The following is a 63,175-nucleotide window of genomic DNA, read 5'->3' on the forward strand; positions in this document are numbered from 1 at the left end:
CATCGATTCACTTGTATCAATAGCATCCACAACAATGTGAAGGATGGGGACATGCTAGTCTACTTTGCCTATACCAAGCATCTTTAAGAATCATTAGTATATTAAGCTTGATGTATGTGTATTAATATGAATTTTTCACACCATAGGCAAATGAAATACTAAAAGACTTAGTTTTCTTTCTCTTTACCCTACTTAGGTGCTAAACTATATTCCTAGGATTAGGCACATTTGTATTAGTAAAGAGGGGCATGATAGGGTTCCTTACTCTAACAAATCACTTCTTTCCTTTAATTTTTAGTCATGACAGAATAAACCTTTCCCAATTTTCATCCCAAGTTTGATAAAAAAATTTAAATTCACGCATGAAAATGCTCAAACAACATTTCAAAATTCTTGGGCATGTCATTTTGAGCCATAATATGTGATTCATGATACTTGAAAGACAAAGTGCTTGAAATTTAATTTAGCTATGGATTATTCACAATTGCAGCCTAAGAAGATGTTTAACATATATTCAGTCATCCCAAACAGTCTCCCAATTCAATTCTGTCCATATGTAAAAAGTGTTTTCTTATATAATATGTTCATATGACAAATTACAAGGATTTGGACAAATGGTGAATTTTTAGCTCTTGTTTTGCCTATCTTAGAAATTTATATACGTCATGCACATAGGCAAACCAAAAAAAGGTTTAACTTAGCCAAGTTAATCAAAATTCACTTTGTTGAGGAAGTAACCATTTGTATGATATCTACTTTGACAAAAAAAAATTATAAAAGTCGTAAGTGCAATGCCAAATATTCACAAGCAAAATTAAGTTATCAAGCATATGGTCTCAATTTGTTTCAAATTTTCAAAATGATGAACAATTAAAACCTAGTGCTACATCCACATCAATCAATTTGGAATTTGATAATCTCATAATACGCACAATTCCACTCAAATAAGTTATCAAGCATCTGGTTTCTTTGGTTTGGTCATTTGGACGAATCATAAAATAGACACTTGCAACTCCTATTTAGTTTTTATCTTTAGTCTGATCAGTCGGCCTTCATAAACTGTTTTCTTCTCTTTTCTTCAACTCAATCAACCAGTTAGGCAAGCGAGTACTAACTATACTTTTTCTCTCTTATTTCTGGTCGGATAGGGCACTCTAATTGGATGACCTTCTTCCCATGGCTTGGTTTTCTTCTTTATTGTTGGAAGATAGGGCCCAAGCCCACACGACCAAGGAAAGCCCACATATCTAAGAGTATTTTAAGATGGGCCACACGACCAAGGAAGGCCCATAGATGGGCCCAACCCCATAAGAAGTAAGACCCACCATGATTACCACGAGCTGGCATCCTTATAACATAAGTTGGAAGATCAAGAAGGACTCACAAAGCCATATTTATCTTATGGTCACATTCTAGAGGAGTTTTAGTTTGAGTTATGTTTGTATTTTATCTATATTGAGTTATTTAATTATGTTAGGACTTATCATTAAGTGTTAGAGTTTGGATGTAATTGGGACAAAGGTAGTTTTATTGTAATTGGACTCTACTACCTTCCTCTATTATAAATAGATGTTCATGTACTCTAATTATAATAAGTTTTATGAAGTCAACGAAGCATTTCTCTCTTCCATAAATTCAACATGGTGTTAGAGAAGGTTCTATGAGTTGACGTGGTCAATCCACAGAGGTAATGTGATCCTTCTCTCTAAACTCTAAACCATAAGTCTAGGTTCATAGTTTTTTTGTTTTAGTCCCTACACCTGTAGTTTCCTTTGTATTTTTCACCTCTATAATGAGTTTTTCATATTACAAAATATATATTTACGGAACGATATTTGAGTCTACTTTCATGGAAAAAATGATTTTGTCCAATCAGAGTTATCTAAAGAGAGATATCGATATTTGAATGAGCGAAGGTCAAGTTGCAAAAAGGTTCGACCAGCAGCAGAAAGTTTCAGCTTCCGAGGTATTTTATGCTATCAAGAACTAGACTTTATATGGAGAAATATGTATCAAAAGAAATTTTTGAAAGTGTATTCATTTACCTATTCAACCAATTTTTTTATCTGAGTTATCTAAAAAGACAAATCGATATTGGAAGCAGCAAAGGTCAGATTGCAAAAGAGGTTCGAGCAGCAATAGAAAGCTTCAATTTCAGAGATATTTTTTGCTATAAAAAAGAGATTTTATATGGAGAATTATATATCAAAAGAAAGATATGTAAGTCTATTTTCTTACCTACGCAAAAAATTCTCGGTATATTTTTTTATAAGGAGATATTGATTTTGGAAGTGTCAATGGAAATCAATCAGATTATTTATCTTCTGATAATTATATTTTATGAAGAAAGGTTATACTTTGATGAAATTTATTTAAGTCAAGTTTCATAAGGAGGAAATTTCATGTCAATCTGATTTATATTTAAGTATATATTCGCATTGGAAGAATCAAAGGTCATGTTGGTATTCTGTTATATTGAAAAATCTAAATTTATGCCATTTGTTTTGCATCATTATTTGAGTTGCTATGTCAGAAAAATATCTCACTTCTCCCTGGCTTAAGGGCTTAATACTACATCTATGTTATTTGGGCTTGTTGGAAGATAAGCTCAAGTCCACATGACCAAGGAAGACCCACATATCTAAGATTATTATAAGATGGGCCATATGAGCAAGGAAGGCCCACAAGATGGGCCCAAACCCATAAGAAGTAGGACATACAACGATTACCATGAGCTGGCATCGTTATCACATCAGTTTGAAGATCAAGAAGGACTCACAAAAGTATCTTATCATATGGTTACGTCAAAGAAGAGTTTTAGTTTTATTTATGTTTGTCTTTTGTCAATATTGAGTTACCTAATTATGCTAGGACTTATCTTTAAGTGTTAAATTTTGGGTGTAATTGGGACAAGGGTAGTTTTATTGTAATTGGACTCTACTACCTTCCTCTATTATAAATAGAGGTTCATGTACTCTGATTACAACAAATTATTTATGTCAATGAAGTATTTCACTTTTCCATAAATTCAACATGGTATCAGAGCAGGTTCTGTGATCCTTTTCTCTAACCTAAGTCTAGGTTCGTAGTTATTTTTTCAGTCCCAATACCTGAAGGTTTATTTGCCTTTTTAACCTCTATAAGGAGTTTTTTATATTTAAAATTATATATTGACGGAAATATATTTGAGTGTCCTTTCCAAAGAAAACCTATTTGTTCCAATCCGAGTTATCTACAGAGAGAAATCGATATTTGAATGAGCGAAGGTTAGATTGCAAAAAGGTTCGAGCAGCAGCAGCAATCATCAGATTCCGAGGGATTTTTTGCTATCACAAACTAGACTTTATAAGGAGAAATATATATCAAAAGAAATATATTTAAGTCTATTCTTTTACCTATTTAACCAATTTTTTTATTTGAATTATCTCCAAAGAGAAATCGATATTTGAATCAGCAAAGGTTAGATTGAAAAAGAGGTTCAAGTGGCAGCAGAAAGGCTCAACTTCCGAGGTATTTTATGCTATCAAGAAAGAGACTTTATATGCAGAATTATATATCAAAAGAAAGATAAGTAAGTCTATTTTATTACATATTCAACCAATTCTTGGTATGATTTTTTTATAAGGAGATATTGATCTTGGAAAAGTCAATGGTCATTCTAAAAAAATAGGAGAAACAGAACTTAGTTCAACTAGATGACAGAGACCGAAACCTATTAGATCATTTATCTTCTGATAATTATATTTTATGAAGAAATATTACACTTTTATGAATTTTATTTAAGTCTAGAAATATTTATATCGGATTATGATTATTGCATGGGTCCTTCTACAAGGTTTATTATTTTTGTTCATGTTATATGTGTTGGAAGATGGTCGTGTTATATTTAGCTATAGCTATTATGTATCTTTGGGAACATTATTATTGAAGAAAAGGTGGTCTCATGTCATCATTTATTTTACCCCGTCAAAAAGATAAAAATTATTTGTGGTTGGGAGTCCATGACGGAGGAACTTCATCCCCGTCAAAAAGAAGAAAATTATTTGTGGTTGGGAGTCCATGACGGAGGAACTTCATCCCCGTAAAAAAGAAGAAAATTATTTGTGGTTGGAAGTCCATGATGGAGGAACTTATTATTACATCTATGGTATCCCTTCACTCCAACCCCCCCCCCCCCCCCCCCCCCCCCCTGTAATGGCTTTTATGTCTCCTACCACTTGAGAGTCATTGTCCTGTGGAGGGACACGGTGGTGGACACTTCAGAGCAATGCCGATAGACACACTACCGATAGAAGTGGAGTGTGCCCTACATCCAGCATTAGGATTGGAGTATGAAGAAATGGCTTACCAGCTAGGAGTGATTTTTACTCTCACTTATATAATGCCACAGGGCCTCAATGAAGGACGCAACAGTGTGAGGGGGAGTATTGGAAGATGAAGGCATATTGGAAGATGTGCCATTTTATACAAAAATATACTATACATCATTTGCAACAAGCTGGGAATTAATGTTGTTCTCTCACCCCCAACTTGAGGGGGAGTGTTGGAAGATAAGTTCAAGCCCACACGACCAAGGAAGGCCCACATATCTAAGATTATTATAAGATGGGCCCAAACCCATAAGAAGTAGGACCGACAATGATTACCATGAGCTGGCATCCTTATCACATCAGTTTGAAGATCAAGAAGGACTCACAAAAGTATCTTAACATATGGTCACGTCAAATAAGAGTTTTAGTTTGAGTTATGTTTGTCTTTTATCAATATTGAGTTATTTAATTTTGCTAAGACTTATCTTTAAGTGTTAGAGTTTGGGTGTAATTGGGACAAGGGTAGTTTTATTGTGATTGGACTCTACTACCTTCCTCTATTATAAATAGAGGTTCATGTACTCTGATTACAACAAGTTATTGATGTCAAAGAAGTATTTCACTTTTTCATAAATTCAACAGAAGATAGGGCCCAAGCCCACACGACCAAGGAAGGCTCACATATCTAAAAGTATTATAAGATGGGCCACACGACCAAGGAAGGCCCACAAGACGGGCCCAAGACCATAAGAAGTAGGACCCACCATGATTACCACGAGCTGGCATCCTTATCACATAAGTTGGAAGATCAAGAAGGACTCACAAAGCCATATTTATCTTATGGTCACATCCTAGAGGGGTTTTAGTTTGAGTTATGTTTGTATTTTATCTATATTGAGTTATTTAATTATGGTAGGACTTATCTTTAAGTGTTAGAGTTTGGGTGTAATTGCGACAAAGGTAGTTTTATTGTAATTGGACTCTACTACCTTCCTCTGTGATAACTAGAGGTTTATGTACTCATATTATAATAAGTTTTATGAAGTCAATGAAGTATTTCTCTTTTCCGTAAATTCAACATTTATCATTTTATGCCATTGTGAACCTTGTGGTTAGATAAACCTTCTGGTTAGATATTTGGGTGTACGAACTTTAATTGAACCTTTTTTTTTGTTTGTTCAAATGGTTCTAAGTAGCTTGTAATGTTGATCTCTATTATTTGATCAAACAATATGTTTTTTGGTATAAGCTACTTTCTTCCCTTTTTGTATGGGCCATTTGGAAAATTCTTGGCCAATCAAATGGATATGCTACCAAAAGTTTCATTTTGGGGAGTTTTTGAGCTACAAGGCGTATTAAATGCACATCATTAGTAACTTAAGTATTTTCTACCATCAATATTATCTCAATAGAATCTTACGACAAACATATAGAAGGTAGGGTCGGTGTCCTTACACATAGAGGATAATGATCAATACAGGAATGTAGCTTTGACAATAAAGTGGAATTGAAACTACACTAGGAACTTGTTCAAGGCTGCCTCTAATTCACCCTTTGAACTAGAAGATTACAAAATGCTGGAACTGACCTCAAACAAGTTTTGGCAAGATAGTTTCATAGCTCAATTCAAAATTGAGCTGGAGCCATTAGCGACAAAGAAAATATTGGCATGAAGCTGCATTGGTGGGTCGTTATCTTGAGTGGCATCAAGATAACATTGTCACTGAAGTCCAAATGTTTTGATCCTCCACCTTAGCCCAAGCCATTGGATTGGCTAAGAGGCAAGGAGCTAGTTGCAATGACAGCAACAAAAGCTATCAACTTGCTTACCAAACAAAGAGTGAGCAAGTGATCCACCTAGCTCTATCAAGGGTCTCTGCAGAAATCATGACCAACAAGCAAAATCAAGGCAACTGATCACCTAATAAAGCTAGAAAGAAGGAGTTGGTGAGACAGAGGAGGCTCCCAACAACCTTGATGATAGAAGAGCAACAACAAAAGTTAATGATGTGTGACATGAAAGTGAGTCAAATGAGTCCATTAGTTCACATATTATAGAGCTCATAATTTATGAAATGCAAACATATGCAAAAAATTTAGATGCTAAGCTCTAACTAGGACAAGAGGTTTAGACCCAAGGATTAAGAAAGTGTGTTGAAGAGAAACTACGAAAAATCCTTACATGATACTCATATGAAGATATCTCAAAGAAGGAGAATTAATATGGTAAAGTCTAACAGAAGTCTCATGGGATGAAATCACACAAGAGTGTCTCAGTTCAAAGGTGTTTTAGTTATTTAGTTTTCTTTTATTAGTGTTTAGTTTGATTGTAAATAGGAATAGGTGTAACTAGGACCTGGGTAGTTTAATTTCATTATGATTCTATATATTTCCTGTCATAAAAATATATGCCAAGTGTACTCAAATTAAAAAAGTAATGAATTATTTTTTCCAAAAATTCAACATGGTATCAGAGCAAGTTCTATGAGTTGACACAATCAACCCATAGAGATAATGTGGTTGTTTTCTTATCTTTCATCTCTATTATTTTAGGTTTGTATTCTACTTTCTTCTTCCCCAATGTGTTTTTTTACCCCAATACCCATTGTTTCTCTAGAGTTCTCACCTGCATAATTCATTTCTCACACAACAAATTATATATTTATGGAAATTTCTTTGAGTCTATTTTCTAATAAAAATTTGAACAATTGGAGTTTTCTGCCAATAGAAATCGATATTTCAAGCAGTAAATGTCAAGCCACATGAAAGGTTTGAGCGATAGCAAAAGACTTTTGTTTTTTGAGACATTTTATGCCATCAAGAAAGAGACTTTATATAAAGAATTGTTGATTTCAGAATTTCATACTATCAAGATCTTCAACTTAGAATGTTAGAGAGAAGAAGGAAGAAGGAGAAGAGAAGAGGAGAAGAGAAGAAGAGAAGAGGAGAAGAAAAGTGGTCACGTGGAGCAGAGAAGAAAGGGAGAGAATTAGGGTAGAGGAAGCTAACCAAACCTCTCCCCTCCCCTCCCCTTTAGCCTTTATTTATAGATGTCAAGAGTACATAAATTATAAGTATATCCTTCACCCTAGAGAGAGAGAGGGAAGAAGAGACAAAAAACTTAAGATATTTACAATAATGACACCAAGGCTTGTCTATGTCTATCAACACTCCCCCTCAAGTTAGTGGTGAAAAAAAGCGTTTATCCCCCAGCTTGGTATTTGTAGTGGAGAGAATGTTGGACTTAACTTACTTTGTGAACATATCAGCAAGTTGTCTATGAGTTGAGGCATGTTTAAGACTTATGATTCTTGCTTGCAACTTTCATCTCACAAAGGGATAGTCCACCTCGATATGCTTAGTTCTCTCATCAAAAACTACATTAGAGGCAATGTGGATCGCTGTTTGACTATCACAGTAGAGTTCCATATGGTCGTCTTGTGGAATCCCAATCCTACTAGAAGAGATTTAATCCATAGAAGCTCACTTACCACATATGACATGGTTATGTATTCTACTTCTGCACTGGACCATTCAACCACATTTTATTTTTTACTCTTCCACATAACAAGGTTACCTCCAACTAGAGTACAATATCCTAAAGTAGATTTTCTATCATCTGGTGATCCAGCCCAATCCACATCAAAGAAGCTTTAAATATTGAGATGACCATGACACTTATGTAAGAGCCCTTGTCTCGGTGCCTTTTTTGAGTACCTAAGAATCCTCTCCAATGCCTGACAATGAGACATCTAAGATTTATGTATATACGGACTTGCCCAAGTCAACTTCTTCTCCGCGCTAGCACATAGTTTTATATTTGTCTTCATAGGGGTGTCATCAATGCGACATCACATCATTCATGTTTCTTCAAGCATTTCAAGAACATATTTTTTTTGTGATAAGATAATACTACCATGCTTAAACTGAAGAACCTCAATATCAAGAAAGTACTTAAAGAGTCCCAAGTTTTTCATCTTGAATTCACTGCATATCTTGTTTCTTACTTGATTGATACTATCAGTATCACTACCCATCAAAATAATATCATCCACGTAAACTGCAAGTAGTACGAATCCTTTCTCGGTATGCTTGACAAATATAGAATGGTTCACAGAGCACCTTGTGAACCCGAATTGAATCAATACTTGACTAAACTTGTCAAAACAGGATCGTGGAAATTGCTTTAGACCATATAATGATTTTTTTAAGGCGACACACCAACTCCCCCTCAACCACATATCAAGGTAGTTGCTGCATATAATTTTCCTCCTTAATATCGCTATTGAGGAGGGCATTCTTTACATCTAGTTAAAAGATAGGTCATCAAGAATTAGCAGCGAGAGATAATAAGAGATGCACGAAGATGAGCTTTGCATAAAGGTCTCCTCATAATCAATACCATAACATTGGGTATAAGGCGGGCTTTAAGGAAAGCCACTATGTCATTCAGATTTGTTTGACAGCGAAGACCCATTTACAGCCCATCGACTTTTTTCCAGATGGTATGGAAACAAGGTGTCACATTTGATTCTCGTAAAGGTTTGTCATCTCTTCATCCATGGTTGTTTTCCATCCTGGATTTTGTAGGGCCTCCTGATAAGAATGAGGAATAGCAACAAAAATAGAGGCAAGAAACTGATAGCAAGATGATGATAACTGATGGGTAGATAAAAAATGAGCAATGGGGTGAGAGGTAGAAGGTCAGGTGCAGGCCCTAGGTTCCTTCCAAAGAGCAATGGGTCGGGTATCAAAAACAAGACAAAAAATAGGGAGTGGAAAAGGAGAGCTTACCTTAGAGAAATATGGAGACTCCATAGGTATCGTGTTGGCCAATGCTTCAAGGGGGAGGGGGGCGAGTACATCAATACGGCCAAGATTTTTTGAGTCATCAATCAGCACAATAGAATTAGGAAACTCATTGGCTACGAAAAAACAAGGTGGAGCACCTGTGGATAGATAAAATGATCGGTCCTCAAAGAATGACACATCACTAGAAACAAACAGTTTTTGAAGAGAGATTGTAACATACATTTCCTTTTTGAGTATGAGAGCACCAAAAAAAAATATTTAATTACCCTGGGATCCAATTTAGTAGGATGGGGGGGAAGTATCGTGAACAAAATAGGTACACCCAAAAACTTGACTATATTGGTCTGATATCTGACTCAACTCGATTTGGTCCCTCTGTGTCCGATTGGATTATTATTTTGAGGTATTTGGAGCCTATTAATTGGTCAGCATGTTATTTGGAGCACAGATTCGCAACGGATTATTTTATGGGTTATTTTTTTAAGATTTTCACTATTTGGTACATGTTATTGGGCCCAAGCCCATTTTAGTTATTGCTATAGTGTCTCTTTGGCTGAGACATTATTATTGAAAGACTTTTCAGTTGTTGATTGTTGTCAGTATTGGTTATTATGATGAAGAAGAAAGCAAATGGAGGCCCCAAAATATTATCTTCCGGGTGATTACCCGTTACCCCCCTTAATTGGCATTTATTACTCCTAGCATTTGAGAGTCGGTGTCCTGTGGAGGGGCACAGTGATGGAAGAGTTTTATTACACTTTTGAGTAATGCCTATAGACCCACAACCTATAGAAGATAGAAGTGTGCACAACATCCAACATGAGTTATGTTGAATTTATGGAAAATAAAAATACTTTATTGACTTAATGTAATCAGAGTACATGAACCTCTATTTATAATAGAGGAAGGTAGTAGAGTTTAATTAAAATTAAACTACCTTTGTCCCAATTACACCCAAACTCTAATTCTTAAAGGTAAGTCCTAGCATAATTAAATAACCCAATATAAATAGAAGACTTACATGACTAAAACACCTTTAAACTGAAACTCTTCTATGAGACATGTTTCCATAATAATTTTGGCTATGTAAGACTTCTAATTGTGTAAGACTCATCATGCCATCATTGTATGGGCTTGGGGCTTTCTCTTTGGTCTATGGGCCTTGAGCCCATCTTCTACATCTCTTGGATGTGTGGCCCTTCCTTGGTCTTATGGGCTTGGACCCATCTTCTAACACACTTGGATATGTAGGCCTTCCTTGGTCGTGTGGGCTTGGGCCCATCTTCCAACACACTTGGATATGTAGGCTTTCTTTGGTCGTGTGGGCTTGGGCCCATCTTCCAATACTCCCCCTCAAGTTGGGGGTGAGAGAACATAATGAACTCCCAACTTGTTGCAAATGGTGTGTATAGGATCTTCTCATATAAAATGGCAATCCTCCATATCTTCTAACACTCCCCCTCATGCTGAGGGTGAGATAATGAAAGTGATCTTAGTTTGAAGAAAATAACATAGACGTAGTAATAAGCTCCTCCATCACAGTGTCCCAATCCGGGCACCGACTCTCAAAGGTAGAAATGGGTGATAAGTGGGTAATGCCTGTTACTTACAAGATGGCGATAAAAGACCCATGGGTATATATATAAAAAAGTCTCAATGGACTTAAAACACCCATATATATGATGGACTTAAAACACCAACTGAAGCAACACAAGAGGTTGGCCCAAATATGTATTTGAGAGCCAAATAAAGGATGGTAGGAGAGAGACTGCCAAATAACTAATGGGTAATGGGTAAAGAGGAAGATAGGATGTTGAGGCCACCACTTCTTCAATAATAATGTCTCATCCAAAGAGACACAATAGTTGCAGCTGAAATGGGTCTGGACCCATATAACATGAACCAAAATAATAAAAATCCTTGTAAAGGAATCATGAAATAATCTGATGTGAGTATCTGCATCAAATAATATGTTAACCAAGGAATATGTTGTGAATACCTCAAAATAATAATCCAGCTAGAGAAATAGTATCAAGTTGCGCCGAGTCAAATAGTAGACCACTATAGCCGAGTCGCGATAGAAATATATGTAAAACTTGGGACCCAAACCCATATATCCGATGCAGAAAACAAGTAGGCCAAGTCAGTTGACCTGGACCAAGTTGGCCCGAGTTAAATCGGTAGAATAGACAAAGCTCGGGTTGTGGGGTTGCTAGGTAAACTCAGCCCAATCCGGGTTGGAGAAGGCATTGAACCGATGCTTGATTAAATTTTCTTAACTTAGGAAAAATTTAATCACAACAGTCTTCTTCTTCTTCTTCGGCAATGGGGCAAATTAAACGTTCTTTCTCCCCCTCAGTAGAGCTAGGGTCGCCGTCCCTTGCAACACCAACAGAGTTGTGGATGAACAAAAAACAGCATCAACATATTCCAGTGTGATGCTGGCATAACCGAATAAGTTGAGCTAGCTCGGAAGAAATTTCTAGAAATAAACTTGATTCCAGTACAATGCTAGGACAGCAAAAAAAAAAAAACACCAAGTAACAGCAGTTCCAGCCGCAGCCTACTGTCGTCCTCCTCACTTCCTAACAGTGCGGAGAACCAGAGATGGCAATGCTGGCACTAAACAAATCTTTCGAAAAATAATTCTCTCATGTAGAGACTCAATCACCGGAGCAAAATAATCTAAGGCAAATTTTTTGAAAATTGCAGAGAGGATATCTCCTGGAGAATCAGCAGTAAATCTTCCCAAACAGAGCAAATATATTATCGACAATCATGGTAGGAATGCTCGGTGACTTCCTCACCATGAGAAGTCATCAGCTATGGCACAAATAATGTCTTTGGTTTTTCCAACGAGCACGTCTCTGGAAGATAAGGTCAGGCTAGACGAAACAAAGCACGTTCTTCTCTACCGATGCGAGAAAGTTTCCAACTAGCAGAAGGTTGGATGGCAAAATATGATGAAGATAACTTACAGCAGATATCTCAAAAGATGAGAGGTAGCAACAACTCAAAAATCATAAGAATAGTAGACTGAATAATAGAGATTAATCCAGATAAGGAGACGTCCAAACTACAATATCTTCTCACATACGCCGAACGGAGCAGGAGAGCAACTTCAGAGACAGAGAGGGATCGTCAAGGTCAGTGGTCATGAACCAAAAATTCCCGGAAATAGGATAATAGTATAGAGGTGTAAAGAAAATAATGGGTATAGGGACTGAAAAAAATAGATAAATATGAACCTAAACTGCTAGAGATAATAGATAAGAAAATATCACATTACCTTTGTGGGTTGAACAAGTCAACTCACAGAACCTGCTCTGATACCATGTGAAGTTGGGTCCAAGGCCCATACCAAAATAACTAGCCATCTTAGGAAACCTCTTTCCCAACTAATAAATTCAACATATTTATTTTCACTAATCTATGTGGGATTATTCCTTAACACTCCCACTCACATGTAGGCCCTCTGAGCTCTTACATGTGGATAATTTGGGTGGAGACCCACATATGAGTACCTGCTCTGATACCGTATTGAATTTGTGGAAAAGATAAATACTTCATCGACTTAATGTAATCAGAGTACATGAATCTCTATTTATAATAGAGGAAGGTAGTAGAGTCCAATTAAAATTAAACTACATTTGTCCCAATTACACCCAAACTTTAACATTTAAAAATAAGTCCTAGCATAATTAAATAACCCAATATAAATAGAAGACATGTTTCCAAAATAATTTTGGCTCTGTAAGACTTCTTATTGTGTATGACTCATCATTCCATCATTGTATGGGTCGGCCTTCTCCTTGGTAGAGGGGCCTTGAGTCCATCTTCCACATCTCTTGGATGTGTGGGCCTTCCTTGGTCTTATGGGTTTGGGCCCATCTTCCGACAAGTTATTTGACTGGAGTATGGAGCAATGTCTTACAACTAGGAGTGATTTTACACTCACTTATAATATGCCACCTAGGCCTCTTGGAAGAGACCACCAGCTTGAGTGGGAGTGTTGGAAGATACGGTGGAATGTCATTTTATATGGGAAGATCCTATACACCATTTACAACAAGTTGGGCATTCATGATGTTCTCTCACCCCCAACTTGAGGGGGAGTGTTGGAAGATGGGCCCAAGCCCACACAACCAAGGAAGGCCCACACATCCAAACCCCTTTAGCCTTTATTTATAGATGTCAAAAGTACATAAACTACAAGAATACCCTTCACCCTAGAGAGAGTGAAGAAGAGAAACTTACCTAAAGGAGCAGATTACAGTCGATTTCCTTCCAATCTTCTCCACCCCCCCCCCCCCCCCCTACTCCCCATTTTCGCTCAATCGCTGCCTGCCAGTTCCAAAGAATGAAGGATGAAGAGTCGAAGACCACTCCGCGCTCAGGCCCTCATTTAGTTAACGAGCCGGCTCACGAACTTTCGAAATGAACCATGGTTGGGTCGAGCTCGGCTCGTTAACTTAAACGAGTCCGATCTGGATCTCAAACTTAGTTCGAGATCTAGATAAACTGAGTTGAGCTCGAACCGGTTCAGTTCAATGCCACCCCTACCATTAAGGGTTATGAACCAGGATTATGGCAGCAAATGGATTCAGGTTATGAGCTAGCATAGCAACATAAGATCCCAACAAGTATACCGAGCAAAATAGCAAGTATACCATCAGATTAGCAGCAGTAAATCATCATTAAAAGATGCATATTAGCAGCAATAAATAGTGACAATATTGAAGGGAAGCATGGGCTATCAACTACTTTTGATCCAAGAACAAGAGAAAAACTTATATTTGTCATGCAACATGGTGAACAGTTTCTTCATGAATCATGATCAGAGTAAAAAAAATTGGAAACATGAAATCACTGGTCTAATACCATGTTGATTTCACAATTCCATACTATCAAGATCTTCAACTTAGAATGCTGGAGAGAAGACGAAAGAAGAAGAAGAGGAAAGGATAAAAGGAGAAGAGGAGAAGAGAAGTAGTCACGTGGAGGAGAGAAGCAAGGGAGAGAATTAGGGCTGTGGAAGGTATCCAAACCTCCCCTTTAGCCTTTATTTATAGATGTCAAAAGTACTTAAATCCTAAGTATACCCTTCACCCTAGAGAGAGTGAAGAAGAGACAAAAAAAAAATATATTTATATTATGTTTGTCTATTTCTTTCAACAAGAATAATGTCTCAAAAGAAATCTCGGTGAGTCTGATTTCTGACCCAATAAACCATTTCTCAATGCGATATTTCTAGAAAGATATATCTATATAAAAAGATTCAAAGGTCATGTTGATTTAAAATCTCATAAACCATTTTTGAATTCTACATCCGTAAAACAGATTTAAGAAGTTACAAGAACAAAACCATCCCAATTATTTAATGCGTGTGTTGTTCCTGAGCTTACTGCAAGTTACTGTTAGTGCATGGTATTCACTTATATGATGCTTAAAAAGATCGGCTTAGAGTAAGACTTGGTGCTGGTCTTTGTTTTCTTTGAACTGAGTCTAAACTTTTGTCAAAACCATATGAAGAACAGAAATGATTCTGTTGATAGTGTTTTATTTCATGGCAAATATCAATGACGTCTAGAACTCAAAGAATGGCATTTTGCTAATGCTCTCTAAAAGAAACGCCGATTCTGAATGTATAATCTAGCTTCTGAGTGTGTCTTCATGAGGCTTGGTCAAGGTATCAATGCTGACATCTGGTGAGATTGTTGGGCGATTACACGATCAGTAGAGGGTTGCTGTGATAAAATGATCTCGTAACCATCGTAGTATGGCTCCATCCCCTCCGCCATTAGATGCCAGACCAAGCCTCCACCAACTGCTCCCGTACTTCTTGCAGCATTATAGATGTTCCTATAAACTGCTCCTAGGTAAACATCCCTGCCATACATACTGAATCCAGGGTCTTTCTTCGATTTTCCGAACTCGGAGAAAACCAATGGCTTCTTTATTATCGTTCCTGAATCTGTAGAGTGACTCATCATCCACCTTTGCATAAAATCAATCTGTGCTTCGTCACTTTGTCCAGATAGCCTGTGTAGAGTAGGAAGAATTTGTCAATGTGAACTCCACTTATCTACAACAATCTCAATGGTGTTTGTTCATTAGTGAGATAATTTTAACTAACCCACCATATATCAGGATATGCATGTATTGTGGTAAAATCGATTTCCTGCAAGAGATTGCTCTTTATGAAATCAGTACCAACTTGGTAACCTGGATTAAATTGCTTCCTCTCAGGCACCGAATCGCCATAAAAACCTTCCATGCCAATCTCAAGTAAGTGTTGCTGATCTAGTGACTTTGTGAAAGAAGCCATCTCCTTAACCCAACCCTGTTTAGTCGTAGAACAAGTAAGTCAGGAGAAGCAGTTTTTTATTTTCCATTTTCGTAACGGGTTGGCTGAAGTGGATGGCGTTTGGACTTACATCAACTGTATTACCAGAGTAGTCAGCTTGGCACCGAGGTTCATTGATCAGCTCCCATGCCATGATCGTTGGGTCATCTTTGTACATGGTTTTGGTGATGGTATTGAACCTTGTTACAGCCCTCTGCACCAAAAACATAAAACGTAGGCCTATTAGAACATGCCTCTTCGATGCATGCATAAAAATTCAAGTGATTGTCCCTTTCTTTACCTTGATGTGGTTCTTGTAGTAACTCTTGACAACAGGATTAGTGTAGAAATCATCATCACCTTGGACTTGTACTCCAGCGTTTTGTGCCCATTTTACATATTGTGATCTTCCTCCATAGTCTCCAAAATTATTGACTAAGCTCAAGATGAGACGGATGCCATACTTGCTAGCCTCTGCAACCACAAAGTCCAGTCCCTGCAATTACCATCACCAAATAGTCCTTTACATGAGCAAATAGTCCTTTCAGGAAGCTCAAACTCTAAACTACAAACTGAGATGACAAACCTGAAAGACTCTTTCATCATAAACTCCTGGAGAAATTTGTAGTGCACCGTCGCCTCCATCACTGAATGCCCATGTCCGGCAAACCGTAAGACCGGCGGCAGCAGCATCTCGGAAGACAGTAGAAACCTTTGGCCTCTCTGCAGGGTCTGCTGCTACATGCATCATCCAATATGAATTAAACCCATTAAAGAGAAACGGGGAACCGTCGAACATGAACTGGGTGCCCGTTGTTTGAACAAATCCACCACCAAGTGGTGCATTCCGAGCTCCACAAAGGAGAAACAAAAGGGAGAAGATGCCCAAGATGCAGCTGATCCTGGCAGACTTAGCCATTGGAAAGTGGAACGGAAAACACAGATAGCAAGAGAGGGGAAGGAAGAAGGATTAAATTGCACTGTTTGTGGGTTGTTTAGAGCTGCGAGTAGGTGTCACTTATATAGCAAATGTGCAGTGGCAAAAGCTTCTTACAAGAGCTAGAAACGATGCAGGAATTAAGTAAATGTTGTTTTGGAATAGAGAGAGGAGGCCTGCCGTTGTAGGGAATTGCCAAATTCAGTTTGGGAGTTTTCCTGCTAGAATGCTCGTTTGTGAAGGTACAGCATGTGACTGGTAGTTTCGAGTTAGTTGAAAGAATCCCCCAAAGCCAGGAACCAGTTACAAGGTTTATACAGCTCCCATGTGGCCTAGGATGATTAATTTGATAAAGAAGGAAATTTTGAATTTTCACGGATAAGAAAGAGCTATATGATCGAAAGAAAAAAAAAAGCACTTCCAGAATGGAATGCCAATGAAAAAGTTCGTCTTTCTGAAAAAGAATGGCTTCAGTAGTTATATGAAAAGATCAAAAGGGACTTTAGTCGTTAGATAACTAACAAAACCAAGGGCTAAATGTATGCCCACGATGACCCACTACACCCTTTATCTTAACAGTCTGCCTTTAATATGTATCTGATAAGGACAATCAGTTCTCAGCAACTTGAGCAAGATAACAACAGTGAGAATTAAATTTAGAAAAAAAGGGACACAGAACTGGGCATGGGAAGCACTGAAGATTTTGGCTGCTTCAGCTGTGTATGAGGCAGAAAAGGCGGAAAAGAACATTGCAGTTAAGCCACTTTCTTATACGAGAAGTCAGGAGTGGCTTCTGCTTCTATTGCTTCTATTGCTAGAAGGGTATGCCAATGAAAATGTGAGTCTTATTTCTGAAAAAAAATGACTCCGGCACTTATACGAAAAGATTAAAAGTGACTCCATTCACTTGATAACTTACAAATCCAAGAACTAAATCTCTGCCAACGATGTCCCACTAAAGCCTTTATCTTAACAGTCCTTCTTGGATATCCGATAGAGAAATCAGTTTTCAGCAACTTGTGCACGAAAACAGAGAGAATTAAATAAAAAAATTAAAAGGGAAAGAAAACTGTGGGCGAGAAACTCTGTAGACTTTGGCTGCTTCAGCAGTGTATAAGGCAGAAAAGCCGGAAAAGAAAGTTGCAGATAAGGACACTTTCTTGTACGAGAAATAAGAAGTGAAGAACCTGTTTCTATTTATCTTTTACACTTGTTACCACATGATGGGGTTCAGGCTCATCCTGGAGGTTATTTTCTGTTCAATGGTCGACAGATTTCCTTGGTTGATTCCAAAACATTAGATAACGTTCAAAAATAATCTTTGTTTCAATTCATCAAATTTTTATTGTTGATTGAGTTAACTAATAAGATCTTGATGGTCAATTGATGTCTTTAACCACTAGATGTCTAATGTTTAATTTAATTAATTATTGGTGTTGAATTTAGGACCCCTTTACTGAAATCTCGAGCAAGGTGAGAGAGGGAGAAAGAAAAAAAAAAAAAAAAGAGATCTTGGATAGAGAGAAGAGAAGAGGAAAAAAAGGGAGAAGAGTTTAGGCTAAAGAGGAAGGCTTCACGAGATGAGGAGTGGAGAACTACTTCTTCCTTATTATAATTCGAGTACAAGCACCTCTATTTATAGCAGAGGAAAGTAGTAGAATCCAAGTACAATTAAACTATCATTCTTCTAATTACACCCAAACTATAACTCTTAAATATAAGTCTATCATAATTAAATAACTCAACATAATTAGAAGACTAACATAATTCAAAATCAAACTCTTCTATGATGCACGTGATCCTATGATAAGGATGTCAGCTCGTGGTTATCAAGGTGGGTCCCACTTGATCTTCAAATCTTCCAACTCATGCCAACTTGTGTGATGACCCATCATGCCATCTCACGTTCTCATGGTGGGTCCCACCAACTCGTGCAACCATGGTGGATCCCACATTGTAACACTCCCCCTCAAGTTGGGGGTGAGAAAATATCGTAAAAACCCAGCTTGCTGTAGATGGTGGACAAGATTTTATGAATGACTGGTTTTGGTGAGAATGTCTACAACTTGACTTAGTGAAGATATATGTTTGAGAGATAATATGCCTGTTTGGAATTTTTCTCGTATGAAATGGCAGTCTAATTCAATGTGCTTTGTTCTCTCATGGAAGATCGAATTTAATGTGATATGTATTGCTGCTTGATTATCGCAATAGATATCCATAGGAGTTTCTTTATAGAATCTCAGTTCAACGAGAAGGGATCTGATCCATAGAAGATTACTAATTGTGAGTGTCATGGCCCTTTATTCTGTTTTTGCACTAGACCTTTCAACTACATTCTGCTTCTTGCTTCTCCATGTAACCAAGTTTCCTCCAACCATTATACAATATCCCAAAGTAAATTTTCTGTCATTCGGGGATCCGGCCCAGTCTGCATCTAAGAATCCTTCTATGTTGAAGTGACCATGGTTCTTATAGAGAAGTCCTCTTCTTGGAGTTCCTTTCAAATATCACAATATTATTTCCAGTGTTTGCCAGTGACTGAATTGTGGCTTGTGCATGTATTGACTCACCACACTTACTGCATATCATACATCCGGCCTTGTTACACAAAGGTAAATGAGTTTCCCCACATGTCTTTGATATTTTCAAATATCCACATCTTCTCAAGTACCTGCAAATAATTTTGTATTTGAGTCCATAGGGGTTTCTGCTGATTTACACCCCATTATTCATGTCTCCTATAGTAGATCAAGGACATACTTCTTTTGAGATAGTACAAACTCATGTCTAGACTGTAGTACTTTAATATCCAGAAAATATTTTAAGTAGTCCAAGATATTTTGTGTTGAATTCTGTACATATTTTTCTTTGGTTTCCTGAATGCCCTCGGGATCACTACCGATTAAGACAATATCATCAATATATACTGTCAAAATCACTTTGCCTTTAAGTGTGTTTTTAATAAATATGGAGTGATCTACAAAACATCTGTGAAATTCGGCCCGTATGAGTGCTTGGCTAAATTTATCAAACCATGCATGAGGAGACTGTTTCAGACCATAAAGGGATTTCTTTAATCGACATACCGACTCCCCCTCAACCACAAATCTAGTTGGTTATTGCATATAAATTTCTTCCTTGATATCCCTATTAAGAAAAGCATTTTTCACATCAAGGTGATAGAACTACCAGGAAGAATTAGCAGCCAGAGATAATAAAATATGTATCAAGTTCATTTTGGCCACCGAAGAGAATGTTTCCTCATAATCAATTCCATAACACTATGTATAACCTTTAGCGATGATTCGAGCCTTAAGGCGAGCAATGGACCCATCCGGATTGTGTTTCATAGTAAAAACCCACTTACAACCAACAAGTTTCTTACCTGATAGAAGAGGAACTAGAGCTCATGTCTGATTTTCATAGAGTGCCTACATTTTTTCGTCCATTTCCACCTTCTACCCTAGATGTTTAAGAGCCTCCTGATAGGACCGTGGGACTGATATGGAGGAGATATATGAAAGAAATTGACAACATAAAAGGGATAAACGATGGTGAGACACAAAATTGGACATGGGGTGATAAGTAGAGGGCCTAGTGCAAGTTTTGGGTTCTTTTCTCAAGGCAACCAGACGTGTATCATGTTGTGGGCCAAAAAAAAAAGTAGGAGAAAATGGACTTACCTCGGTGGGATTTGGGGGTTGAACAGTTTCCGTAGCACGAGGCACAATCGATCAAAGAGAAGTTGGTACTGAAGATAGACCTGGAGGAGCATTGTCAGAGTAGTATGAAGAATCTTCAAAAAAAGTTACATCCCTAAACACAAATAAGTTTTGGAGAGTGGGATTATAGCAAATATAACCCTTCTGCGTGCGAGAGTATCCTAAGAAGATACACATGATAGATTTGGGATCAAGTTTACTGTGTTGTGGGGAGGTAATATGAACAAAACATTGACACCTGAAGACTTTCAAGGGAAGTGAAAAAGGATCATCATCTGGCAACAATAAGGAGTATGGGGATTTATGACCGAGAACGGAAGAAGATATCCTATTTATAAGAAAGCATGCAGTAAGGATGGCATGCTAGTATCCATAGAATAAATAGAGGATAGGACTTGAGTTTTGTTCACATAAAAGATCCCATTGAGTTAATTTTAACGATAACAAACACTAAATAATTAATTATGATGTTCAAATGAGCAATGTGGATAGAAAAATTACTTAGAAAGAAAGTAGATTGTACAATTGTCCAACTGAGTCAAATTGACCAAAGTACAATTCATGCGAAAGACACAAATAGTGTTGGAAGTCAATTGCACGACTACAACTTGAGCGGATGACTTGAGAAGCAGAAGCCTCTATTGGACATCATAAGCCAGGACGGTCAAACAAGCATGGTGTACAAAGAAAAGAAAGAAAGGAGGAATTGCAGACAATTGATTGGCCAATTTCAAGAAGACTAGACAAATTGAGAAAGATAACTTTCTATTGCAACTCCTTTATGCCTCACCAAATGGCTTGTTGACAAGATTCTATTGAAACTCGTTTAGTGCATCAAGCAAATGACTTTAAGAAAAACCAAAAGCAATAACAAATATTGATTCAGGCAACACATGTTATCATAGCTTGTAAGTGATTTAAGAAATGTTGCTTGGTTTAGCCAACACATGTTATAATATCTTGTAAGTGATTTACCATTGTCTTCACCAACTCAAGTAATGGACTTACAATATTCTTCCATGATTTTTAAGATTAAACTTAAAAAATAACAAAGTATATTTTTTTGGGTTAAACATCACTCAAATGACTTTTTTTTTTTTCCATTTTAATCAAGGCTATTTAAGCCATTCTTGTCTTGTATTGAGAAGGTAACTACAGTGAATTTTAAAGCTCCTCAAATATGTCTGTGATGAGAGATTTTTAAATCAATTTTTAAGTGCCCTCCAAAATTAGTATTTCAAAAAAGCTAAGTAACTGAGCTCTTAAATTTCAAATTAATAGTGTTTAGTGTTTTTTTGTTGTTGAATGTGTTATGCTTACTTTAAAATTGATTGGTTTGAGTTCATCTTAGTTTTTCCACAACTTTCAAACTCTATGCATTGAGTTTCCCAAATCTCATTGTGCTTATACTTTAAAATTCATAATTTTGTGATTTAAGTTGAGTTGCTAACGATTGGGTGTATTGCCTTTTGTGCTTTTTTATTGTAATATCTGCCAGTTAAGAGGCTTTATACTTCATTAAAAAGTAAGTTAACCTTGCTTAGGTTAAAAAAAAAAAAAAGACTTAGACAAACTGATTGGTAGCTACTGTTGAAAATCTGTTTAGAAGGGTCTCGGTGCTTGTACCAAGTTGTTATAGGCTATAAGTCCCAAGTGTTGAGTAAGTATTATAAAATGGACCTTTGAGGTCTCCTGTTGTAAATGTGGTTTGGCTGCTGATAGTAGAACCTTTAACTCCTAGGCAAGAGATCCTTGGTAGTGTAGTAGCAATCTGAAATAGTGATGTAAACCACTATAAATATAGATGTCCATTGTGATTGAGTGGTTGAATAATTATCTTGTTTTCTTAGCTTCTCAAAATAAAAGTTAAAGTTAAAATTAGGCATTAGAATTTGATAAAGTGTTATAAACACAAAATCTTTCTCTTAACTCACTTCACAATTCGGCCCTTCACTTAGCCCAAGCAAATTCAAGTAAGTTGTTGAGGAGAACTCGACTTTCGGTCTCCATTGGGAGTTTATTTATAATGTGATTTTATTTAGTAGAAGTTTGTTTGAAGTAGAAAATTGAGATGTAAGGCATGAGGAGCATATAAATTTCTAGCATAGCCACACTCCTTAGAAATGTTAGATCAAATGGTACATCGTGTTGATTATTTTGATGATAACAAAACGAGTAGCTTGAAAGTGTACTAGTAATTGTGTTATCAGTGTATTTTTGACACATGCCTTCTGGCACATATATTATGAGGCTTATGCCAAAAAGCTCAAGATAAATGAATAATCAATCAAGTTGCTAAGTCAAGACCAGAAATAAAAACACATTGAAAATTATTGCTGAGAAGTAGAACTTACAAAAAAAAAAACTTAAGTCTAAGTCAACTAGAAAATCTCAAGAACTCTAGTTATGTAAGTAGATAGCCAACTAAATTTTGATTTTTTAAGCACATCTATGTGATGGAGCTTTAGGGCATAAATGTTTTTAAAATCGAGTTTAATTGATGCTTATTAATGGGTAAAACTTCTTAGAACACCTTAGGACAATTTTTTTCATGCTTAGAAGTCATTTAAGAGAAATGGCAATTGGCATGATCGATCATACTACCGGTAATGATTGATCATCCTTGTGCACTCTGGCAAAAATATAAGGCATGATCAATCATACCTAGTCCATGCATTCAAAAATATAAGACAGTTGATCATATCTACAATATTGATTGATCAAACATGACCATGCCTATAAGGGACATAAAGCATGATCGATCATACTGAATTTTTGCACAACCAGAACCTCAATGCATGATCGATCAATCAAGCAGGATTGATCGATCAACTTAACATTTTGCGAGCTTGAAAGTGCACGATCAATCATAAGATCGATCCATAAGCCTAAGGATTCATAAAAATATAGTCATTACACATGATTGATCAATCATACCTTTTCATTGATCAATCTATATGTGTTTGTCAACTTTTTGGTAATGGGAAAAAATGACTTGTTTGGCTAGGAAACTTATAAATAGGGTCCCAAAAGAGTGTCAAGGAAATCAAAAACTGAACTAATATTGGATAATTATTCTTTATGATATTTTTTATGAGTATTTTAGTTTTATTTATTAATTTTTTGTTTGATGATTTCAACCTAAGAAGAAGCCTGTGGAGATAATGCTACCAGTTACATGATTTTTCATCTTTTTCTCACCTTGTAAATTTTTATATTTTCCATTACATGCAGTAATTAGTAGTAGAAAACTATTTTTATCACACAATAATAAGTTCTATTTTTTTTATTTTGTCATATGTGGAGATTTTGCGCATGCATTTGAGGAAACAAAGACTTAACATATTATTTTCTAGCACAAAGGGAAAGAGCTGAAGTTTTTCTTTCATTTTTTTTTTTTAGGAACGAGTTTTTGTTCTTCAAATTAGTTAAATTTTGTGATTGTGAACAACAAAATTACAAATTTTGACTTTAATATTTGGTTCATAATTTTTTCTATGATCCAAATTTAGATTTTGACTTAGCATGACCTCAATTTTATGTAGAGTTCATGCTCAATTATGTAGAGTTCATGCACAATTTTATGTAGAGTTCATGCACAATTTTATGTAGAGTTGATGTACAACTTATTTGACATGTATTTTATACAAAGTTTTAAATATAGTTTGGAGCTCAAATTGACTCGATCTCAAGCTCAAGTCCAATTTTAGGCTTGAGGTTGAGCTTGAACTCAAGCTTGAAGTATTCATATCAAGCCAAACTCGAACCTAAGCAGGTTTGAGTTTGTCTCAACTCGATGCCACCCCTACCTAGATATCACCTATACTGAAAAGTAAAAGTGGGTAAATTTCTGAGTTTACTTAGGGAATTGATGCCCAAAGCAATAGTTATCAATGAGTTAGGCGAGTTAAGTACACCATCTTGGAAGAACTTGTGGTAGCCTTCTCACCCATGAAATGTCTAAAAGAATTTAAAATAAAAAGAAATTAATCCTGAGAAAACAAATGCTAATGAATGTTCAACTATCTGATATGGATGACAATGACATTGTTATGGTTGTCAAAAATTTAAAAGGTTTGCCAGGTTTAAAAAGGGAGGAAGTCGAACACAAAGAAGATGACAAAGCAGAGAATTGAGAAAGAAAATAACTAGAACTACAAATATAGAAGCAAGGACTACTTCATTGTTAATCTTCCTATTAAAAAAAAGACAAAAGAAACAAGTAAAGAACGCAGGAAAGAAAGCGGGAAACCTAAATTAAGTTGGTAGCATGACACTAATGGGCCTAGAAAATGAGGTTTTTTTGAAGTAAACAATTATGAGTTTGATGTTGATAAATTAAATGCAAATTATGAATACCTTCTTGTTAAAAATAAAAATTTGACCAAGATGTTCAATCAATAAAAGGTTGAGAAAGAAAACCTTGATGTTAATCGTAATGAGGTAGTCTTAAAGTTAGATGCCTTAAGTGATAAGTATGAAAGATTAGTCAAATAAAGTTCAAAATTTAAGAAGAAAGTAAACAAATCTATTCTTCCCCTCCTTTTATTTGTTGTAGGACCTAACTTAACTTTATTTAATATAATATATTATAAAATAATTGTGAGACTTATAAAAATAGTTGTAACCCATAATACTTCTTTGAGAAGAAGGCTATGATAAAGATATTCTAGAATAGGTTTTCTACCCAAGGTTATGGAAATTCACCCCAAACTGAAGGGACAAATATCTATCTAATCCCACCCTACCCCGTTGCACCCTGGGTCAACCATGTTGTTCTCTAGAAGGGAGTGGTTTGGGGAGGCATCAAATCGAGCCGAGCCCGAACCTGCCTATGTTCGAGTCAGGTTTGATTTAAATATTTTGAACTCGAGCTCGAGCCGAGCCAAGCCTTGAGCCTAAAATTTTAATCGAGCTCGAGCCCAATAATTTAATTGAGTTTGAGATCGAGCACGAGCTAAGTTCGAGTTTGCACCTAGATTTAAAACTTTGCATAAAATACATGTCAAATAAATTGTATATAAAATTATCTATACACTTTGCATAAAATTATTCATAAAAGCTACATAATTATACATAAACTTTATTCAATAATCAAACACAGAAACATCATTGAAATATCATTATCAATTTGCAACCATACAAGTAAAAATTATACATCCAATATAAATTTATAAACTCTAGCTATTTCTTTTCGTACTAAGGAAACAATATACGAAGTCCCCTTCACACGAGCAAAATTTCCACCTATGACAAAAACAAAAGAATAAAACTTATTATTGTTTGATAAAAAAAATACTCTTCCACTACAAATTACTTAATGTAGTTAAAAATATTAAAATTACCAAGATGAGAAAAACATGAAAAATCATGTAACTGGTAGCATTATCTCCACAATCTTCTTCTCGGGTTGTAATCATAAAAAAGAAAAACTAAAAAATATACTTAAAAATATCATAATAAATAATTATTCAAAAGAAGTTCACCTTTTGATTTTTCTTGATATTGAGAAGAGCCCGAACCCAATCACTGTGACAAACCAAAGCTTGAACTATATTTGGTGCCAAGGAAGAACGATATGAGTCTATTACTCTACCACCAACACTAAAGGTAAACTCTGAAGCTACTATGGATATGGGAATTATAAGGATGTCTTCTACCATCTTAGATAATACTCAAAATTTCATATGATTCACTTTTCACCATTCTAAAACATCAAAATCATATTGTGAAGTTTCCTCACAAATATATAGACCTTCTTCAAGATAATTTTCCAATTCTGACCTTGGTGAATTAACAACTTCTACTTGTTTCACATAAGTCATTAACTTTGATCAACCTAAACTTAATGAAGAATGTGACCTACGACTTGTGGAAATACCCAAAGAGCTAGTACATGAAGCAATCCCTTCATTACTAATCTCCACATTATATATGGATACATATTCATCGTAAATCTCATATAAGGTGCGTCGAACTAAGTTTATATTCATCGTAGCTTCCTCCTTAGAATATATCTTTGGAAAACACATTTTGATCAACCTTAAGTTGATCCTTGGATCCAAAACTAAAGCAAAAACCATCAACAAATTACATTCACCCCAATACTTCTCAAATTTCTCTTTCATTCTACTAACTATTATCCTAATGAAAACATTTTCATTTGTAGAATGAAAATTCAGAACTTTTTTTACTCTATATACCTCACTAAGGTACAAATTAGAAATAGGGTAGTCACTCCCAGAAATTATATTAGTAACTACATTAAAAACTTCTAGAATCTCATGCACCATTTTAACCTTTTCCCATTCATCAAGGTTTGGCAAACAATCATAAGTTGGTTCTCTATCTTGAAATCTAGGGAATACATCTTTGAATTTTAATGCAAAAAAAAATGTGTCATAAATAAAGTTCCAATGAGTTGGACAATCAATAACCAACCTCTTTTCACCTAGTTCTAGTTGTTGTACAATTTTAGAAAAAGTGTGAAGTCTATCCTGACACAGATTTATGAATTTGACACTCTCACGCACATTCTCAATGATATTCTTAATTTGAACAAGACTATCTTGGACTAATAAGTTCAGAATATGAGCACAACAACGCACATGAAATAACTTCCTACCACAAACCAATTTCTTTTTTCTTAAAAAACTTTTTTCAAAACTCTCAAACAAACATCATTATATGCATTATTTCTCAATCTTTCAAACACTTGTAAATAGCATTTGCTATATCGACACCACGATGAGGAGGAGGAACATGCACAAAACTCAAGATTCGTTTTTGTAGCTTCCAATTACTGTCAATAAAATTCCCAGTAATAACCATGTATTCAATCTTTTGATTCTGTGACTTCCAAAGATCTGTGGTAAGACTAATCTTGTTAATCTCTTTTAATAAAATTTTCAATTTCTTTTTTTCTGCCTCGTACACCTCTATACATTCCTTCTTAATGGTCTTACGGGATATTTTTTCATAATTCACATTTGCATCTTCATTAAAAAGTTAAATCCCTCTTCTTCTACTATCATAAATGGATGTTCATGCATAAGATACCAATGAGCAATGAGTACTCTCATTTTAGCTTTATCATATTTGCCTCCAAAATCCATAAAAGGAAGTCCATATGGACCCTAATCAACATTAGACCCCACTGGTTGAAAGTTTATGGTTTTTTGTTTTCTCATTGCCACTTTTCTACCAGAACAATGTTTCAAATGTCGACTCATATGTGTAGTCACTCCACTACTAATAACACTCAAATTGGTTTTACAATGAGCACATTGAGCTTTTTTTGTACCATTAAGTGAGACTTCTTTGAATTCCAACCACACGTGAGACCTTTTTGGTCTTTTTGAACTATGGGTAGAGTCACCTTCTACCTCATTTAGGGTACCTTCATCTAGGCTCACTTCTGTTACATTAATAGTTCTAGAGGGATATGACTCTGTTGGAGTTGAGTGATAAATCCAAACAACATTAGTTGTTCCATGCAAACTGGGTTTAAGCCCCAATTGAACCTAATAGATACAAAAAAAACTAATCAATACTGAAAACTACTAGTTATTCTTCCTAGTTTAAATTCCTAAGTGCACATTATCCTAAATCTTGATTCTTGAGAAAACCCATGTATAAGCCTTATGCTAAGTTTGTGGCCATCTGGAGAAAACCCATACAAATACCAATAGAGAAGTGTCCCACCAGAGGAGATTTCTCATAAAGAAATTGGCAACAGAACCTTTTTAAACATGTTGGTGGTACAGAGGATGAAGTGGGTCATAATTTGTAACAATTGAAAATTTTATGATGAAGGTTGAATCCAATTGTTTTGAGGTTAGGGTGTGATATTGGAGGGCTAATTGATAGATATCTATCATGGTGAATAGATGTGACATCTACTTATATGTACTAGAAATACTGTGCTAATATGTAACTTATAAAGAGCTGGCTGATTTCTGAACTTTAGGCTCCTCTATGTTGCAAAAGGATTCTACATAAGGGGAATGGTGACACAAAAAAAGATTTGAGACTTTCTAACATAGACTTTACAAAAATGAACTACCTAATTGAAGACTTTCACAAAATAAAACTCTCTTCTTCAAGATTTTCTATGTCTTGTTTCTTGTTCTTCTTTGTTTTTTTATAAAACTGAAAAATAGTAAAATAATGATAGAGAGATAAGGAGAAAGAAAGAGAATAATGTGTTGGAAATTAACAAAGCTAGTTATCTCCATAATCTCATCTCTTACAAATTAAAGACCTACAACAGATCTCCCTCTTGAGCAAGTTTAAGTTCATAAATAAGCTTGTTGAACCTTCTTCTATCCCATCAACTATTAATTTCAGAAAATAAATATGAAGGAAAAAGCTCCAATATGGCAGAAAGTGGCAAACTATGAAAATCAATTTCAAGACTTAAAATGAAAAAAGTGGAAGAAACACATGCTAGGCATTTCTATAGCAAATTATTTCTTCCAAACAGATGAAAAGGAATACTAGCAAACATGATCCACTCTCGGGTAATACGGCAATGCTAAAATATATGATATTTTTTATAAAATTGTAGACCAAAATTGGCGGAGAGGAAATATATAAACATGGAAGACAAAATAATGAGAAAAAAAATAAAAGATATATCTGATCTTACCATGAGAAGACTCAACATCCAGAAAATAAAATAAAAGATATATCTAATCTTACCATGAGAAGACTCAACACTCAGAAATTTGGGAAATTAAAAAGAAGGAAAAAGTGGAACAAAAGAGGGAAGAAGAGGTTGACTGGTTGTTTCATAACAGAAATATGTTTATCTCATTACTAATAAAACTGACAGAAGGGAGAGTTTCTTCCTGAAGTCTTTGATGGGATCTTCGCTTCAAACAATATGATTCAAGAAAATGAAACTCTCCGAACCTTTTAATTTGCGGGGAAAAGGTGAAGGAAACATACAGAGTGTCAAATCTAAGGAGTGAGAGGTGGTGAGTTAAAACATTAATACAAAACACTTAAAACACAAAACACAACAAAACGGTAAGAGCTAAAAACATAAAAAATCAACAGTAGGGGAGAGGTTGAGAGCATTACCTTTGAGAAATGAGTAGGAAGGAGCTCCTAAAACAGTATCAACATGAGGCACGCATTCGATCAAAGATAAATAATGAAATACAGAAGATAAAAATGAAAAAAAAAATCAGTGTTAGGTCGGCGACAAAAAAAAACCTGAAGATTAATAATAAAACAACTTACCTCTTTCTGTCACTTTCGTCAGTGAGGAAGAAGTTCAGAGGAAAAATCGAATAGGAAGAAGATCAGAGAGGAAGAAATCGGAGACTGAGATTAAGAGTAAGCAATTGGAGACTAAGACTAAGAGTAAGCAATTGGAGACTAAGACTGAGAGTAAGGAATCAAAGAGGGAGAATGAAGAATAAGAAGCCGAAATCCCTCTATTTTCGCTGAATTGCCGCCTGACCGAAGAGATGAACTCGAAGAGACGAACTCGAAGAGTTGACCTCCCGCTCCAGTCTTTTGACTCCCTGAGTCCCAGGTTTTTGTTAAGTTAACAATCCGACTGGCGAGTTTCTGGATTGAACCATAGTTTGGTCAAGTTTGGCTCATTCACTTAAATGAGAATTCAAGATATTGAATCGAGCCGTAACGAGTCGAGCAGTACGCGGACCCGCTCGGTTCGATGCCATGGCAAACGCAGCCTTACCTGCGCTTCGTAGAGGGATTTTTATTCCGAACGCCCCGCTCTCCGCGAATGCAAAACTGAGCCTCCGGTACCGGGGAATCTGATCTACAAAATCTCTTCCACGCTGCAGGCGGCCATGAAGCGACGGAGACCGATGCCTTCCGTCCCCGCCGCTTCGTCGCCACCTCCGACGCCCCGGAATCGAACTCTGCCATCTTCAAAAACTCGAAAACGCTTCGCCCAAGCCCTTGCCTCAGAATCCCCGCCGTCCACATGGCAGCCCCTCACAGTCGGACGAAGAGAGCTCTTCCTCCCGCTCACCTTCCCCACGGGCCAGACCTTCACCTGGAAGCAGACTGGAGCCACAACCTTCACCGGACCCGTCAACTCCCACCTCATTTCCCTCCGCCATCTCCCTGACGATTCCGTCTCCTTCCTAATCCATTGCTCATCCGACCACCGGCGGGCGGTCGCCGACCTCCGTGATTACCTCAATTTGGATATTTCCCTTGCCGAATTATGGGAGTCGTTCTCGTCTGCCGACTCGAGGTTTGCGGCCATTGCGCCGTACTTAGGTGGGGCCCGCGTCCTTCGACAAGACCCCGTGGAGTGTCTGTTTCAGTTCCTTTGCTCTTCCAACAATAATATAGCGAGGATTACTAAGATGGTGGGGTTTTTAGCTGCTTTAGGGAATTATTTGAGGACTGTTGATGGGTTCGACTTTTACGAATTCCCGTCGTTGGAACGGTTGGAACTCGTCTCTGAGCAAGAGCTTCGGAATGCTGGTTTTGGCTACAGGTTGGTGGCTAAGTCTAAGGATTCTTTGTTGTTGACTGAATATTGAAACTCACAATGGTTACATGAAAAGCGAATTTGCATTGTGGAACTTTAATGCCGCAGTCAACAACTGTTTAGTTGCTGTTCTTTATTGATCTTTTATACTTTAAACTGCTGTTAAATATTTATAGCAGAGCCAAATCTTCCTCCGCACTATAGGCCGACCTATATATGGTGAGTGTTTTCAGTTTTTTCTCAAAATTCATGCTTCTTTGTTTCAACGAAACCATATATGATTGACGAGATTTTTCTGCTAAAGTTGGAAGTACCTGAAAAGCACCTCAGTTATTCCTTCTGGATGGATTTCAGATCAATTCCATCAGAGGCCATCTTTATCTCTAATGCTTTACGTGCATCTGATATTGCTTCTCATCCAAGTATTTGATCAGCCTTTTTCTGTTTGACAATTGTCCCCGTTCCATAAAAAACTGCACGCTTCCACTTGAGAGTCACAATTTTACAGACTGAAACAGGTTGATGAAAATTTAATACTTCAAGCTTTTCCTTTGCTGATCAGGCATTATCTAATAGTCTGCAAGAAGCATTTTCTTTTCAAGTTTACCATTCACTGTTACCACCACATGAACTCCACAGGTTGCTTCCCCTTATCCGATCTATCAAATTTGAACAAAACTAAATTCTTTTGCTGAACACGATGAACCTAGTTATCTTTGGGTAATTAGCTATGAATGTCCCAATAATATCACATGCAGCTGAAAGAGATTTATCCACTGTAGTGAGTACATCAAAAGCAGCCCAGTTATTAGTATTTTTAGCATCCTAGTTTGGAAGGATGTTATAAATTCCACCAGATGCTGTCTGAATTTGAGAACTTTCTCGTCTGTGCTTTCTGCAGCTTCACATGCATCAGACCTTACAACCATCCAGATTTTAGTTTGGCGACCATGTAGTTCCCTTCTCTGTCACTTAACCTCTCTATTTAAAAATTAAATAAATATAGATGAGATTTCAGTACTTGAACCTTTTTCTTGGGAGAACATACAAACCTTTGCTGTGGCTTCCTTTTCTGACGCTCATAGTCTGCCAAGAACTATTATTTTCCAGGATTGCCTTTTACTGTTACCATTTCTTATGTTTTACCAGACACTTCCATCATCCAATGTGTGGAACTGTTTAATATTTTTTTAGCTCACTTTACTTCTCTAGACATAAAGTTTTCCTCTTTTGTGACTGTCAAATGTGGAGATTAAATAAGGCCTCATTTTAAATCAATCTTCTAAAGCTCAGTGAGTCCTGCTTTTAGCTCTTTTAGTTAATCTATCCTAGTGTTTATAGGAATTATTTTAATTTCTTTCTGACAAGCAGGGCAAAGTACATAATAGGGACAGTTAAGGCTTTGCAGTCAAAACCTGGTGGAGGTGCTCATTGGCTTGCTTCTCTTCGTGACTTGGAGCTTCCAGAAGTAATTGAAGGACTTTGTACATTACCTGGAGTGGGCCCCAAGGTGGCTGCCTGCATTGCACTCTTTTCTCTGGATCAACATCAAGCTATACCTGTTGATACACATGTGTGGCAGGTAAGTTCTTTTATTAGGAATGAATAACAAAATAAAAAATTGATAGGTTCTTAAGTCCAATGGCCACATGGGTAGTGGGGGGGATGGGGAGGTTAGTGTTAGGTCTTGGTTTCAAGTCTCACCAGTGTCTAAGATGATGTGGTTTTTGTTTGTTATCAACACTAAAAAAAATCTAAATTTTGAAGGTGCAGTTGTTCCTTGTAATGTATAACAAGCAAGTGTTGGAGTTGATATTTTGTTCTAAGTGAGACCGGATGTAGTCCTACCTAAAGCTATTGATAATCACTTCTACTACTATTAAGGACTACATTTGCAGTCAAGAACCTTTGTTATCATTATTATTAGTAGTAGTATTATTAAATATTATTTTGTATACAAATTATTTTTTTTCCAGAGGAAAGAAAAAAAAGAATCCATAAAAGGGCTCAAATATGAGCAATAGAGACACAGGCAAAAGTGTGAGGTACATTTTCAAAATAAGGAGGAACAAGGATATAATCATAGAGGGAGTGAGCTATCAATAGCAAGATGCTAGAGAGAAACTCCCTCCCTTTCAAGAGAGTTTGCAATGCTATTGGCAATTCTAAGGATATGCATTTAGGTGATTGTCAAAGATGTGCGAATATTCACAATCTCATCAAAGTTCAGTGAAAATCTTTCCAATGGAGTTTTCTTCCCTGAGACCCATGGGATGGCTGCATCCGAGTCTCTTTCTACTACAAGAGGAGTGGCTCTCTGAAAAGTTTAAGGCCCTAGAGGAGAGCCCTGAACTCTGCCACCTTGTACTCACAATGTCTAAATGAAATAGAGATGGCAAGAAGAAGTCTACTTGTCAAATTCCAAATGATACCCCTACTACCACCAAGTTAGGGTCTCACCTGGAGTTGCCATATAAATTGAGTTTTAGCCATACAGGAAGCGAAGTAGCAAGATTCTTGACCCAATAGGTGGTAGAATTGATGATTATCTTTCAGATCCTTTGTATGACCGAGCTAGGGAGGTGGCAGTCATTAGATGTTTGTTTTTTCAAAAAAGTTTACAATGCATTGTTTTTTCAATCATTCCTCCCAACATGTGCTGCTTATTATCAAGATATGGTTGTTATATTCTTTCCTAATGTTCCATGCAACCGCAGCAATGGTGATCTTTCAGAACGAAGTAGGTTCTCTTGATCATACCTTTAGTAAAGAAGGAAGGAAATATTAAAAAGAAAAAGGTGTATCCAAGGTTGTTGATTTTTGGTGGAACAAAAAGAATGTTTTTGATAGTCAACGTCAAAGTGTACAAACATGGTCAAGCAGATGAGATGTGCTTTAGTGGGCATATTGCAATTGAAGAAAAAACTCTACAATTACTCTTATTCAACAAGTCTAAGTTATGGAACTTAAGACTATGACAGATTCAGCGGAAAGCCATGTCACATCAAAGCTGCCAAGAGGTGAAAGGAGTAATCATTCTAACGACAAGCTGGTGATGGATTATAACTCTAAGGGCTTCAATCCTTGCCCATCCACCCAATAAACAAAGTCTTGAAGGGGCCATCTGTAGACATGAAAAATTGATCATTAAATTCAGATCCCTGATCAATGGTCCGTATTGCAAAAATTAATCAACGATCAAGATCATGAGGTCCAACCAATGATCAAGGTCAGACACCTTTCACCAAAATATGACACTTCACCAGTGGCTGATCTGATGTCAAAGGCAAATATTTTGATTGACAACCTACCATAGGTTAAAGTTAACATCTTGACCATGGTGCAAGTCTTAAATCAAGGACTTCAAGAGTACTAACATAGTGAGTCAAGGGTCAAAGATCTGGGTCAATTATATTCTACCAATCAACTAGAGGCCAACTGAAAGTCAAAAGTCTTGACCAACGACATAAGAACACACAAAGACTATGCAAAAGACTAAGTCAACTGGTCGTCAAAATAAAAAACCTTGACCAGTATCAAGCAACAGTAAAAGTTACCCTTTAATTGACTCTGCAAGTGCAAATCATAACCACAAAAGTCAACTTGTTGTCAACCAAGGATCAAGGTCAAACAATTTGACCAATAATACAAGGTATATGTGGGTCAACTAAAGCCTAAGGTATTGACTAATGAGTTGAGGCCACAAGATTGATTGGAAATTGATTATAGTCGAGAGTCCCAAACAAAGGCGTGGGACCTAATTGGAAGCAGGATTGCAAGTCTAGGTCAACATCTAAAGTTATGTCAGGAAGGTGGGTCCACCACTTGAATTAATCAAGCACATGGATCACTCTTTTAAGTTTTTCAATCAAGATCAACAATCCAAAACATCTTGGTGTAAATGTGTCGTAGAGTAAGACAACAAGTGATATATGGCACCATTTAGGAGTCTCATTTGGCAATATCTTGAGACCACATGTCATTCTCATGGGGTGTAGACTTGGCCTTGCCATATGTCAGAGCTACATGGGGTGTAGACTTGGCCTTGCCACATGTCACACCCTCATGGATGTGGACTTGGCAAGACCCCCCACCCCCTCTTTCGTTTGTAAATAGGTGGAGAAAAAAAAAGGAGGAAAAAATTGAAGAGCTAATCCTGGAAAACATACAACTCTGTTGAAACCTTGTAAAAAACATTTCAAGTTTCAAAAATTGTCATAAAGAATGTTCACTCTGTTGAAGTTCCTTCTCAAAGTTGTAACAACTGGATTTCTACAGACACTCAATCACACTTCTTTCATGCAAGGTGCTCTTGATGGAAGAGATTCAACCATGTAAATATAAGTGATTTGTGGTTATAATTTTCCTTACATTCATACTATGTACCGAGCCCTTAAACTTTATATTACATCAAGAAACAAATGGCTTTCATATGAGAAGTTGTGAAAGCTAATACTTGGTGTTTAAAGGATATTATGACCTTGATCTTCTTTTTTTGAAAAAAGTGTGAATATATTACTGAGACAGAATAATACAAACCTTACTAAACAGGACCTTCCTCCACAACAAGCTGTTGGAGAAAAACACCTTTTTTAGCCTGACTATCTGCCAAGTGATTTGCGGATCTAGGAATATAATTCCACTTACATTGTATTTGGGAAATTAAAGTACATATATCATCAAAAAGATTCCAATGCCGCCATGGGGGTTTGCATGTCTTCTTACACCAACTGATAACAACTTGTGAATCGCCTTCAACAAATAAAGGTCCTTCCATTCTCTGATGAAATAGCTTCAGGCCATTGAACAACCCAGATAACTCGGCAATTGTTGAGTCTGATATGCCGAGTGGCCCGCAAAAAGAGAGGAGCAATTTTCCTTGGTCATCATGGATAACCCCCCCATATCCAGCTAACCCCGGACAACCTAACGCACTTCCATCAAAGTTTAGTTTAAAAAATCCAGCCGGAGGAAGAGACCAAGTCTCCATAGTCGGAGGGCGGGGGGGAAAGGACAATTTTGCAACAAGATCCCAATTCTCAAGAATGATCCCTCCAAAACTTTTGAATTCTTTTCTCATCCGAATCCAAGAGATGACTTGCCCCACAATCTGATTACAGAGCATGTAGTCAGGAAGGGATTTGTTATTAAACCTTATGTTATTCCGTTCTTTCCAAAGGCCCCAGATAATGTGACCAACGCTGTAGGAGATTAATAACTTTCCAATTTTAGGGAGATTAACCTTAGTAATCGTGTGGATTGTAGAAACGAGATTTTGGGATGAGCAATAGTGCAAGCCAATTTTGTTGATGAGATTTGTCCACACCGAGTTCGCATAATTACAATGCAGAAGTACATGATCCGCAGTTTCAGTGGAGAACATGCAGAACGGGCAAAGAGGATCCAAAACGTGCGTTCCCCGACGAATTAGCACATCCGATGTTAGGATTTTGGTTTGACATGCAGTCTTGATAAAAAATTTTGCTCTCGGGGGTACGTGTAGGGACCACGCAATGGCTGATGGGTGACAAGATTGAGCATGGGAGGGGGGTAGAAGAGCTTTATAGGCAGATGAGACAGAAAACGTACCTTTGGGACAAAGTGTCCATATCAAGGTGTCCGGGCCATTTTTGGCACGGGCCGAAGAAAGACTCGTAATGAGTTCGGCGGCTTCAATAGTTTCTGCTTCTGTGAGCCCTCTACGGAGATTTAGGTTCCAATCACAAGAATTTTGTCCAACAGTAGAAATCTAAGCCTCCTTGTTTCTGGCGAGAGAGTAGATTTGACCATAGCAAGAGTTTAGACTTGCCTAACCTATCCACCAATCTGTCCAAAACCTTGTCGTACTTCCAGATCCAATATAACACTTGACAATATTTTTGAAGACAGGCAACAACTTAGCAATTTTTTTCCAGATAGGAGATAATATGTTGTACCTTCCTCCTTCAGTCCACCATCCCAAGAATTTATCTGCTTTACTCGCCACCATGTTTCGCCAACCAAAGATGGGGTCATGTTGAATTTCCAGATCCACTTCAAAAGTAGGGCCGCATTTGTTGTTGCAGTGTTGCGAATTCCAAGGCCACCCTCAACAAAAGGTTTACATATGTCAACCCATTTTACAAGGCAATATTTTTTTTTCTCCATTTTGCCCACCCCATAAAAATCTTCTTTTTAAAAACTCTATTCTCTTCCTTACAGAGGCTGGGCAACAGTACAATGATAAAAAATAAGATGGAATACCATGTAAACATGACTTAATCAGAGTGAGTTTACCAGCTTTAGACAAAAACTTCCCTCTCCATGAAGCGATCCTACCTTCAAGCCGTTCAATGACTGGGTGCCAAGAAGATTTTTTGGGTAAAAAAGGAGAAAGGGGGAGGCCCAAATACGTACCCGGAGAGGAGGCAACTTTACAACCCAAATAGTTTGCCATGGAATTAAGAACCAAAGGATCAATATTGAAACCCAGAATGGAAGATTTAGACCAACTTACCTTCTACCCAGAAGACAACTCAAAGAGGTTCAATAGAGCTTTCAAGTGGGATACTTGAGAAAGTGAACCTTCTCCAAAAAATATAGTATCATCAGCATATTGCAATAGAGGAATGTCCTGGTCAGACACAGTCGAGATAGGCTTAAGCCAACCTGTCCGTTTGGCAAATCCGACCATAGAAGCAAGATGTTCCCCCATGAGAATGAACAGAAATGGGGACAGTGGGTCACCTTGTCTTATTCCTCTAGTAGCTTTGAAATATCCGCAAGGGGACCCGTTAACTAGAACAGAATAATGTGGGGAAGAAATGCAACTCCTCATCCAGAATTTCCACCGAGTCCCAAAACCCATTCTATCTAAGAGATAATCAGTTAGCTTCCAATTTACTCTGTCAAAGGCCTTTTCAAAATCTATTTTCAGGACGAATCTTGGCTGTTTTGATTTTTTGAAAGTGTCTAAGAGCTCGTGGGCAGCCATGGCAGAATCTAGAATATTTCTGTCTTGGATAAAAGCACTTTGGCAGGGGCTAATAATTTTAGGGAGGTGGGTCCGAAGGCGGTTGGCTAGCAGACGGGCAATGATTTTATAGTAGCTTGTGGTCAGACTTATAGGTCTAAAATCCTGAGGAAGATTGGTAGGGGATTTTTTTGGGATAAGGGCAATAAAAGAAGCACCTATTGCCTTATGAGTAATGCCTACTTGGTGAAAATTTTGAACGAACGCATAAACATCTGATTTAATAGTATCCCAATACTTATGATAAAACTCACCATTAAACCCATCCGGGCCAAGGGCTTTATCCTTCGGGAGCCCCATAGCAGCCAGTTCAATATCTTCTATGCTGAAGGGCTTTTCTAAGTCTACAGCTTCAGACAAGGAGATTTTCTGGTAATCGAGTTGGTGCAATTTCGGCCGATTGAAACGTTCTTCTGCGTACAGTTCTGAGAAAAACTTCACGAAGAGATTAGAGATAGAGGGGCTATTCGTTATCACTTGGTCTCCATGAGAGATGGAAGTGATACGGTTAACCCTTCTTCTGGCCGAGGCAATAGCATGGAAAAATTTCGTATTTCCATCCCCTTTGGCCATCCACCGAAATCTTGCTCACTGTTTCCAACGAACAGTTTCGCAACATAGAATAGTAGAAAGCTCGGAATTTAATTAAGATCTAAGAGTTAAATCAGAAGAAGAAATTGACCTTTGCTCTTCGAGTAAATCGAGCTCCGAGATGCGTCTGCGAACCAAGTCCTTCCGAGCAGCAGCAGTAGCACGGTGGGAAGCATTCCACGAACGAATCTTCAATTTCAGAGCTTTTAATTTCAGGGCAAGATTCCAGCCAGGGTTAGGACGCCGGGTCAATTCTTGCCACCAGACTGGAATGGAAGAGTTAAAAACTTCCAGCAAGGTCCAAGAATTTTCAAAACGGAAAGAAGTGCGCGCCCAGGATAAGGGGAGAGTGTTAATTTGAATAGGCCAATGATCAGACCCGACTTTGTTGAGAACTTGGCCGAAAACATTTGGAAAAAGATCTAGCCAATCATTGTTAACAAAAAAATGGTCTAACTTTGAAAGGATAGGAGGGGATTGGCCATTTGTCATTGTGAATTTTTTTCCAAATAGAAAGATTTCAGAAAGTCTGAGACTACAAATGAGGTCGGAAAAAGCTCGCATGGCAGATGTAGTTCTGGTCGCTGGAGGGCTTTTTTCAAAACAAAGTAAAATGGAATTAAAATCTCCGGCTAGAATCCAAGGTAGATCCCATAATTGAACTAGTTGATATAATTTTTCCCAGAAGGTGGGTTGATCAGTTGGCCTAGTGGGACCATACACACCAGCTAGAGCCCAAGACGTGCCCAAACTATGGTCGTGGAAGCGGATACCAATAGAGTATTGCCCCAATTGGCAGAGATTTGCGTCCACCGCTTTTGGGTCCCAGATGACAAGAATACCACCCGAGTGCCCAATAGCATCAATTGTTGCCCATGCAGGGTCCGATCCATACCATAATTCTCGAGCGATAGAGAAGTCAAAAGTTTGTAGTTTTGTTTCAACTAGAACTACAATTTTTGGCTTACATTCCAGAAGGGTTGCTTTGATGATGGTGCGTTTAGAGTGTGAGCCAATACCTCTAACATTCCAAGACATGATGATCATTTGGAAACTGGTAGGTTGATATCCTTCTCCCGCTGGCGAGAAGCCTCGTGATAGTGAGAACTGAAGATCAACGCAAGTTCAGCTAATTCGTCATATTCTTCTGGTGGTAGATCGAGCTCTTGTTCTTCCAGAAATAGGAGGAGGTCATCCTCCGGTAGAGGCTGGTGCTGGGACTCAGGCAGTAGCTGAACACCCGGAATGTAAGGAAGCAGAAAATCCACTGTTGGGTGAGTGGCGTCATATTCAGACAGGGATTGAGGCAGTGTTTGCGACTGGTGAGCCATGTAATGAGTAGGCAAAAGTTTAGTTGGAAGGAGTGGAGAAGTGTGGGTGGGGGTAGTAACGGGGAGGGGGGGAGTATTGACCTTGGTGGGGGAGGTACTTTTTGCTTTGCCTTTTTTCTTTTTTCTGGAGTAGGTGAGAGCATAGGGGGTGACTAGAGCTTTTTTTTTTGTTTCGGGTTTTCAATTTCGGAAGAGGGGGTGAAGGTGGTTGTGGGTCTTGAAGTTTCCATGTTGGGATTTGGGTTGAAAATTTGTAAAGGAACGGGGGATAGGTAATAGCTGGAGGGGATATTTATGGAGGTGAGTGGGGTATTTGGAAGAGGAGATCCCGGATTCCATACACTGTCAGCTTTGGAAAAGTCGACGGATTGGCAGGCGTCAATCCGGATGGAAGATTTTTGGGTGGAATGTGAACCTTTCTGTGCTGCCATGTACGGGTAGGTTTTCGGTCCTGAGATGTGGCAGGTGGGGGTATTCGAAGAGAGTTTTGTGCCAGGTTTAGAAAACGAAAAAGATTTTTTCGGGTTGGGAGTGATATTGTGCGGGGCTCGATGGAAATGTGGAGACTTATGAAAATTTGGGTACGAAGACTAGTCATTTATGCCAGACGTAGGTATCGGAGCCGAACAATCGGTTGATGGGGACGGAGATTTCTGGGAGGCTCGAGGAAAGATAATGGGGTGGCGAAAGTTGCTATTTCCCGAGGGCGGCGGAGGCAGAAAGGCGGCTAGGGAGTTATACAATGTTGGACCTTGGGAAGCGGGGTGAAGGAAGCTGGGAAGGCAATAGGGTGCAGGAGTAAGTTTCGGGTCGCGTGCCTGGGACAGAGATCTTGAATTTGAGTTGGTTGGAGAGATACTGGGAGGAGATATCGGAGTAGGATGTATGATCATGGGTCAGTACAGATAGGTCAGTCGGGGATCCTCCGTATCGGTTTGCATTCCGTACGGAGGCGTGGAAAGGTTTTTGATGTCGGAGAGGGGGGATGGTACATTTGGGGTTTCAGGATTCTGACAAGATGGTGGGAGCGAGGAGATGAATGGCCAAAGTGAGAGAGATGATGTCTCGGAAGGTGTATTCGGATGCAGCGATGGGATTATGTGGGCCAGAGATGTGATGGTTGTTTGAAAGGTTTGGACTTCCAGAGGTAGGGGTGTAGGGTGCGGCGGGGGCGGGAGAATCTCGAAAGAAAATAATGATGGTGAGGTGGCGTGTAATCTGGAGTTTGGATTGTAAGTGTGTTGGGTTTCGAAATTTTGACATGGAAGATGGGTTTGGGGATTATCAAGAGGCGATGTGATGGATGGTGAAGTGATGGGCGGTAAAGGTGTTGTGTGGGGTGGCGATGTGATGGACGGCGATGTGATGGATGGTGAAGTGTAAAGTGGTTGTGATGGGCGGCGATGCGATGGGCGGCGGTGTGATGATCGGTAATGTGATGGGCGGCGATGTGATGACCGGTAATGTGACGGGCGGCGATGTGATGACCGGTAATGTGATGGGCAGCGATGTGACGGGTGGCGATGTGACAGGCAGGTGAGGTTTTTGGTTTTTTGGAAGTGTAGGTTTAGGACGTGGTGGAGGGGTGGGGATTTTCTGGATGTTTGGGGTTTCGAGGGAGAGATTTTCTCTCTGAGCGGATCTTTGTACGGATTTGATTTTCTGGATATTTGGAGCTTCAAGGGAGGAATTTTCTTGTTGAGTGGATCTTTGCATGGGTTTTTGGTTGGCTGACGTGGTATTCCCTTGGGTTTTCATTGAGTAGAGCTCGGGATGAACTTGGAACTGGTTTGACTCACTCCTCGGCATTGCCGAGTGACTGTTTTGGCTCAACTCGTAAGCTTTCATGTCATGGTTCATGGAGGGGAGACAGGTCATCTCCTTGAACTCCAGAGTAATCCAAGCAGAAAAATCTCCGGAACAAAGTTCAATGATTTGCGAGCCATTTACCGGAGTCTTTGGCTTAATAAGAAATTTGGTCGAAAGCAGTTCAGTAGCTTTTTCTTCTGCCCAAGCGAGCTCCCCATAGATTTTGGCCAAGCTTTCCAGAGTATGTCGGCATTGGAGTTCCGGTGGAATGCCTTGGGCAATAACCCATTGGCCGTTCATGGCGAGGCCAGTGGTCCAGCATGCCATACTCACAAATGGGGATGCAGTTTCGTTTTTTAAGCGGAACAGCTCATCTTTGTCTTCCTGTGTTTTGGAAATCAGCAACCAGGATTGAGCTTCAATGTGCAAGATGTCCAGGGTCTTTTGAAGCTTTTCCTTTATCCATTTCTCAATCTGGTGTGCATTGTTGAAATCTTGGCGCACAGTGGTGGATACCGCCATTGAGAGGCGATTCTGTCCCTCTTTCAGGGCTTGGTCCGGAAGATGCAAGGAGATGTGGTTTTCTTGGTGGTCGAAATTTGACGGGGGGAGAGGCGGAAGCTTTTTATTTGTCTCTGGGTTGTTTTGATTAGGCGGCAGTTCGCTCCCTTGTGAATTTCCTTGGGGAGGAATGCGGGAATTTGAGGCGGTAGGTTTTTTCTGGTAGGCGACGGATTTTTGGGGGGGAGGAGATATTTTGCTTATTTCCTTTTTTTTTTTATAATTGTAGTATCACATTGTAGAAATTCTTCCAACCCATCCCGGACTGGAGGCTTAGAGGAAGGAAGATCATTCCCATGATTTTATTTCCCCTTCTCTGCACGATGGAGCATTCAAGCTTGCCTCCATGATATTGTGTGTGCATCTGGAATTCCAGGTCTTTGGTGAGGAGAGATCTCCCATGGCTTCTTCCCGTCTTTCCGCTGCATACGTTAAACAGTATTGTGTCGAATGCTTCCAGTGCCTGGCTGGGTATGGAAATGAAGGATTTCTTGGTTCCTGAACTGGAGGTGATGCGAAAAAATGCTTCGTTTTTTATCTTGGATTTCTGGATGGAGATGGATCCTTTTCCATTGTTGAATCGCATCTCCTCTGGATTCTCTATTCGGATTCTTCTTCTCGATGTTCTGCTGACAACCGTCTGCCATTCCGAATTTTCTTCTTGGATCTTCGAGCGAGGGGGGTTTGCGATCGTTGGACAGCTCTTCTTCTGCTGCTGTTGCTGCTGCGGCTGCTGCTGCTGCTGTTGCTGTTGCTGCTGCGGCTGCTGCTGCTGCTGCTGCTGTGGTGGACTGGCTTGCTCCGATCGGTCAGAGTCGACTCACATATTGCAAGTTTGATCAAGATCGGTTGCCTATAAGGTTATGAAGACCGATTGATTATGAAGTTGATGGTTATATGATGCAAGAATAATATGAGACTTGCATGAGACTTAGCTTGATCTCTCATTATTCAAGACCAATAGTTGACTTGGTTTTTTTGGATTAAATCAAGTTGGTTTATGATTTATGGTACTCGGATTCTCCAAACATATAGAAATTGTTTGAGGGAATTTTTCGAGCTCAAAGAGCAGTTGGTTTTTGGTGATTTATGATTTTTTGGAATTGCTAATTCCTTCTCCAACCCTTTAAGATTTATGAGCAACTTTATTGCCTAAAGGATTTTTGGAAATGAGTAAGGGAAAAGTGTCTTTTTAAGTGATAAATATGACAACTATAATAAGGAAATGTTAAGCCATGCTTGGGTTAAGAACCAGCCGTGAGTTCTTGAGTTTTTGAAGACCAAAAGGAAGATTTGAATTGGTATTGAGTGAGTAATTGATCTACTCCACTTAAGATTTTTGGTTTATTTGGAGTCTGATTTAGTGGCTAATGTAGTGGATAAGAACTTATCTTTATTTGAAAGTGGCTGGTATTTGAAAGAAGGTTGTTAAAATTTGATTAAGTGGATTATTTTTAAAATTTGAACGGATATTTTTGGCCGACATGAGCCTCCCAAGATTGGGGTTTCAGTTTGAATACAAGTTCGAATTTTTTGGACTCTTAAGGTCCTTCTTGAGTTTAAAATTCGGATTGAGAGGAAGGCAGCCACGTCACTCAGGTTACCCCTTTTCTTGGACAACATATTATCCCCCAAACATAAACACGAGACCCAAATCTACCGGTCCAAACATCAATCGGAAACAAGCTTAAAGGTCTTTATCCAGTTTTTACTTCGCCTATGGAAGTATTTAAGACTTACATCATTTGAACACTTGTAGTTTTCTTTTGTTGTTGTATTTACCATTATAATTTTTTGCCGATCAATCCATTTTGTACACCGACAGGGAATCTATGAAGCCCTCCTAGGACGTTAGGCCAAGGTAGAGCAACCAGGGAGATCAACCATTGTTGTGGCCTCAAGATAACCAATGCTAATGCTATATAATGAGGACTTTAACCGATTTACTTTTTTGCTTTATCTGAGATCATAAATAGGTAATAGGGCCCTAATGCTTGTATCTCCCAGAGCACAACAAATAGTGTCATCGGCGAATTGATGACTGGCACCCTAGTCAAAAGGGTAGAGGGACTTGGATTTTTTTTATTTTTTTTTTGTCTATTAATTCAAAAAGTGTGGTAGGAGCCTCCAAAGCAATTATAAATAAAAGGAGAGACAGGGGTCTGCTTGGAGTTCCCCTTTTTGGTTTCTGAAGTGACCATGTGTGACTCCGTTAAATAGTGAAGAGAAGGATGCACAAGAGACACAAGTCGAAATCTACGTCCCATCTTAAATAGTTGTGAGAAAATCAGCTGAAGGGCATTTTGGTCATTTTACATACTCGATTATTTTATATTGCTACACTATCTTATTCTGTATGTTTGATTTAGTCTATGTACAAATTTTCATATTCATAGGAAGTGTATAATGGGAGATATAAGGGAACAAGTGATTTTATGTAAAGAGGGGTATATTTTATAATTGTGCAATTAAACTCAATAAATAGCATTAGGGTTCATGCATGACCCCCAATGCAGCTCATTCAAGAGACTCTCTTCTCCCTCTCATTTTCCTCTCTCTACCTTCTTGTTTTTCATATTTTACATGGTATTAGAGTTGTAAATTGTTGTTGGAAGTGCTTCCTTGCCATTAAACCTCAACTTTTGATCAGGGCGACTTCATAGAAGCAGGTTTTTCAAATCTCTTCGGTGACTGGTTGATAAAATTTTGATTTTTCCTTTTTTTCTTCTACTATAACCCTAGGGTTACTGGTTCTATCACTCTTTGAAGGATTGTTCGTGTCTTAATTGCCCTAAAAAGGGTTCTTTGGATTGATCTTGGGATGTGTATCAATTATACTAGACCTATTGCCTGTCTCATCAAATCTATATGCTGATGTCAGCCCTATTTGAGGTCTCTTTTTCAGTATTCTCTATATAATTGCAGTTTTGCTCTAATCTGGAAGTACTTTACCAATGCACATCTCATCCTTGCCCTAACCCTAATTTTGGAAAGTGTGGCTGACATCATTGGGATTCGTGAAAGTGTTTAAAATATTTTGTGACACTATACTCATTCTATGACTGATTTGGGTGAAGTTTATGTACCATCTAGGGAGATGCTAGATCTGATGGTAAGGATGTAGTTTTTATGACCTCAGAAAAGTTGGCAGGCCCAAACTATCTCAATTGGGCCAGATCTGTGATAATGTTTCTGCAGGGCAGAAAGAGAACAAAGTACGTCCGAGATGATTCCCCAATTCCTACAATTGATGATTGGGAAACAGAAGATAGCCAAGTTATGACTTGGATTGTCAACAGTATCAACTCTACCTTAAGAAATCAAGTGATGCATTGTGAAATTGCAAAAAAGCTATGTGGGTTTCTTTAAAGTACTTGTATGCTCAAGAGAGCAATTTATCTCGGGTTTATGAATTCTACACTGATTTATTTGGTCTCAAAAGAGGTAACAAAACAATTGCACAATACTATAGTGCCTTTTTGGGACTCTGGCAAGAAATTAATGTGTATCATCCGTTTACTACGGATGGGCAAGAATTGAGGAAACAACAGAATCAATTGCTTGTGGCGAAGTTTCATGATGGTCTAGGTGCTGAGTTTGATGGGATTAAAGCACAGATTTCAGTCTCAGAAGAAGTGCCCTCTTTACCCATTGCATTTAATAGGATTGTGAGAGCTGAGACGACACTAGTATCCAAGGGAGAAAAAGAGGTAAAACTGACTGATGCTGCTGCACTAAATACTTAATTCTAGCCCAGCAAACTCATCTTGAGGCCGAACAAGCTGTGGGAGAGGCAGAGGTAGAGATAGTTCAGGCAGAGATCGATGTTGAGATGATGGTAGATCCAAGAGGAAGTGTGTTCAATGTGGATGGACTAAGCATTACTCCGATAGATGCTGGATCAAATTTAGAAAACCGGCTTGGGCAAACTCTACCATTCATGAAAACAGTGGAACAATATATGAGGTTATGACTCCTGTTACTTCAGAAGGAGCTGATGAAGTGTAACAATTATTTCAACAACAACAACAAATTATGCAGCGCCCAACTCAACTAGTAGTTGGTTCATCTTTGACACTTCATGTTTCTACTCCTACGGCTACTCTAGCCACTTCAAGTATGTCTGCTCTTCATGTGTCTTCTTCTCCTACCTGGGTTATTGATTCTGGAGCAACTGCTCATATGTCAGGTTTGTCATCCTCGTTTTCTAGCATAAAAGATTTATTACATATAAAACAAGTAAACTTAGTTGATGGGACTGTTTCCTCAGTTCAGGGAGTTGGTATTGTCACTCCTACATCTTTCTTGTTTCCTCAATCTGCTGTACTTGTTCCTAAATTTTTATTGAACTTGTTATCGGTCAATCAATTAACTAAGTCTATGAATTGTTCTCTGACTTTTTATCCTACCCACTGTCTCTTTCATGACTTCGTGACGATGATTGGTTCCACACGTGGAGAGATGGGCTATATTATTTGGAGGGCCACCCAACAAATAATACACTACATGCGCTTCACATATCTGCTACCCCCTTATAGTGGCACTTGCAATTAAGCCATCCTTCGCCGGCAAAACTTATTAAACTCTTTCCAAAATTTCCTTCCAGTTTTACTTTCTAGTGTGAGTCATGTCAATTGGGCAAACATCACCAGAGCTCATTTCCTGCCTTACGTCATAAGACAAGTCAATTATTTGAGGTCATTCATTCAAATGTTTGGGGTCTTTGTCCTGTTACTAGTTTGTTTGGTTATAGGTATTTTATTTCCTTTAATAATGATTTTAGTAGGTGCACTTTATCTTCTTCGAGAAAAATTTGAGGCCTTTGATGCATTTAAACTTTTTTTCAATCAAATAAAGAATCAGTTTCTAGCTTCTATTCATATTTTGCATGCTAATAATGGTCTTGCATTTATGAATCATAAATTATATATTCTTTGTCAAGATCAAGGGATCATTCTTTGTCTTCATGGAAAGTTGATGATTGAAGAGGATTCTAAAGTTGTCATTAGTTGGTGATCCAGCACCACCTCTCCTCCGTGGCGACATTGGCTCACCATTTCTTCCATTGCAGACATTGTATATTCTATTTCTTGTACTTGGACCCACATTTCTAAGTCAGCCAATTCCTTAAGTTTGGAACATCCCAACAATCTCTCATTGTGTGGGACGGTTCCCCCTTGTAATTTTGCTCCTTTGAGCCTTTAATATAATCAAGCACTATTTAAAAATAAAATAAAAAATCAAGGGATCATTCGTCAGACCTCATGTGTGTTTACTCCTCAACAAAATGGAGTAGCAGAACGTAAAAATCATCATTTACTAGAGATGACTCTACTATGATGTTGCATATGAAAGTCCCTAAACAGTATTTGGGTGGTGTTATGGGCCACAGTGACCCCCTGGTCCTGGGTTAAGTACCTATGTCTTCCACCTAACAGGCCGGTCTTTTGGGTAGTATTGGCTAGGTGCTTAACATTTGGTATCAGAGCTTTGGCTAGGTCGCGAGTTCGATTCCCGGCAACGGCGCAGAGGCTGGATTTAAATACTGGTAGGTCCGGGGGAAACACCAGGTAACGGAACCCGGGTTGGGCCAGTGTCGTTGCGTCGCGCGCAAAGGCTGGATTAAAAATACTGGTAGGTCGCGCCGCTGTTGCAATGCTGCGGTTGGGCCAGTGTCGTTGCGTCGCCGTGGTCGTCGGCTCGCGAAGGGGGGATGTGGTGTTATGGGCCACAGTGACCCCCTGTTCCTGGGTTAAGTACCTATGTCTTCTGCTCCTAACAGGCCGGTCTTTTGGGTAGTATTGGCTAGGTGTTTAACAATGTGGTGCTTATTGCGTGTTTTTTTATCCATAGGATGCCTTCGTCACTTCTTGAAGATAAAATCTCTATTCAGATTTTGTTGCCTTCTGCTCCATTATTTTATGTTTCTCTTTGTCTTTGGATGTGTATGTTTCACTCATGTTCTGGGGTCATCCAAAGATAAGTTGTCTCTTCGAGCAATTAAATGTGTTTTCCTTGGGTATTCTCTCGCACACAAAAGGGGTGGTGCAAATGTTTTTGTCTATCCACTAGGAAAACATTTGTATCTGCAAATGTGATATTTTTTTAGGATACTTCTTTGAATTTACTACTTCTATTGTTGTACCATCTCCTTCCCCAGTCCCTGAGTCAGTTATTCTTCTCCCGGTAAATGATTGTATTGAACCTACACCAAGTACCACTATTGAGAAACCATTACAGGTGTATCAGCCTCAACAGGTGCCTCCCTCTTAGCCTACGGCCTCCTCTCTCATGTCAAGCCATGACTCAACTTTGGTTCAAGATCCTGAGGTAAGTGATCTACACTTGCCTATTTCTTAAGGAAGGGTGTCCAGAAAGATACTCATCATCCATTGTCTCACTTTGTTTCATATGACCATTTGTCTGACAATTATAGAAAGTTTGCACTGTCTATTTCTGTTTGCACTTCAGTGCAGGATGTTATGTCTTCCCCACAGTGGAAGCAAGCTATGGATATCGAGATGGCAACATGATTAGACCAAGGAACCTGACAATTATGTGATTTACCTTTAGGTGCTACAGTTGTTGATTGCAAATGGGTGTATACAGTTAAATACAAAGTTGATGGCTCGGTTGAGAGATATAAAGATCATTTGGTGGCAAAAGGCTACACGCAAACTTATGGAGTTGATTTTTTAAAAACTTTTTGACTAGTTGCTCGGTTGTCCTCAGTACATATTTTTGTATTTGTTGCTATTAATCAAAGGTGGTTCTTATGCCAATTAGACATCAAGAATGTTTTCTTGTATGGTGACCTTGAAGAGGAAGTATACATGGAGCAACCTCTAAGGTATGTTGCTTATGGGGAGATGCACAAGGTATGTAGGCTCAAGAAAGCAATCTATGGCCAAAAACAAAGCCCTCGTGCATAATCTGAAAATTTTAGCCAAGTAGTGATGTCTATGGGCTTTTCTAGAAGCCACTGTGATCATTCGTTATTTGTAATGAAGAGGTCCTTTGGGATTATAGTCCTACTTGTATATGTGGACGATATTATATTGTCTGGTAGTGATACCTCTAGAATTGAAGAAGTTAAAATTCTACTTGCTACTCACTTCCAAACTAAAGACTTGGGGGCGTTGAAATATTTTTTGGGAATTGAAGTGGCAAGAAGCAAAGAAAGGCCGGTGTTAACAGATATGTTACATGAGTATGGCTTACTGGGAGCTAGATTAGTAGATGCACCAATGGAAGTTGGACATAACTTGCATGATGACCAAAGTACAGAATTGAAGATAAAACACTATACAGAAAGCTAGTTGGGAAGCTTATATATGCAACAGTCACACGCCTTGATATATCATTTGCGGTGAGTGTAATGAATCAATTTATGGAACACCCACGGAAGGTCCACCTAGAAGGAGTGCAAAGAATTTTGAGATATTTGAAAGGAGCACCAAGGAAATGTTTCTTCTTTAGAAGTAATGGTCACTTGAAATTGAAGCATTTTCTGATGCAGATTATACCGGCTCAAAGTTAGACAAAAAATCACTACAGGTTGTTGTGTCTTTCTGGGTGGCAATTTAATCAGCTAGAAGAGCAAGAAGCTGAATGTGGTAGCTAGATCTAGCATAGAAGTGCAATACAGAGCTATGGCACATACTGTTAGCAACTTGTTGTGGGTGAGATTGGTATCTCAGGAGTTGGGCTTTCATCAGAAGGAAGCCATGACTATGTTTTGTGACAACCAAGCTGTCATATTCATTGCCAGCAATCCAATTTTTCATGAGAGGACAACACCTGGAGGTGGATTGTCATTTTGTCCGAGTCGCTTTGACGAAAATAGAAATAATCACCTTGTATATTCGATCCACAGATCAACTTGAAGATGTTTTTACCAAGGCGTTGGGAAAGCCTGAATTCATGATTTTCTGTGACAAGCTGGGCCTCATGGATATATATGCTCCAACTTGAGGGGGAGTGTGAGAAAATCAACTCAAGCGCATTTTGATCATTTTACATGTTCAGTTATTTTATATTACTACACTATCTTATTCAACATGTTTGATGTAGTTATGTACAAATTTTCAAATTCATAGGAAGTGTAGAATGGGAGATACAAGGGAATAAGTTATTTTATGTAAATAGGGGTATTTTTGTAAATTGTGTAATTAAGCTCACTAAATTGCGTTGATCCCCAACGTAGCTCATTCAAGAGCTGCTCTCAAACTCTCTCTTCTCCTACTCATTCTCTCTCTCTCTCTACCTTCAAGTTTTTCACATTTTACAATAGGACAACAGAAGACGTTTTGATGCAAAAAGTGAATCCTTAGACCGAGTTGCAGACAGAGTGGTTGGGCAAATATCAACTTGGCTATTAACCAAGAAAGCTTTCTCTCCTTATCTGGGTTCCTCCATTCGTGAAAATTGGAGAAACTTGGCATTGATGCACATTGGGAAAAAGCCTCCGGTCATGAAAGAATGGTCTCCTCTTGATCCTGGTTTCCTAAAGTTAAATTTTGACAGTTCGTCTCTTGGCAACCCTGGTATTTCTGGTTTCGGAGGAGTTATTTCAAACCATTCCAGTAATCAGCTCTTCACTTATGCCGGACCCCTTAGTATATCAGACTCTACGTCTGCTGAATTGCATGGTCTCCTCTCCGGTTTTCGTATCTTCAGAGATAAATGTAGGGGGCCTCTCCACGTTGAAAGTGACTCCAAAGTGGTGATAGGTTGGTGTGAGAACGCATCCTCTCCTCCGTGGAGGCATTGGGATACTTTTAAAGAAATTTTAGATATTACCTCAATTGTTCCTTGTATTTGGTCTCACATTCTGAGATCCGCAAATTCAGCGGCTGATGTGCTTGTCAGGCAGGGAGCTACCCTACAATCTCTGGTTGTAAGGGACGTGCTCCCTCAAATTTTGTAATTCTCTTTCGTTTTATTAATACATCTTCTTCAAAAAAAAAAAAAAATTTGCAATAGGACAAAGTTACAGAAAGAGGAACTCGCTCTATCAAACTCCTTTTTCATGTCCAATTTAAGCATAATCCCAGAGAGGTCACATTTGTGGAAGGAGAGGAGCCCATTGGCCCGTAAGGGCTGCATCAAACCTTAGCAATTATCTTCTATGGAGTGTTGGCCCCATCTCTTTTAGGAATGAGCAACAAGGGAGGATCCCATGGCAGTGCTGGAAATAGAAGAAATCATTGAACATTTGTTGAATGTTGGATTTGAGGAACTCTCGACCCTTTCTATAGAATTTTGCAATATAACAGTCTGGGCCCCATGCTTTACCCTAAGGAAGGGAATGAAAGGACTGCAACAATCTCGTCAAGAGAGAACGGGAATTGAATCCCTATATGAAATGGCAGCAGATGCTGGGAAGGCTCACTGCAGAGGTGCTCTTGAAATAATAGCTCCATTTGCGTCTGTTGATTGTTCTAACTGTAGGCCTATCACTATGGAAGAGTGGAAAAATCAGGGCTGGAAATAAGTTTCTGCGCTTCTCGCCAGCACTGCTGTCTCACTTCTGCATACATGCTACGTAAGCAGATTAGAGATTAGATATTAGAAATTAGAAAAAGGGTAAAGCAGAGGAAGAAAATAGACTGTACTACCTTATCAGAAACTAGCCAGGTATGCAACCAGAAAAGGAAGTGAACACAGACTGAGGCAAAATACTGCTGCTCCTCAGGACCTCCATGCCAGCTCTGATACAAGGTCCCCATTCTGCGACAAGAGGTAAAGTGATGCTTCTCCCAAAGGAATCCCTCAACCTCTTTGCCATATAGTCAGCTTCTGTTTCACATTGGTGAAGGCTATAGGTGAAAACCCCATGTTGAATCAAACAAGTTCCTCCATGGCAATCTTTTCTCTGGCATGGTATCTGGCAGCGACAGCGGTTTCAATTCTTGGCTTGAGCAGATATAGCTCAATCTTTTGCAACTTCTTAATTCACATTATATATCTGCATCAACTATGATCTAGAAGAACTGGCGAGCGTTGTGGATGTGGGGGAGAAACGGAAGTAGACCTACCATCTACAGACACCACTCTCTGATTGAGTTGTTGTATGGAAGGAGAAAGGTGACAGGACTGGTGGGCAGGCAATAGCCTCATTGACCAAGAGGTTGAGGGCAAAGAGCCGGAGAGGGATGGAAAGAGATTACCAAAAGAGAGATTTAAAGAAGATCGAGCCCACAATTTAACCCAACTTTTCACCATTTAATAAATTCTGGCCTATCTGCTTCCGTTCCCTGCTTCCATATAAACAACTTCTGTATCATTTTTTTATCCATGGGAATTCAGGACTGGCAGCATCCTTATATGTTAACGATTTGAAATCGATGGCAAGGGGCACGGGTCTTCTAGGAGGGTCCTCTTTGTTCAACCTTGCAAAAAAGGAGGACAAAGAGTCGAAACATGAATAAGTCAGAGGTAGCTTCTTTCCTCTTATGCAGCAAATACAGGCACAACATCATGCCATGCTAGTCTCCCTTTTTTCAGTGTGAGTGAATATTTCTTTGTTAAAAAATGATATATATCTATAGTCCAAAATGGTTGTGGTTTAGCTTTTCAGTTAATAGCATGGAGTCAATTTCATTTTTTATTATTTTGTTTGTTTCTAGATGTAAATTAGCAAGACAAAAACCCTAGACACCCTTGGGCATTGAATTCAAGATTTTACATTATGCTGCCCCTTGTGTAGCTATTGACCCAAAAGCTTAATCCAGACCACATCTGAATTTTGTTTTGCACTACAATAATTGACTGCTGATTTACGCTTTTTAAGAGGCATTTGCAGATTGCAACTCGTGACCTTTTGCCTGAGCTTGCGGGTGCACGGCTTACACCCACACTATGTTCTCGTGTGGCTGAGGCTTTTGTAAGTAAATATGGAAAATTTGCTGGCTGGGCACAAACTGCACTTTTTATTGGTGAATTACCCCCCCAGAAGACTCTTCTACCCTCACATTTGTGCCATATCAAAGATATAAAATCTATCCGGGGAAAAGAGAGCGTGAAGAAGAAAGTCACCACCGAATAATCAGTTTGGTAACTACTTTCCAAAAAAAAAATCACTTTTTTGAAGTTTTTATCCAGTTTGGTTATGGTAGTGTTCCTAATTATTGTCTACTTCTTGCAGAGGCTTATGTACCAGATGACTGCTTTCTCCATTCATTGAGAAAGTGGGGTTGATATTTTCTGTTGGTATGTAGAACTATAAGTTAACTGTTATTCGATTAACAAAAGTTCAATATCTTTCTTGTTTACATCAAAAAAAAAAAAAACTTTCTTGTCTGAATTTTAGTTTTAGTCACCCGCACTTCCCTTACTTCAGTTTCTTTTTGCATTGCATGCAGATAATTGACATGAATGATATGAGGTTTGAATCTAATTCCCCATGCAACTAATCAGCCGCTTGTCAAAATATTGCTCATATCAGGCCTCCTTAGTGATCAATTTTATATCACAATATAAGGATTGATTCTGCTCTTGGTGTTGACTTTCATGAGGTGCTCCTTACATGGGGTGCCTTGGTTGTACAACTGATTTTATGGGTAGAGAGTGTTTGCTGTAACGTTTGGGATCAGGAATGTTTCAGAATGGTATTCCGTATCAAACAGTGACTGACATTTTAGCTCATTTCCTTGTTTTGCTGCTTTGCTACTGCAGTGGACAATTTGGAGGAGATTTAAGGATCATTCCTGCATATCTTACTAATCATTTGCAGTAAAAAGGCTCTGCGGTGGTTTTGCTCAAATGGACAGCTGCTACTCATGGAAATTTTTGGACTCCATTTGTTGATGGTGAACCAATTAGGCGTCCAACAGTCATATTGGCAAGTCAATTCCAACATTGATTCAGGGTAAGCAGAAATTTTAAATTTGCGGTAAAATGGGATTAATGCAGGAAAGATGATTATAAACATTACATATCTTAGATTTGTGGAAGACTTGGTATTAACCGACTTGCAAAGAGGGAGAGAAGCCTCCGGGCCATTGCCCCAAAGATGAGGATTGGTGGCACATGCTAACTCTCTGAGTTGTTAAAGATAAACTTGGCATCATATTCTCTTGACTTTTGTTTCTCGATCATTAAAGATTTAAAGCAGCTCCTTCATTAGGGTTTCAACCTCAAAACTCATAGGACAGACTTGAGTGGCTCCTAGTTTCTGTTGACAGGGGTCTAGGAACTTTTGTCAGGCACCTCTTTACTGCCCCTCTTCCCTTTGCATCATGAAACAGAGGGAAGATCTTCCCTTTCTTCCCCTTTGCATTGCCAACATCTAGTGTTTTGTAGGCGGCGAATCGTTTTTGAAAACAGTGAATACACTCGTCTGGCCTACTAAGTGAATTGTTTACTTTATTCGAATTTTTGTGATTGGTGAAGTAATTGGACTAGAGGTATGCATGGGCACCAATATTTATTATTTTGGGCTTATTAGTGTTAGTTAAGTTATATGAGTGATATTCTTACAACAATTGTGAAAGAGAATCAATTTTTGAGATATTAGATTGGGAAAGCTTGGGAACTAAAACCAGAATCTTTAGATGGAAAGAATTTTGCATATGGCAAAAGAGAATGGAATGTTGATTAAGGACTTTAGAGTTGTTTTATGTAATTTTGAATTAACCTCTCTTGTCAGCAATTTAGAAGATAAGGCATTAAACACAAAAATGATGATTGTTCATGTCATGGATTGAACCTTTAGTGTTTTAGATTGTTGACCTAGGTTGACTTTCATCTATATCTTGATGACAACAAAACTTTAACATATTTATACTAATATTTGCAATCAAGCATTACAAATGCAATTCCTTTAAGAGACACAAAGATCAAGGTTTACACAGAACTGGTAAAACTCAATGCAAGACCTCAAAATCAACCGTGTGTTCAAGTTATCTTAATGAATGAAGATTTGAAGACTAGAGTGTGGGCCGTAAAGAAATGTTTCAATAACTCTAGTTACATAAAGAAGACAACACTAAGCTTTGGTTTTGAGATACATAAGAGACTTTGGAGTTTTAGGGCATATTTTTCATAATCATGTTTATCCAATGCAATATAAAGATTTGAATTTGATAAACCTTTTAGTTACATCATCATCATGCTTAAATTCTTTTTTATAATCTGGCATAAAGTTATCAATCAACCTACATAGGTTTAATCAATTACATAGAATGAAGACCGATAGAAACACATAAAGCTTGATCAATCAAGATATTGAGTTATAACTGATTGATCATACCATAAAGCATACTCGATCATCCATAACTTTGTGTAGCCAACCTCATAAAGCATGATTGATCATCCAGCAACCAACCATGTTGAGTTATAAAGCTTGATCGGCATACCATATACAATTATTGATCATCTAGAACTCTGAATAGCCAGACTCAAAAAGCATGATCGATCAACCTAATTGGATTGATCAATCAATCGACTATTTTCTACAAGTTGAGAATTCAACTGATCGATCACCTAATCAATCAACAAGCATGGGGAACACAAAAATATAGTCGTTATGCATGGTTTATCGATCACACCTTTCTAGTAATTGATCAACATTTTTTGCAGCTTTTTGAAAATAGGAAAAAATGGCTAATTTGATGGGGAAAGTTATAAATATCCCTCCAAACATCTTGTGAACATTAATGAGAGCATTTATTGGTAATTGATTGTATTCAACCACTACTTTTACTTGAATTTTCTTCACAAAGCCATTTTTGAGAGAAGAGTTACAAAATTGCAAAAACTCTCAATCTCTCTCTAATTCTTTGTGCAGCAATTCAAGCTCTAAAAACTTTTTCTCATGTGCATCAAAGGTTGGAGACTTGAAAATCTTAAGGAGAACGTTATCTCTCCAAATTTCAAGAATGTAAGTTTTCCTTCTTCTTTTTTATCTTCATTGCTTCTTCTTGTGGTTGATCTAGAGTCAAGAAATTTAGATAGGAAAGCTTGCTAGAATTAGAATTTAGCTGATCAATCTCAAGGAAAGATTTGTTGTGTATTTGAGCATACACATGGCTTAAAAGAGAGTTAAAATCTCTTTTACGTAAACTTCAACTAATAGAATTATTAGTGAAAATTTCCAAAATAAGGGTTCTTAAGCGGTGACTACCAATAGGGGAACATAGTTAACAAAAAAATTGTCTCTTATTACTGTGTGTTTGTTAATTGTCTTACTTGTACTTAATTTTATTTACAACCACTCAATTTTTTAATTGAAACTCTCCATTCACCCCCTCATTAGAAGCCACTTGGGCCAACATCAACAATTTATATGACATCTACTCATATGCTAAAGTTGCAAGAGGGCTATGGAAAACCTTAGAAACTAAGTATGGGAAAGAAACTGAGTTAGAACAGAAGTTTTTCATATGAGAATATTTCACATACATTATGGTAGAAGGATAATCAATGATAGATCAAGCACATGAGATTCAGAATATTGTTTCTAAGATCATTGCCAAGAGCATTTTGGTAGATGAAAAAATACAAGCATCTGCTCTCATAGATAAACTTCCACCATCATTGTCACATTTAAACTTCAAATGAAGCATAAAAGAGAACTTTCCTTGTTAGATGAAGTGGTGTTTTCAATCAAGATTGAGGAAAAACATAGAAACTACACACATAAGAACTTGGGTGATAGCTTTGAAGTTAGTGGCAAAGCAAATTTTATAGAACCTAAGAAGATTAACATCACAAGAAGAAACCCAAGAAAAACTTTGGTAAGCTTAAACGAAATATTTAAAAGGAACATAACAACAGGTTATGTTTGTGAAAAATTGAATCACTTAGCTAAACAGTGTAAACACATAAAAGGTAAAAACAAAGGGCGAGGTGATAATAGGACTCCTTAGACGAATATAATAATCAAGACTAGATCAACTTGAACCTATGACAAGTTAGTTACTCCTAACTTAAAGTTAAACCTAGTATTTAATACAAATGATTGGTGGACTGACACAAGAGCAATTGTTCATATTTGTTTTGATATTTCCTCTTTCTCTTTCCACCAAGATGTCAACGGAAGAACTGTGACAAGGGGCAATTCCAGTGTTGTTCAAGTAATCGATGAAAAGAAGTAGAGTTGAAGCTTACATCCAAGAACACTCTCACTCTCCACAATGTGTAACACATGCAAACGTATGAAAGAATTTTGTTAGTAGTTTACTTCCACGTCAACTAGGATGTAAATTAGTGTTTGATTGTAATGACCAAAGAGGGGGAGGGGGTCGTTTTTAGAGAAGGGCAATATTTTTTATGGATTATTTAAATTAAATGTAATTTTTTCTAAGAGTATTAATGAAAATAAAATCCAATCTTATATCTTGTTAGTTGATTCTTTTGTCTTGTGGCATAGTAGAATTGGACTCATAAGTATGAATACCCTAAAAAGAATGATGAACTTAGATTTAATACCCAAAAATATCATAGATTTAAGTAAGTCAACAAGTAGAAGCTCTAACCTACTAGAGCTATACTACCTTTATAATATATATCAAAATATTGTTGTGTGTATTTAATTAACACTAAAGATGATGAGTTAAAAAATTTCTATAAATTAGAAGTTGGAAATCAAACCTAAAAAGTAATAAAAAAGACTTAGGTCAAATAGATGAAGAGAATATAATTCCACAGCATTTCGAGTTTTCTGTGAGAAACATAGTATGATACATGAGACACACAGCTCTTTATTCTCCTCAACCTAATGGAGTTGTTGAAAGGAAAAATAGAACCTTTTTGGATATGATTAACTCCATCTTATCTGGTTCTAGTCTTCCCAAAAAAATTTAGGGAGAATTTTTACTTTTAGCATGTAAAATTCTTAATCATATTTTATATAAGAACAGTGAAAAAACACCATATAAGTTATGGTGGGGTAGAAGACCTAGTATTAAATATTAAAGTTTGGGGTTGCCTTACTAATGGTAAAATTAACTTAAACAAGATGACAAAGTTAAGTCCTAAAACTTATGATGTAGCTTTTACAGGACACATAAAAAATAGTAACACATATTGTTTTTAATAGTACAATGATTATTTACCCCACGATTTGTATAAACAATATTAAAGAATCTGATGATGAAATATTTTTGAAATTGTGTTTCTTATAAAAGAAAAGAGGACAATAGAAGTAGGTGAAACTTTTAGATACCGAAGTAGTACCACAAACTAAACTTAGGAGGAGCAAAAGACCTTGGATAGGAAAGAACCTAGGAGATGCTTTTTACATATTCCTCATAGAAGATGATCCTTTGACTTACTATAACAATGAAATCCTATGATGAATCTTTGTGGGAGAAAGCAGTTAAAAGTGAAATGGTTTGAATCCTTTGACACCATACATTGGTATTGATAGACTTACTTCCAGGGACAAGGCTAATTGGATGCAAATAGATTTTCAAAAGAAAATGTAATCCTTATGGGTTTATTGAAAAATACAAAGCTAATCTAAAGGTTTTAATCAAAGAGAAGGGACTCACTTTTTTAACAATTATTCTCCAGTTGTAAGGATAACTATAGTTTGAGTTCTTATGAGACTAGTTGCATCATATAAAGTCAAAATTCATCAGATAGATGTTAAAATCATCTTTCTTAATGGTGAATTGGAGGCAGAGATTTATATGGAGCAGCCATATACTTAAGAGAGTAAAGTGTGTAAATTAGTCAAATCTTTATATGTTTAAAACAAACTCCTAGCCAGTGGCATGCAAAATTTGATAAGGTGATCCTTTCATATGGTTTACATATATATGATTTTGACAAACACGAGTGATTAGAAAATATATGATAGATCTTTCACTATTTTGAAATAAAAATATTAAAATTCTAGAAGAAAATAAATATCTTATTGATAACTTGAACATTAAAGGCCTAGTATTAGCAAATGTGGTTTAAGGAATCAAAGTCACAAAGAATGAAAATTAAATTGTTCTTAGTCAATCTCATTATGTGAAAAAAGTGTTAAAATGATTAGGTTATGAGAACTATAAACTTGTTTAGCACACCATATGATTCTAACATAAAACTAAAGAAGAATGGTAGAGATAGTGTTTCTTAGTTGAGGTACTCTCAAATTATTGAAAATTTAATGTATTTAACAAATTGCATCAGACCAAATATTTCCTATGCAGTAGGAAATTTGAGTAGGTACTGTTGATTTTCAGGACTCCATGGATTAGCTCATGGAGAAAAAGAGAGACGACATACTGTGGATAAAACAGGAGGAAGAAAGAGGTTATGGACTTGTGTCCTAATCCTTCATTGAAGGTGGATTTATAGATGAGTAAAACTATAATATTATAATTATGCCTTTGAAACTTAAACTAATTGTTAGGAATTAAATGCCCTGATTCCAAACTAACGAGAACAATAATAATAATAATTGTCGAAGAAAGAAAAAGCAAGTACGAAAACAAACAACAAGATTTATACAGGTTCCCCTCAAGGTGAGACTATATCCTGTCTTCCGTCATTGTAGTAATCCACTATGAAGATGAAATAGTTTACAAAAGAAATCGCACACTTATCGGTGTTTCTCTCTAACCTCTTGGGCTGCAACTCTAGATGTTCCTAGGATCCACGACCAACTCAGCGTGAGGCATTAATTAGGCTCCACAACTTAATAATCTCCCACTTTGAGACTAATCCATCATCAATATCTCCTCTGTAGTGGCAACAGCTTCTCAATCCTTAGAGAGAAGTCCAAATGAAGTTGAACACAACTTCTGTTTCTCGATCATAACAGTCTTTGTCAACATATCTTGCGGATTCTGACTTCCTTGAATCTTCTTAAGTGCTAAGAATTCATCCTCCAGAGCCGATCTGATGAAGTGATAATGCACCTATATGTGCTTTGTTCTGGCATGATAAACAGAATGTAGCACTTTGACTGTCACAATACAACACATTCTTCCCATGTTTGATACCTAATTCTTCCCAGAAAGACTGTAGCCATACCATCTCTTTGCTAGCTTCGGTCACGGCGACGTATTCTGTCTCAATGGTGGAAAGAGCAACTATCTTCTACAACTTAGAGACCCAACTAACTGTTGTACCACCCAATGTGTATACATATCCAGTGGTACTCTTCCTGCCATCAATGTCTCCAGCCATGTCAGTATCTACATAACCCTGTAATCCCAAGTCTGACTTTCTGAAACACAAGGTTGAGTCTACAGTGCCTCTCAAATACCTGAGAATCCACTTCACTGCTTCCCAATGTTGTTTACCCGAATTACTCATATATCTGCTCACAACTCCCACTGCATGAGTTATGTCTGGTCTAGTACACACCATAGCATACATGAGACTGCCAATAGCAAAAGCATAAGGCACATTAGCCATTTTGTCTCTTTCTACTCTGTAGAAGGTCCTTAGATAGCCCAAAGTGAATAGCTAAAGGAGTATTCACTGGTTGTGTATCATTCATGTTGAACCTGCTCAACCTCTTCCTCACATATTTTTCTTGTGACAGTTTCGAGACATCAATGTCCCTAGTAATCCTCATCCCAAGGATTTATTTTGCAGCACCCAAATCCTTCATTGCAAACTTCTTGGACAACTCCCTTGTCAACTTATCTATTTCCTGTTTGCTAGCACCTGCTATCAACATGTCATCAACATATAGTAGTAGAATAATGTAGGAGTCATCAAGTTTTCTCACATAACAGCAATGATCCACCTGCCACCTTAAGAAACCATTACTACTCATAAAAGTGTCAAACTTCTTATACCATTGTCTTGGAGCTTGTTTAAGACCATACAAGCTCTTTTGAAGTCCGCACACCATTTTCTCCTTTCTTTGTGCTTTGAAACCCTGTGGATGCATCATGTAAATTTATTCTTCCAAATCACCATGAAGAAAGGTTGTCTTTACATCCAACTACTCTAAGTGCAAGTCTTCATTTACCACTAGTCCAAGCACTATTCTAATAGTAGTCAATTTCAATACTGGAGAGAAAATCTCAGTATAGTCAATGCCTTATTTTTGTTGAAAGCCTTTTTACCACCAGTCTTGCCTTGTACCGCTTGCAGCCATCATGTTCGTCTTTTATTCGGTACACCCATTTATTCTGCAAGGCCTTCTTCCCTTTTGGTAACTTAGTCAACTGTCATGTCTGATTGGATAACAATGAATCCATCTCGTCCTTCATGGCCAACTCCCACTTGGTTGATTCATCAACTTGCACTCTTTGGTTCACCTTTATCAGTCAATAAAATATAATTCAGTTCAGGGGAGTACCTCTGTGGTGGTCTTCTAGTTCTGGCAGATCTCTTGAGTTCAGTCATAGGAATGTTTTGATTTACATCTGGGGGTATGTTCTCTTAGTCTTCCTGAGCAATATTCTCCATCTCAATAGTTGGAAGATCTCTCAACTAAATCACTTCAGACTTCTTGGCTTCATCACTTGTGTGCTCAGACTTTGTTCTCAACCTGCCTTTATACAAGGCACCTTCATTAAAGACCACGTCCTTGTCATCCAAGAAGCGATAACCAAACTCGGTACCGCCATAGCCAATAAATAAACATAATTTAGATTTGGCATCAAGTTTACTTCTAGCAGCAGAATCAATGTCAATATAAGAAACACAACCAAACACTTTTAAGAAAGAAAGGTTTACCTCTTTGCCACTCCAGACCTCTTCTAGTATTTTGAAATCCAATGGTGTTGAGAAACCTATGTTGATCAAATAGGCAGCAGTGCTAATAGCCTCAGACCAGAACATCTTTGGCAATCCTGCATATAATCTCATGCTCTTAGCATGCTCGTTCAAAGTTTTGTTCATCCTCTCACCCACACTATTCTGTTGAGGTTTTCCAGGAATGGTCTTCTTCATCTTGATTCCATTATCGGCACAGTACCGCTTGAAATCATCATCTACGTATTCTCCCCCATTATTTGACTGCAATCACTTCACCTTCAAAACTGTCTCATTGTCAACCATTGTTCTCCATCTCTTGAAGGTATCAAAGACATCAGATTTCTTTTTCAAGAAATAAACCCATACTTTTCTGTTTGCATCATCAATAAATATCATAGAGTAGTTAGAACCACCGAGGGAAATAACAATTGAAGGTCCCCACATATATGTGTAAACTAACTCTAATTTTGTTGTCTTTTGGTCCTTTCCAACCTTAGAAAAACTAACCCTTTTTTGCTTGCCAAAAATACAGCCTTCACACAAACTATAATTTACAGTTTTTAACCTTGGTAGTTTTCCTTTGGACTAAAACACTTTTATTCCCTTCTCAGTCATGTGACCGAGCCTATATAGCCACAAGTCAGAATCAGTAACAGCATCAACAACTACAATCGTGTCTCTGCAACTAGAAGTGATGTAAAGAGTTCCATTTTTAACTCCTCGTACAACAACCACGAATCCCTTTGTAACTTTCCAGGCAACACCATTAAAATTCACATTATGACCTTCATCATCAAGTTGCCCTATTGAGATCATATTACGCATCAGTTTTGGTACATGTCTCACCTTGTGAATTTTCCACACTGTCCTGTCTGACATCCTCAAATTGACATTACTAATACCGACAATATCCAAAGGTTCTCCATGAGCAAAATACACTTTCCCATGATCTCTAGCAACATAATTCTCTATGATCTCACGATGTGTGGTGGTGTGAAAATAAGCTCTTGAATCTAACACCCAAGAGTCAATAGGGCTATCAACCGACAAGAGTAAAACATCTTGTACCTCTTCAGTCACCGCATTTGCAACATTGTTTTTCTTTTCATCTTTCTTCAGTGTTTTGCAGTTCTTCTTTATGTAACCAGACTTGCCACAATTCCAGCATTCCACATTCCTTCCGAATTTGGACTTGCTTCTACCATTCCTTGACTTCCCTCTACCATTGCCCTTGTTGGAATTCCTCTCAAAGTTCTTACCCCTAGTATCGACACTTAGGGCAGAATTAGATGTCGACGATTCTCCAAAGTCCTTTCTATGAACTACCTCCACGAGAATGGTATCCCGAACATCATTAAAGATCAACTTCCCGTTGCCTACAGAGTTTCTGACCGCAACCCTCATAGGCTCCCAACAATTTGGCAGAGACGCCAAAAGAATGAAAGCACGAACCTCATCATCAAATTTAATTTGAACAAATGTCAATTGATTGACAATCATGCTAAAGTCATTCAAATGCGATGCAATTGATATATTTTCTGTCATCTTTAAATTGAAGAGTTTTTTTCATGAGATGTACCTTAATATTTGTGG

At 37.8% G+C, this 63,175-nt stretch overlaps 2 protein-coding genes across 3 annotated transcripts; one reads left to right on the top strand and one right to left on the bottom strand.

Annotated features, from left to right (window-relative positions):
- Window positions 1-14,806: 14,806 nt before the first annotated feature.
- Window positions 14,807-16,387, bottom strand: LOC137946639 (mannan endo-1,4-beta-mannosidase 5-like). Its single transcript, XM_068792966.1, has 5 exons — window positions 16,055-16,387; window positions 15,770-15,964; window positions 15,560-15,682; window positions 15,263-15,465; window positions 14,807-15,164 (listed from the first exon to the last, which is right to left on the bottom strand). Exons 1-5 carry the CDS (start codon window positions 16,385-16,387, stop codon window positions 14,807-14,809), a joined length of 1,212 nt encoding a protein of 403 aa, XP_068649067.1.
- A 13,493-nt stretch (window positions 16,388-29,880) lies between these two features.
- LOC137946058 (N-glycosylase/DNA lyase OGG1) lies at window positions 29,881-57,007 on the top strand. Of its 2 annotated transcripts, XM_068792232.1 has the most exons (7): window positions 29,881-30,622; window positions 31,988-32,198; window positions 52,728-52,978; window positions 53,070-53,134; window positions 53,287-53,792; window positions 55,713-55,805; window positions 56,954-57,007. In XM_068792232.1, the coding sequence occupies exons 1-3, from the start codon at window positions 29,961-29,963 to the stop codon at window positions 52,968-52,970; spliced, it is 1,116 nt and encodes a 371-aa protein (XP_068648333.1). In that variant the 5' UTR covers window positions 29,881-29,960; the 3' UTR covers window positions 52,971-52,978; window positions 53,070-53,134; window positions 53,287-53,792; window positions 55,713-55,805; window positions 56,954-57,007. The 2 variants fall into 2 exon arrangements, with proteins under 2 accessions (XP_068648333.1, XP_068648332.1); XM_068792231.1 differs by lacking the exons at window positions 55,713-55,805; window positions 56,954-57,007 and having other exon boundaries at window positions 53,287-54,179.
- Window positions 57,008-63,175: the final 6,168 nt, after the last annotated feature.

Source organism: Aristolochia californica, unplaced genomic scaffold (assembly GCF_029961685.1).
Source record: "Aristolochia californica isolate CCGP_79_NKW_82.1479 unplaced genomic scaffold, dmAriCali1.0.hap1 SCAF_12, whole genome shotgun sequence".
Classification (NCBI taxonomy): domain Eukaryota; kingdom Viridiplantae; phylum Streptophyta; class Magnoliopsida; order Piperales; family Aristolochiaceae; genus Aristolochia; species Aristolochia californica.

Bases quoted from the DNA above. Each gene is read 5' to 3' on its own strand.
- LOC137946639 (XM_068792966.1), bottom strand. From the start codon at position 16,387: ATGGCTAAGTCTGCCAGGATCAGCTGCATCTTGGGCATCTTCTCCCTT. The intron at 15,683-15,769 runs GTAAAGAAAGGG...TTTTTGGTGCAG, and splicing joins ACTACAAGAACCACATCAAG to AGGGCTGTAACAAGGTTCAA. The intron at 15,165-15,262 runs GTGGGTTAGTTA...TACTCTACACAG, and splicing joins CATGCATATCCTGATATATG to GCTATCTGGACAAAGTGACG.
- LOC137946058 (XM_068792232.1), top strand. From the start codon at position 29,961: ATGAAGCGACGGAGACCGATGCCTTCCGTCCCCGCCGCTTCGTCGCCA. The intron at 30,623-31,987 runs GTTGGTGGCTAA...TCTGACAAGCAG, and splicing joins AATGCTGGTTTTGGCTACAG to GGCAAAGTACATAATAGGGA. The intron at 32,199-52,727 runs GTAAGTTCTTTT...AGGCATTTGCAG, and splicing joins TTGATACACATGTGTGGCAG to ATTGCAACTCGTGACCTTTT.